The sequence below is a fragment of the Ipomoea nil genome, unplaced genomic scaffold (assembly GCF_001879475.1).
Source record: "Ipomoea nil cultivar Tokyo-kokei standard unplaced genomic scaffold, Asagao_1.1 scaffold2845, whole genome shotgun sequence".
NCBI lineage: Eukaryota > Viridiplantae > Streptophyta > Magnoliopsida > Solanales > Convolvulaceae > Ipomoea > Ipomoea nil.
In genome coordinates, this window is record NW_017619273.1 from 7704726 (window position 1) to 7763242 (window position 58517).

A 58517-nucleotide genomic window follows, 5' to 3' on the forward strand; every position below is an offset into this window, starting at 1 on the left:
TCAACACACAAATAGCAAGATCCTTTCATAAACATCAAGATCATCAAGATCAACACATAAGATCATCTCATAAACATCAAGATTATATCATAATCATCATAAAAGCTTTATCAAGACACAAGCATAGAATTGCATATCAATGGAGCCAAAGAAGAAGATTATAACAAGGAAAATAGGTTTTGTTGAGACATGGGTTACCTCTTAGCCTTGATTGGAATCCTTGGCTACTAAGGTTCTTTCTCTAAGACCTTCTCTTCTTGATTTCACCTACGTTTGGTGATAGGGGAATTCTTGGGAATTCTTGTGTGGTGGAATCTATTGTGGTGTGAATTCTAGGTGTCTCCTATGTCCTTTTATATATATATATATATATATATATATATATATATATATATATATATATATATATATATATATATATATATATATATATATATATATATATATATATATATATATTTAAGAGTCCTAATTAGGGTCTGAATGGTACGGCTTTACTTATTCTATTCCTTATAGGACTAAGGGTTTGCGTTTAGGGATAAGGGTCCATGATCTATGGTGGACCCTTCCTAATTAATTAAGTGGATTCAATTTCCTTTTAAGGGTAAGTAATTAAATAATTAGTTTGGGTTAGAGGCCGTTACACGGGGTGTTACAACTGTCTTCTCCTCATCAGCTTTGTGCATGTATATCTGATGATAGCCTCGGAAGGCATCCATAAAACTCAACAAGGCTGACCCCGCGGTCTCGTTGACCAACTGGTTGATTCTGGGTAGATGAAAGGGATCCTTCGGACAGGCCTTGTTGAGGTCGGTATAATCCACACACATCCTCCAAGCCGGCAGCTTTAGCACTACACCACATTGGCCAACCAATCTGGATATTTTACTTCTCGGATGTGGCCGGCGACCAAGAGCGTGCTGACTTCCCTTTTCACGAATTCTCTACGATCGTTAGCTAGGTATCGCTTTTTCTAGATCACGGGCCGATAGCTGGGATCTACTGCGAGTTGGTGAGAGATGATGGAGCGGTCCACTCCCGGCATGTCTTCCGGCCCCCAGGCGAAGACTAGACGATTTTCTTGAAGTACGCGTATAACTTCCATTCGTACCTTCTCCCTGAGGCCGACTCCGATCATCACCCGCCTTTCTGGTCGGACCGGATCAATCTCTATTTCCTCTAACTCCACGGCTGGCTCAAGACAGGGCGGCATCGCTTTCTTTGTGGTCCGCTCAGTAATTTCGTGCACCCTTATTTCTCGTTTTCCCATTCCTCGGTAAGCCTGCAGATAGCACTCGCGGGCGACTCTCTGGTCGCAGCGCACGGCGCCGACTCTAGTCGGCGTGCGGAATTTCATGCACAGATGTTCGATGGAGATCAACGCTCCCAAGTCCTCCAGGCCGGATCGTCCGAGAATGGCGTTGTGGGAGCAGGCTAAGTCCACCACGATAAACTTCATATCCAACTTTTGTACGTTGGGATAACTGCCTACCTCAACTGGCAAGGTAATGGATCCTTTGGCCTCTATAGAGTCTCTTGTGAAGCCAGCCAGGGGCGTCTTTACTGGGGTCAGCCGTTCCCGTGTTAGGCCCATCTTGGTGAAGGTCTCCAAATACAAGATGTTGACACTACTCCCGGTGTCAACCGGGATTCGTCGAACGACCACCCCATTTACATCCATCGCAATCACCAGAGCGTCGCGATGCGGTGTCTGGCCAGTCGGCAAATCCTTATCCGTGAAGGTTATGGGCTCTTTGTATGCTTTTTTCGGGCTACCTTCACGCTCATACAGCTGCCGGGCCCAGGTCTTGTGAGTGTTAGAGGAGTCTCCTCCTTCAGGTCCGCCCACTATCATATTAATGACCGGTTTCTGTCTCCACTGAGCCTCGTCATCTTCGGATGCCGGCTGCTTGCCGCGGTTCACCTCAGCCGACCCAAAGGGGTCGCCGTCTTCCTTGGCCTGAGACGTAGATCTCCGGCGCCACTGATTAGGGGGCGAAGTACCTTGCTGGATGATCCCTTCCATAATTTTCTTTAGGTAGTAGCAATCTTCTGTGTTGTGGGTGTAAGTCTTGTGGTAGCGACAATACTTGGCTGGCTTACCCGGGTCAGCAGTCGCCGTATGCTCACTAGGCGAAGGCGGCGGGGGCGGCGCTACCGCTTGTACCTCATGCACTGGGTGTTGGGGGGTCGTTCGATGAGTACTGGATCTGTCGTATACGCGTCGGTACTCCTGTCGCCTGGGCGGATCTTGATGTCTTTCCTTTGCGTCTGCTCTGGTTCGTTTCCCTCCGAAGGCTCCTCCGACTTCAAGTTGTCACTTGTATTTCATTGCCTGTTCAGTGTTGGCTCGCTTGTTGGCCATGTGAATGGCCTCCGCGTACGTGGTTGGCCGGTTATCGCGCAAGTCTCGATACAACTGACCGGATCGGAGTGACTCAATGAAAAATGTTAGGGCGGTCTGATCCTCGACCTCTTCGATGGACTGTATTTCCTTCTGCCACCGAGCTAAGTACGATTTAAGGGACTCACCCTCGTCTTGGTGGATGTCGCCAAGATGTGTAAGGTCCTTTTGAGGCTTTATATTGGCAGCGTAGTGACTCATAAAGCGGTCGGCCAACTCCTCGGAGCTGCGGATCGATCCTGGGGGTAAGGCCACGAGCCATCTCTGGGCCGATCCCTTCAAAGTCGGCAAGAAGGCGCGACACATGACAGGGTCCTTGACCCCTAGAACCTGCATTTTTGCCTGGTAACTCAAGAGGTACTCACGTGGGTCACCCGACCCATTAAAAGTGGCCTGCTCCGGAAACTTGAAGTCACCGGGTATCCGGTACGCCATGATCTCAGCCGAGAAGGGCAAAGTGGTAAGTATGTCCAACCTGGGGACTTGGTTATGCCTTCCACTTGTTCCTTCAAATTGCGCAACTCCTGAGCCAAGTAAGCCACTTCGCCGGTATTCCTGGTATGATTTCCCGTGGATTCGGTACTCTCCCCGACTTGCGACTCGGCTTTCCATTCCCCGTTGCGGGCGAGCCTCTCGGCTTGCCGCGCCCGAGTCCTGGTTCTTCTGGTATGAGTTCTCTCTAGGACGGCCTCACGATTTTGTTGGCCCGTCCGCGCGCGACTGGGTTCTCTTCCACCCAGGCGCTCTTTCGCTGATCGACGCGTTGCATTTGGGCCTAGTCTAGAATGGATCGACCGTGCCGGCGGATCCTCTGCCCTTCGATCCTCTCGCCCGCCCCTTTCGGACCTTTGGGGCGGCTGCTGGTTTGGTTGCAGATTCAGTGGTCGGGAGACCGATGAATCTCTCATTTCCCGAGTCTGCGCGGCTACGGCGCGAGCAATGGCCTGGATTTGTTCGGGAGTGAGAGGTATTATTGATGGAGGCCGGTTTCGAGGTGCCGAGTCATCCCCTTGACTCTGCGAGTTCCGTTGGTTCAACTAGTCTCTCAGGTCTGCTTCCGGCACACTGTTACGACCACAGGCGTGACTGCGTTCCTCAGACATTCTTTAAGACCCCTTTTTCGACTATTCGTCTCTCTACTCTGTCTCCGACTCTTCTCTCGATGCAGAAGAACGGCCGTAACCTTTTGTTACGTCCCCACAGACAACGCCAGTGTTGGTTTTAGGGTTTTTGGGCCCAGGGAGGTCCAACACAACCGTGGTTGGTGGACTCACCTTTCAAAAATAGAAAGGAATAAGAACTTTTGTGAATGTCGGTCTCTGTCCTCTTGGCATGAACTCGCCTCCTTTTACAGTTTCTGAGGAGCCCTTTTATAGTGGGTCTCCTTTGAATTTGACTTAAAACATACATTTAAGACCATAATTGGCCCATTAACACTATTTATCTCTGCAGGCCGTTGGGCTGCCGTTACTGGGCCTCTCAACGGCTCTTTGACCGGGTGCTTAAACATCCTCTTAAATGCTCCAATGGTCTCTTGGCCCGCACGCCGACTGAGCACTCGCGCCGACCTCAGGGTCAGACCGACTCCTTGGCTCGGTTCATGCCTCTCCTGGGCCTTCCTTCTTTTGGGCTTGGCCCCTCCTTCTTTTCGGGCCACTCTTTATTTTCAGGCTTCTTCTCTTCTTCCCAGGCTTTGGGCCCGGGGTCCACACCCCATCAAACCACTATTCGTTAAAATTTAAAAATTGAAAGACCAAGTGTGGTTAACTTGAAAGTTGAAAGACCACGTGTGATTAACTTGAAAGTTGTAAGACCTTAGTTGGTTAAAATTTGAAAATTGAAGGACTACATGTTGTTAACTTGAAACTTTAGGACTAAACATGATAGAATCAGTATACTTGAAGGACTCCAAATGGCATTATCTCTTTCATTAAATTACCTGTATTTGTATTTTGTATACATCGTTTATATATATATATATATATATATATATATATATATATATATATATATATATATATATATATATATATATATATATATATATATATATATATATATTATTTTGAATGCATTCATTTATATTCATTTATTAAAGTATTAGCGAACAAAGTTTTTATTAAACTATTCGTGTTTGTGTTTTGTAAACATTCATTTATGTTCATTTATTAAAGTAATTTAGAGCCTAATTAATAAATGACCAGGAGTGCCAACTACTATGTAGTGTGATGGCATCCCGATTATCATTCCAACAAATGAGTAGTCATAGGTTTGAACCCTGGTGGTAGGGACTTCGATTTTTTCGGCTAAAAATGTTTGAGAAAGTATAAAAAAGTTACTAAGAGCTTGCGAACAGTTTCTTGGTGTTTGTTTAATAATGTTCACGAACATGTTTTTCAGTGTTCGTTTAAGACTATTCACAAACAAGCTCATTTAAGTGCAATTTATTTTATTTTATTTTTTTAAAATTTTAAGCTACCACCTTAGTTTAGCCTAATTTTTTTTATTGTTGTTATATTGTTTGTTTGGTTATGGTTCATGAATATAAACTATTTATTATTCACAAACAAATTATAATCGTGAACGTGTAAATGTGTTTGTTTTTTTGTTTTTTTTTTTGAAAATTCAATGTGTTTGTTTGTCTAGCGTTTATAAACATGTAACGAACAAGTTCACGAACATATTGGCTACCGTTAACGAACACATTTTTAAACGTTAACAAACACGAACATGATTTTTAAAAATATTAACACACAAACACAAACTAAAAATTTTAACAAATAAACACGAACAACCTCTATTCGTTCATGTTCAATAACAACCCTAACTCCACCAAGTTAATCAAAACCATAAAATTCTAAATTAAACTCTCAATAAAGATTACTAACCTTTTTTGGTTCAAACTAATCAATTATGAACAACCTAATTACACTAAATAATTTATCCCATATACACATTTGAATAGTAGCTCCGAGTTTGACTCGTCACCAAAACAAAAATTAAATTTAATCTAACTATAAAAATGTGTTACATTTGTAATAATCAAAACCAAATTTGGTAGATTTTAAATCAGATGATAAAAATAAAAAAATAAAAATAAAAAATTAAAAAAAAAAAGTACGGAGTAATAATGAAAAATCAAAATTGGAATTAACTCTCCAGGAAAAGAAAACAAAAGCTTATAGTACAAAAAGCTGCTAGGTATAAGGTATTACATTGCAAATTTTGTTATTGAAAAAACAGTTCCCCATGGTGAATTGGTGATGTTCACGAAGCAACACAATGTCGAAGAAGTATGGACACTATCAGGAAAAGAGAATTTGCAATTTCCAATAACTATTAAGAGATTCTGCTGTTCACTTGTCTTGGTCTGTATGAAGCACTGAAGCTAGCTAATTTGCACTCACCAGTCACCAACCAAATGCAGAAAATCCCAACTACTTCCTTTTTCCACCTCTAGTAACAATTTATGGTTGCAAAAAGTAACTTATTTCATGTACTCCAGCACACTCTGATGGATCTCTTCCAGGAAGGATACGAAGCCCATGATACTTGTGAACCCGTTCCCTTCTACGTCTTGTTCCTCTATCAGAAAATTCTCGAATGGCGTTGCATCATCCTGCCCTGCTCGGATAAACATCAGTTTCGGGGAGATGCATCGCTCTTGCTTCAGCTTGTTTATAGTTGTTCTCAACAAACCTGGGACAAGGGAATCTGTCAGAGAGAAATTTAAAAAGTTCTCCAATCAAAATTGGAAAGATGCCAGAAAGAGCAACTTACAGTCCTGAGGTGGAGGAAAGGGAAGCGAAGGGTCAGTTGTAGAAGAATAGAACACAATGAGATTTGTGAATGCATCAAGGAAAAATATCGGACTGCCACTTGTTATCAATGCAGCACGGCTCAAGGAATGGCGGGGATAAGCTTGTTTGTCCGGTGATGCATATGAAGTTAGCATTGGATATATAGCAAGGTGAAGAGAAGAAGGTTCTAGTGCACTGCATCACAAGTACAAGAACAATTACAACTTAACAAGATGAGAACTTATAAGACAATTGATTTCTGTCAGTCATAGAGAACAATATTTCTAGAAAAGTAGAATATATATATATATATATATATATATAGGTTCAAATGCAGTTGATGCGCCCAGGTGCAGTTATGCGGTTAAATCTGAACCATTAATCTTGCTTAAATCAACGTCCAGGATTACCAAAATTTAAAAAAAAAAAAAAAAACAAAAAAAAACAAAAAAAAAAAACAAAAAACAAACAAACAAACAAACAAAAAAAAAAAAAAACGCGGTAGCAATTTGGTAATTTTTGCATCTAGGTCAAATTTAAGGTGCGTGAGTTTTGTGCTTAATGTGAGTAGTTGTTGAAACTTAAGGTGTGTGGTTTTCCTTCTTAAAGTGCGTGATTTTTGTGCTTAAGGTGCGTGGGTTTACTTCTTCAAATATGGAACAGAACAGAAGGCGGCAGAGGGTAACGGGCACTCCTTGCCCGCCACCCTTCTTCCTTTTGAACTATCTCCCAGACCCCTAACTCAAGAACAGAACTTTTGAACTGGGGGGTCTGCCAAACCCCTAGCACAGACCTTCAAGAACAAAACTTAAGGTGGCCGTTTTAACACTTAAGGTGCGTTGTTCTAACACTTAAGGTGCGTCTTTGTATCACTTAAGGTGCGCCATTGTTATAAACTGAAGGTGCGCGATGTTAATACTTAAGGATGTATCAACCGCACGGGAATCTTTAACCGCACCTGAACCCTTCCCTATATATATATATATATATAGCATGTCTTATCCTTATACGAATTTACCCTCTTTACGCATCGAAATACATGATGCACTTAGGCCCTTTTGCCCCTTCAGAAGTCCTGAAACTCTGAAAGAATGTAGCAGTACCCAATGCCTCATGAATCAATGTTCAACTTGGCAAAATCAATATTTCTAACACAAATAATAGACATTTAATTCCCCAAAAATGTCTTTATATCATTAATAGGACTAATGGCGAGGGAAAAAAAAAAAAAGCTAATTCTTTACATATGAAGTTGTGATTGTAGCCAAAGCCGTTCAATTTTGCCAAAGTTTAGACAAATTTCAATTATTTGTTGCAATAGTGGCCAACAAACTTCTCTGCCACTCCCACCAATACCCATCAACCAACTACTAGTGAAAGCACAAATCTATGTGTATGTGTGAGAGAGAGAGAGCATAGCATCATTCAAACAGTGGTGTAGGATGGACAACGATTCCTAATCTTATCAGAAGCAACTTATCTCACTAAAATGTCCTAATCTGTCCAGAGGTAAAATAAAATTAAAAATAGATTAATAATAAGAAAAAGGAACACTTGAAGCCATACTTTCCATCCCACAAGAAAAATCTTGGAATTGGTATTATCAGAAAAAGTGCACAAATATTTTTTCCAACACAGATCTATTCATCTATTTTGATTTTGAACCACCTCTATCAGTGGCAGAAGAGCAGTACCTTTGATCCCATCCAAATGTGAACCAATAGGACAAAAGAGCACTACCTCTAACAAAACTGATGTGTCAAGGTGAAGGCCTCTAAAGTATGGGCAGAACAGCAGTGCTGCTGCTCATTGAGGGAAGGATAAAACTTTGGTAAGAGGAATGACAGTGCAGTGTGGTAGAGAGAATTTTTAAAATTGAAATAAATATCAATATAAATGGTGGTGGTTTGCTACATTGTGGACCTTGAGATAAATGATGACTGAGAAGAGTTTTTTTTTTTTTTTTTTCCTTTTGGATTTCCATGTCATCAAATGTTAGCCAACACAAGTGATGCGGTAGCAAAGACACCAGTGTTGAATTTGGAAGATGGAATGGCCTGGCGGGTGGAGAATAACAACCACCCGCCAGTTAGGCGGAAGCAATGGAAAAATGTATATAAGACTGAAAGATTACAATATATTAGTATGATTCTATATTATCTGTGTTTCTAATAAAGAAACATAGTACACACACAGTCACACAGATATATATATATATATACACACACACACAGACACATAACTGTAAGTACCTATCCATAAACTGACACCTATTCATAAACAGACACAACCCTATAGAACCTAACTCTTTATTTTTCAACAACCAGCCCAGATCATCTATTAGATTTCAATTTTTTACCTAAGAAAAAAATGGCCCTAGATGCAATTAAACATTGAAATTGAGCTATTATTGTCAAAATTGAGAGGCTCGGTTTTAATTGAAAAAACACACACCACTTAGTATTTTTGCCTGCCATAATTTTAAGTTGAAATTGGAAAGTATCTTTGTATAGAACAGGATACCTGAACAGACACTGGAGGTATATTCTGTAGTCTGGATGTACACCTTCTTCGTGTAAGCGGAGAAGAGGGTTTCGTAATAGAGCAAAAACTAAGCGAGGCATATACTGCAACTGTGGGCATTGGGAGAACGCGACATCAAAATGAATAGTGTTTGAACTCCCACGTGCAGACTCTGATAGTTTGCAACATTCATTGTACTGAGCTGTAAGAATTACTAGCCAATCATGAAGTAGCATCCTGCCTTCTCGTATGCCTTGCTCCAATGAGGATAATATGACCTGAAAAGGCACAGATCACTTTGCTTAATGAATAGTAAATCTACTAGGTTGCAGCATTGCATAAACTTTCGGCCTTCTGATATTTTAAATATTTTAATCAAGGAAAAACCTCAACACCATCAAAACTTTAAATGTTAATAGTACAAATTCTCTTCACCATCCAGAACAATAGAAACTAGATGAATTGCACTCTAGCCTAAAGTGTGCAGGATTCAGTTAGAGAACAAAATGGTCCAGAAAGGCACAGTAAACCAACTAAGATTATCTATCCCAAAACAGCCGCACATTTCACATCTTGAACGCAATAAAACCCCAAAATCAATCTATTCTCAACTTAGAAAGAAAGTAATAAATAATAATAAGAAGAAGAAGACTACAAGACCAACAACAGTATTCCTGCTTAAGGCCACACAATAATTATGTTTTTTTTTTTTCCTTTTAAGTCAGAATGCAATTATTTTATAGTGAAGCATCTTTGACTAAATCAACAGCCACTCTAACCTCTCCTTTTAACCTTTCCCCTTTTTAATAAGCATGCATGATGCAACCATTTTCTTAAATCACCACTGCACTACAAAGGAATTACATTGAGCACTCCACTCCCAACTCAGGCTCTTGATCCCACACTGAAGAAATCAAATGAAAGACCTTCCTGAAAGACCACTTGGTAAAAAGGTAACAGAACCAAAAGAAAAATACCTTGTGAACAAGTAAAGAAAGCACCACTTCAGGATCAACAGTATCATACATCTCATTAATGGTATGAGCAACTCCAAACTGCATAGTTCTTATCCTTAGTCTCCTCTTCAGGGAATGTTTCTTTCTGCACAATATAAGGGCCATGAAGTTACAAACCCAGAAGGAGATAAAGAAACTGCTATCAAACTTCAGTGCTGTGCTAGTAATTTGGAAAGACTGTCTACCAGAAAATGAATCAGCAAAAGGAGCCAAAGAGAGATAAGGCTAAATGTATATGAAAAAAAGTAGACTCAATTCCCCAATAAAGACATAAAAATGCCATACCCAATCTGCAATATAATATGCACCTTCTCTTTATGAAGCAAATGACATATATAGCTAACAATAATTGGTTCAAAGATCACTGAGGAAAGACAAGCCATACCTACTTGTAGGACTTGATTCTGAATTTGCAAGTTCTCCAGGAGGCACTACAACCGTATACTGAAATGCAATTTGGAGCATAGGAAGTTCTGCAGTATGCCTGCATAAAGAATAATAACAAATAATATAGATATGATTAAGTGTTTAACTAATGACTTAAGAAGCATGCTTTTGAGCAACTAATAGTACATAATTAGTATGATAGGCAAACTGCACAAGAAAGATTTGGAAGGTTGTATATTGAAAAAGTTGGTAAACACTTACCTGGAAAACCCAACATTATTCGCAAACTCGAAGTCATAGGCATATGTGGCAAAAGAATCACAGCATATTATATGTTGAACATTTTCATACTGTGGATCTGGAAAGAAATGCCCATACTGTAACAAAAGGTTTAAATTATTATAGGCCATTATGGTGGTTCCATAAAAATTTCATATGAATAAGATCAAAACATACAGAATGACCAGGCTTGTATTCAGAAGATGTCCTCAACCGTAGGACACAATTAAAAGCATATGGTCGACTTAACATGCGGTATCTGCAATATATCATACAAACAGATGAAGAGATCCCCCCACACAGCAATTCATTCATTACACATGTATCAAAACATAAGCCATTAAGACTCCCACTTTTAATAATTCCCTATATCATTAGAGTAATATTCCGGGGCCCATTTATCACTCACATGTCTTGAGGAAGTGTTGAATCATCTGTGCTTGTATACAAAGCCAAAGATCCCCCACTCTCAATACTTAAAAACTTCAATGATGCTAAATCAGTATATTCATTTGTCACTGCAAATATGTCCACTGAAACACCAGATTGAACAGCAACAGCAGCCTGTGAAATATAAGTCAATGCTTACGTATCAAGACCATATCAGCTAGAATTTTGAGCAATAAGATAGGGCAATAACCAGATCTTTATAAAATGGTGTCTGCTCTGGAAGTAAAGCGCGATCTGCATCCTCTCCTTTGCTAGCATATTGTTCACCATACCGTCTTGTGTCTAGTTGGCCAACTCCAAAATCAGGAGCACCAGATATAAAGGCAAAAACTCTAGCTGCACTTCAGTGTAAAAGAATGAAATGACAACCCAAATTAGTATCAATCTCTGAAAAAGTATAGAATGAGGGGAAATCAAGTTAAGATATTCTGTATAAATTAGAAATGAGAAATAGTCAACAATTAAGAAAACTATGAAATTGCTAGACCTAATGCAAATGTGTTTCCATATTCAGATCCAAGGTAATTAAAGAGAGCTTCCATTGCTGATCCAAAGCCTCTTCCCCCCAGCAAAACTCCATCTAATGCTTGGCCTGCAGCTGAGGTTCTTTCCCATGAAGTTGTTGGCCTCAATGTCTCAAGTGCAGATGCAATGCGGTCTTTGAATGTATCCACCTACAACAATGAACAAACAACTGAATTTTATGGCTAATGCATAATCATTGAGAAACAATAACAATAGCAGGAACCTGTCAAACATACAGGAGCTAGAAATGAAGATAAGGGCATGACATCCGCAAGTTCCATTGGCAAGGTACCATCAGATTCCGGGGGAATAAACACATTCTTCACTACTGGAATTGGTCCTTGAACATCATATAAACCAATTTTATGGCTGAAGGTAGCAAGGCCAAATAGTGACCCAGGCCCAAGACCTGGTATTAAACCAAAAGAAGATCAGGATTAGACTTCCTTCTATTGAACAGGAACTCAAAGGCAAGCTTGAAATCACCAACCTTCCAAAGCTGCCAGAAGAGCACTTTTGACAAGTTCCAAAAATTCCTCCGAGGCTGCACAAGAATGCAAGAACAGTGGCTCAGTAACTATTGCAAAGTCACAAATCAACGTTCTAAAATGAAGTACTGATGCTTTAGATAAATTCGGGTTGTGGATAACAATTTGCATGCACTTTAGAACACATTAGAAAAAATACATAAATAAAATCGTAAGAGTGTGTGCATAGAAAGGCAATTCATAAAGGAAAGGTTTTGGTTATTGTCAAAGCAATGATTATGACAAAAACATTTTTGTTCCAGATTGCTGCTACCTCTCAAAACATAGTATGCGTAAGTCTAGTGAGTGATGTTCAGAAGCAAAAATTGAGAAATCCTCTGAGAATCCCCTCTAATCAAATCAAAAACCAAAGAATATGTTGATACATGTACTAAGAATAAATAGGGACTAAACTTCTACTGCATGTCAAAATATTGTTTGTGGGATAGATGCCATAAGAAACTATCCATAGCTTTTTTAGACTTTTGGGTGACATTGCATCAAGCCATCAACACCACCAAACAATGGTTTGGTTTTGCAATCTACAAGGTAACTTTTGAACATCTAAAGAAAGATGCCACAGTGCCAGAATTTGACTATGCTGGGTGCAGATTTTTTTTTTTTTTTTTTTAAATGCGCTCCATAACTCCTGTGTGATTGATGCAAACCCAACTTAATGTACACCCTTGACATAATACACATACACCAATGCAAGAGGTTCATCCACTTAGAGCTGGAGAAGCAGAGGCAGTTCGTGGGGGAATTAACCAAAAAGTTGGATTTGTGTCAATTGCAGCAACTTTTTCAAGTCCACCCACCCCATCCTCCCAACCTCCTCTCAAGGAATAGAATAAATGTCGAGCTTTCTTCTTTTAAATACAGATAACAGAGTTCCTTTGCCTTTATAGTGTACTCTATTTCACAGAAACATACAACTCAGTATCTGTCAACTCTGCTACTTGAGCATTCTTAAGTAGAGAATTTCATGTCATTATGCTTGTAACGCTAATAATACCTACAACTTCTTTTATCTCAGCTGCATATACATTTAAAAGAAATGGAAAGATGTTGTGAAAGAAAATTTGGATACCTAAATAAGGCAAAAGATCTTCCTCTTTCCTTTACTAAATATAAATAGGAAAAGTTTCAAATAGAGCTTATGCATATTGCTTTTATAAGATAAATTTTGTAATGATGAAAGCAAATGTGCCAATTTCTCTGAGCATTAGAAAGAAACTAACCTTGAATACACATCTGTTATTTTAGACCAAAATTGAATAAGTTCCACACATCTTATAGGAGTACATTTGAGAGGAAACAAAACACAAGTAAAACAAGACATCATATGCTAAATTACATGAAGAATCAAGAAAAAGGAATAGACAAGGATATGAAGATGAAGAAGTAACAAACAACAGAAATGCATTTCCATGTCCACAAAATGGTAGAATATGACAGTAACCTCAAGATAACCTAAACCCTTGACAACAGCAAATGGCTATTCTAGAAGTTAAATTATTCACTCCATCCACATTTCACCTTCAGAAAACCATCAACTAAACAAGTTCCAGAATGAGACTTCCAAGTTCAATTTACATTAACGAAAAAACCTCTAAAAAATAACTCTCCAATCGGCTCATGTATTTTACTTTAAGAAACTTATCAAAAAAAAACAAAACAAAACAAAACAAAAAAACAAAAAAAAAAAAAACAAAAAACAAAACATAGGGGTTCAAATGAATCAACCATATATTACAAGTAGGTGAAAATATAACCAAAGCATAAGCTTACAAGCAAGATCAACAGCCGCCACATACACCGGCCGCGCCTGCATTTCCTCAGATCCTTCCACTGTTCCACCATAAAAATGTTGTAAAATACATTACAATTATGAACATACATGCATAAATGTGGACGAATCGTAAGGTAAATTCGTAATTACAGGGCAATTCAAGGTCAATGAAGGAGGACATGTTCTCGGGGCAGGAATCAGGGAGGGAGTAGCGAGCGATGGCCTGGGAAGGGAGGCCATTGAGGGTCCCACAGAGAGCGCAGGTCCACGCCCACTGCTCCTGCTCGCAGTAGGTGTTGTAGTATGCCCAGCAGTTCTCGCACCGCGGCAAGAGGTGGCCGTCCGATCCGTACACCGGCGGATTGCCGTTCTCGTCCTTGGCGGCGAACGGCGTCAACGTCACCCCCCACGGCAACCCCGCCACCTCCAGGGCGTCGGGGTCGCCGGGGAATCGATTCACACTTGCACGCACCGCCATTGCGCAGTTGATAGAAATGAGAAAAAGAATTTGGGGTTTTTTAGAGATTTACTTCAGAAAAAAAAAAAAAAAAATTGATATTCCGTAAGTCCCGTATGTATGTAAGTTAACGGAGTGAGCACCGCCGGCACGTATAGCAACGACTGTTTTCCGTTAAGTTCCACATGGAACGAACCACTGGGAATTTGCCACCGCGACTCTCAAAAATGGAAACCCGTTATGAATTTTAATTAAGGAGAATGACATTTTTAGGCATTTACTCAACATTTAAATTTTCTTTTATTTATGTGTCAAGTTTTTAACTAAGTTTGATTGATGTTATTTACAATTTAATTTTTATAATATTAAATTTAGAATTAATATTAAATTTTATATTTTTAGAAATTATATTAAAAATATTATTAGATATAAAAAAATAATAATATAAATAAACAAATAAAAAAGAGTTGGTTTGGCCAATAAATAGTAAGTATGGTACGGTGAGAATACATTCATAATATAAATTGAGATTTGGTTCTTTCATTTTAACACAACCAAATCCCTCACTTTATTAAAAGTTATTAAAATTAAATTTATATTAAGAATAAATAAGAAATTAAATATCACTAATAATAGATTATAAATATTATATTTGCATTAATTACTTGTAAAATCTATGTGGAATATATATATATATATATATAGTGTAAGGTTCTCGTGCCGTTGAATGCTTCACGTGCAGTGCGTGAGGTTTGTACTCAATGTGCGTGAGTATTGTGCTTAATGTGCCTGGGATTTGTACTTAATGTGCGTGGGTGTGTAATGTTAATGTGCGTGAGTTTTGTACTTAAGGGGTGTGAGTCTTGTGCCTAAGATGCGTGAGTTGTGTGCTTAATGTGCGTGAGTGTGTTCTCCATCCACTGCTGTGAAAATTATGCGCATCCACTACTGCATTTTCTTTTTATTTTTTGTTTCGAAGTGGTGGAGGAATGGATTTTGTCTTGTTTTTAACATAAAATCAAAACAGCCATATGTTCTCTTTCACTACTCCATGCTTGAGTTTATGATCTCTTTGACTCTTAGCCTCTGGCAGTAGGGGCGGGGCACGAGGCTCAGCAGGGGCGGCACGAGGCGTAGCAAGGGCGGCACGAGGCGCAGCAAGGGCGGCACGAGGCGCAGCAAGGGCGGCACATGCATGTTTCTTTCCCCCTTATGACTTTCAGTAAAGTTTATGGATGCTAGTTATTTTATCTTTATTTCTAGTTCTACCCTTAGCCTGTGCAATCACCACGGAGTGGTGGTTGTGGCGGTGACATTCCCACATATGCTAGTATCTTTATGATGATTCGTGATGTTAAACCTGTTGTTGTGTCTTGAGTCTTGATCTGGTTTTAAAGCTAGAGTTGCTTAGGATTATATATGTATTCTAGTTTCAAAATCGTTTTATTATATCTACCTATATTGTACTTAACGCGTGGGAGTAGGTTACCAGCATTATTCGCTGACGGTTGTTACACCGTATATTTTTCAGGTGCTGACTTGTAGCTTCGGAGCGCGTTAGATGGATTCGTGGATTTAGCTTAGTAATAGTTAGATGGCATGTGAGCCTTGAATTGTATTGTGGATATTTAGTATAGTTACGTCTTGTTTAGTTAGTTTAGCATGTGCATTTAGGTCCTCCAACCTAGGTGTGGCATAGCACCACGATACTTACGTTGTTAGTTCCGCTTTGTTTGGATGATTAATAATAGATTTGCCTTTATTTCATAGGCTTTAAATGTTTTAAAAATTAGGGGTGTTACAGCCACATCCGTATCAACGGAACCTCTAACTCGTGGGGGAGGTATGACTTCACGAATCGTGAATGGACCTAACCGGCTCGGCAATCTAGTCAACCACATACTCAACTCGCCCACAGAACCGGTGCTGGTGGTCCTTTAATCAATCTTTCTTTCTCTGGAATCAGGTATCGTACTTTCAGTGTGCACACCCCCTAACCAGGATTCCAAGCCCGGCAGGTAGTCTCCAACCTAGTAACGCGGGAATATCGACCTTGTTACTTCTAAAATATCTGTCGGCTCGCAATGTCCGTTTCTTTTCTCAAACTTTCTTTCTTTCTCTTTTCTTCCGAAAGGACATAGTCCTAACGGTCCTCCAAAATACTATTTTCCTCACAATAGATAATATATAGATATATCTCATGCAACACCTTTTCTCATGCAACAAACTCTTCTTATGCAAGCTCATGCACAAATATTCTCAATCAACTTCTCTTACTCACATTTTGGAAACCAAATATCATGAAATCTTCTTAATGCAACTAGATAATGATTTTCCAAAATAGATATAGGTTTTTGAAATAGAACTTAGGCTTACTTAGAGCCAATAATGCGCTTTACTCAAATGAAATGCTAAGCATGCTCTTTATTGTAAAAGTAAACTCAACTTCTCATTCACTGTGAAACAAGGAAATAAAGTACTACTTCATACTCATAACTCAACACTTAACAAATCTTCTTAAGAAATTCTTAACAAGTATTGATCATGCTTTTCAACTCAAAAGCTAGCAAACTCATTTACTGTGAAACAAAGAATCATGTACTTCTTATGCCAATTTCTCAAAACTTAGCAAAATTCTCCAACAAATACTATCAAAGTATTTAGGCATGCTTTTAAATCAAATAGCAATAAACAGAAGTTATAATCCCAAATGCTGATGAAGTTCACAGACAACAACAGAACATTCAACTCTAACAATTTCAACTGTAAATCATGCTTTCTAACTCCAAATTCAACGAAACTAACTTCTACTAGTGCGCCGTAACGAGCCCGAGTGTCCGATAGGCATGCTTAGCAAAATTCTCCAACAAATACTATCAAGTATTTAGGCATGCTTTTAAATCAAATAGCAATAAACAGAAGTTATAATCCCAAATGCTGATGAAGTTCACAGACAACAACAGAACATTCAACTCTAACAATTTCAACTGTAAATCATGCTTTCTAATTCCAAATTCAACGAAACTAACTTCTACTAGTGCGCCGTAACGAACCCGAGTGTTCGAGCCTCAAGGGCCCACGAGTCCCGGTCCGAACAACGCATAGCTGAGCCACAAAGGGCCCGGCCAGAACTAAGATTGGTCTGGCGGAGCTTGGGAAGCTCCGCCAAGCCGCGGTGCTAGGAAACGGAGGCCTTGGTCCGTTTCCATGATCCGCCTCCCAACGGGGCTGGCCAACGGACCATGCCAAGGTCTGTTGGGTAATCTGGTGCACCTACTGTGTGCACCACACACCTCCTTCTTCACTTGTAACACAAAATCAGTGCAATCCAACCCTTCTAAACCACAATAAATCAATCATAGATCATCAACAACACACCAATAGCTCAACCACAACATTTATCTAGCATTTCTACACATCTAGCCACATTCTAGCAGTTAACAGAGAGTGAAAAAGTAGTTTTAGAGTCCATGATTTACAACTTAGCTTATTCTTCTTCTTCTTTGTGTGGATCCCTTCCTCCTCTCTACTCAACTTCCACTACCTTCACTTCCTAAACTCCCCAAACAAACCACACAAACAACACACAAGGAAAGAACCTCAGAGATTGAAGCAAAGAAGATGGAAACTAGAAGCAAAATGAGTGAATGAATGGATGAGAATGAGCTTGGGGAAAACTTACTGTGATGTTTATTTCTTCTAGCAGGGGACTCAGGGGAAGAGAGGCAATGAAACAAGCAAATGAATAGTGAGGCTTATAAAGAGTGCAAAACCCTAGGATGATCTCTAATGATTGGTTGAGGGTGAAAAGGGAATTTGGCTTGCTTTATACAAGGATCAGACAAGGTGGTAGAAGGCTTATAGTTCACCTTGCATCATGGACCAAGTTCTAAAGAGTGAATTTTGGATAACTTGGGGTCAAAAATAGATTTTCTAAAAATAGTTTCTAGTTAAAACATTTGGTTCAGGTTTCTCAGGTTCCTTTCCGGTTTCACTCAGATTGACTGTTTGGGTCAAAACCTGGTACATAAATGTACCCAAAATTTAGGATTTTCAAAATAGGATAAATCTTGGTGTTGAATTTATTTGAAAACTTGGCTTAAAATATTTAATTCAAACACCATTTTCGAAATAAAATTTTGAAAGAGTAAAAATGGCTATTTTGGAATTTTGTAAAATAGAATTTAGAAAAATTAATTTTGGGTTGTCACAACCACTGGATCACGGATTATGGTTGGGATTTCCTTAGGTTGACTCCTTTACTCCCCTAGGAGATCATTAACAATCTGAGAACTTTTTTGCTCACCAACGAGCCCAACATAAAAGACTCTATTATGAGGAATCAAACTCCTACGGGCTCTTTCTCGGTGAACATGGAGTATAATTTATCCATCAATCAGCAATCTCAGATTGATACACTGACTGGAACCTTGTGTCGAGGACCAGACTGCCAAACAAAAATAAATTCTTCATGTGGCTAATCTTGCATGGTCGGATCATGTGTAATGAGGAAAGAAAGAGAAAGCATTTTACTTCTTCGGACGATTGCCTCCTCTGCCAGGGGATCAACGAAAATATCGACCATGTCTTGAGGCAATTCCCTGTCACAACTGGAGTTTGGAAGGCCCTCATTCCACCTTAGCTCGTTGAGAATGACCTTCACAAAGACTAGAAAACTTGGGTTGTTGAAAACCTCAAAATTAGAGGAACCAAATATGGGTTTCCCGAGTGGAATGCGACCTTTAGCGTCACCTGTTGACTGTTGTGGAAATGGCGGAATTCTATGGTTTTCAGAAGCGAGACCATTCATAAAACTCCAAGGGGGTGTTTGGTTGGATGGAAGTCAAATTCCATGGAAAATGTTTTCCTAAAAGTGTAGGAAATGTTGTTTTATGTTGTTTGGTTGGATGGAAAATCTTTTCCATTGGAATTTGAGTTCCGTTTTTTTTTTTTTTTTTTTTTTTTTGGAGATAAGGAATTTGAGTTCCTGAAGTTGAAGGAAAACAAAATTCTAGCAAGACATTGGTATTTTGTTTTCTAAAGGATTTGGGAAGAAAGTATAACAATATTGGACTATTTTACCCTCATCAAAGTTTATTAATTACACATGTATATATTGTTGTTAAGGCCAGATTGGTCTTTATATTCATAATTCCTTATCATTCCAAACTCAACCAAACAATAGAAGTCATATTCCCAGTAATTTCTTTTCCAACAACCAAACAATGGAATCTATTTTCCTGGTAATTTGTTTTCCATGGAATTTGAATTCTATTTCCCATTAAATATTTTGCAATGAACCAAACGGGCTCTAAAGGTTGAAAGGATAACAAGTTACTGCATGGATATTCACGCTGCCCTCAGCCGTGGTCTCAATACCAGTTATCAGCCCCGTGAACAAAGGAGAACTATCTTTGGTTGGAGTAAACCGAATGAAGACTGGGTGGCAGTTAATATTGATGGTAGCAGCAATAGGTCCAAACATACGACGAGCTGTGGTGGAGTGGTGAGAAACCATCAGGGAGTGGATCGTCGGTTATCAGCGTTCCCTTGGGGATTGTTCTGCGGAGATAGCCGAAGCCAACTGGGCTGTCCTAATGGGTCTTAAAGTTGCTTGGCAGTTGGCCTTCACCAAAGTTATTATTCAAAGTGATTCTGCAAATGTGGTCAATTGGATTAATGACCCCTTTTTAAGCTACGGGCGGTGGAACTCTGAGTAACATCATCTTCGAGTGCAAGAGCTGGATCAAGAAAGATTAGATCATTAAATACTCTCATATTTTGCATGAGCAGAATCAAGTGGCAAATTGGTTGGCGAAAAACTATGATCCTTAGCCTGATTTGGCCTTGTTTTATTTTTGTCCCAATACAGTCTTGCGGCACTTGTCTTTATCAATCGTAACGGGGTCCTACGCCCGTGGGACTGATTTTGTGTTTTTTTTTTCGGGGCTCTACCCTTCCCCCTTTCCAAAGAAAAAAAAAATTGGTCATGCGACCAAAGTTTTTGCGAGGTAAATTAAAGGTTTTGCTTACCTTCATTTATCCAGCGTGGTGTTGTTTTCACTCGTCGTCTAATTTGCTGCTCTCATTTGCTGAATGGTATTGTTTGACAGAGACCAGAATCATCGCGGGCACTAATGGCCCGTCTTCATGATCCGTCAACTTCAGATCCCATTTCATGTCTTGAGCAATCTTCCTAACCTTGTTCAATACTTCAACTCCATCTTTGAAACTTAAAGATGCAATCATTTTCCCAACTTAACGGCTTGGATGTCTAATTTGAGAATTTGTTTACAAATAATCCATGCAGATAATAATAATAATAATAATAATAATAATAATAATAATAATAATAATAATAATAATAATAATAATAATAATAATAATAATAATAATAATAATAATAATAATAATAATAAATATGTGACAATCCAGTTAGCAAAAATGGAAGTTAACATGTTAAAAATATTAATTGTTTTTTTTTTTTCCAGGTTCAGTGCCTTATCTAGAAGTTTTTTTTTTTTTGAATGCTACTAACTCTATTAGAATGTAGTATAAGTCTAACCCGGGTACCATTGGACCACATAGTCCTGGTGCAATTGTTATGCCGTGCAACCGTACCATTCTTGGTACACACGGTTGAAAACGGCACCGTATAGTACTATGGGAGTATTGGTGCCGTTAGGGCACCGTTTCACTCATCCGATCGTTTAAAAAAAATTATTATTGTTACCATAAAGCGCCACTAGACGCCTTTTTCCACCATTTCCAACGTTTCGTCTCCAACAAGCTACAGAGCTTCTTCGCACTGTTGCAGTCTTCATCGCTCTCTTGGTCTACTCGGAGTCGCGATTCTCGCCGTCTTAATCTCATTGTCGCTGAAGCCGTGTTTTGTTCACCATATTCTTCTAGCATTGTCGCCATTTTCATCGCCTTCTTCCTCAGGTATAATGTATTTTTGTGATTTTTGACTGTTAATGTTCATATTCGCTATAGATTCTTGTGATTTTTTACTAGGGTTTTGCAATGCGATTTTGGATTTTTCTCAAACAGAGCAATACTCAAACTTTTTTTTTTTTTTTTTTTTTTTTTTTGGTGTTTTTGAAATGTTTGTGGACATATAGTGATGATATTATGGATATATAGCTTTATAATTATGGATGTGTAGTTTAATACTTCTGCATGTATGAAAATATCATTCATGTCTTCAATTAGGGCGTTTTTGAAATGTTTGTGGACAAATAGTTGTGATATTATGGATATATAGCTTTATAATTGTGGATGTATAGTTTAATACTTCTGCATGTATCAAAATATCATTCCTGTATTCAATTAGGGTGTTTTTGAAATGTTTGTGGACAAATAGTTGTGATATTATGGATATATAGCTTTATAATTGTGGATGTATAGTTTAATACTTCTGCATGTATCAAAATATCATTCCTGTATTCAATTAGGGTGTTTTTGAAATGTTTGTGGACAAATAGTTGTGGATGTATAGTTTAATAATTCTTATTTACAGAAATGGTGCGCGAACCTACACTGGGTGAGGCTCTTAGAGAAACAAAAAGAAAAAGAACATCGTACCTGACAGCAGCACTCCTAAATTCACAAGCAGCTGAGAGCTCTAATCCAACTAATGAAGAACACCCTACTAGGCAAACAACCATTGCAGAGACTTCAACGAGAGGGTGCCAAACTTCGCGCAAAAGACGCCGAGCACCACAGACTAGAGAAAAAATGGGAGATTACTTCAGTACGAGGATGGGGCCAAAGTTGATGTTTGACCTTGTCCAGGGGCTCTCAACACAGCAGAAACAAGCTGTGGTTGATATTGGATTTGGTGGACTTCTACATCTCCAACTCTGCACCAATGAATCAAAGTTGGTGCAATACTTGTTGGACAAATTTAATGTTTTCAGGTGTGATTTTGTATTAGAGGATGATATTCTCCACATTGAAGAGGTAGATGTCGAATACACATTGGGAATCCCGCGAGGGCGTATAGAGGTCAATGAGGGAACAAAGATACTCAACCCATGAATACAAACTGCTGCTGATTTCATGGAGAAGGAGGTGGGGTATTACAACAGGATCACCAATAACAACACAGATGCCAGATGAGATTGTTAGGAGAGCTGACCATGGTGATGGGTTCAAGAGGGACTTTGTAGTCTTTGCCGTTTCCTCCATGCTTCGAGGAAACACGACACGCTACTCCAAGTACAGAATCTTAAAGTCATTGATTCATGTTGATATGATTAAAGAATACAATTAGTGCGGCTACACATACAAATCTCTCATTGACTCGATAGAGACTTACAAGGAAGATAGAAGCAGAACCTTTTGGGGGCCAATGACATTGATATTGGTCAGTTCTTATTGTCTTTAATCTAATTGCATGAATTTTATGTAGTTGTGGATGTATAATTAACAATTTATTATGGATATATATGCATGAAGCTTGGAATATACTCAGTTTATTAAGATCCTTTATGTAGTTCTGAATTTGTGGATATATAATTTTAAAATTGTGGATATATAGTTATGTGATTATAGATATGTAGTACTCTGTGAATATATGAATGTATTACTCTGTGAACAGACTGTTAAGAATTATGGATATATAGTAATGTATTTTTGGATGTATAGTTATGGATTTATGGATATATATGCATGAAACTTGGAATATACTCAGTTTATTAAGATCCTTTATTTAGTTCTGAATTTGTGGATATATAGTTTTAAAATTGTGGATATATAGTTATGTGATTATGGATAAATAGTACTCTGTGAATATATGAATGTATTACTCTGAGAACAAAAAGTTAAGAATTCTGTACATATAGTAATGTATTTTAGGATGTATAGTTATGATTTTTATGGATATATATGCATGAAACTTGGAATATACTTAGTTTATTAAGATCTGAATATATATTTCTGATTTGTGGATATATAGTTTTAAAATTATGGATATATAGTTATGTGATTATGGATATGTAGTACTCTGTGAATATGAATGCATTACTTTGTGACCATGCAATTAAGAATACATGGGTAAATTGTTCTAAATTGATCTTTAACATAATCTTCTGTAATTTGTAGTTGTTCTACTTTGATCGAGTAGAATTCAAAGGAATGAAGGTCAACAGGACATACCCTAGCATATTTGCTTGGACAAGCACTCTTGTAAGAAAGAGAGTCAAGGCTGAAAAAAAAAAAGGCCGGGGGGTTTGGAAAGGGAAAGGATGTCCCTAGGGTTAAGAAGCCAAGGATTGCTGCTACCACCTCACTGCAACAACCTGCAAGCACTGCTGCTGCTACAACCTCACTGCCACAACCTGCATTTACTGCTGCTGCTACCACCTCACAGGCTACTACTTCTTCTACTCCTGCTACTGCAACACCGACACCACCTACAAATGAGCCACTCTCAAGTGTTGACCGGGTGACCCGTGTCCTCCAAAAGCTAGCATCAAATGTTCTGGAGTTTGGTGAAGCTATGTCTGGAACTGGAAAGCAGGACGCACCTATTGAAGTGATGAAGAAAGCATTCTCAGGGATATCAAACATGCTAGGTGCTGCAAGTGCAATTGAATCGACTTCCGTTCCAACTGCCTCTTAGTTGGATGACATATTCTTTGGGAGTGAAACCTTCACAGCTGCAGTGGATTCGTTGGTGGAAGCGTTTCAGAAGACAACAAGAACCATGAAAATTGAAGCTCCATCATTTGATTTGGGAATACACTGCAATGAATCCCAACCGCAGCCACATGAGCAAGAAACAGAGCAAGTAGTTGAAGATGAACAACCATTGGATGCTTTGGTTCAACAAATTGGAGAAGATGCATGACTGTCAACGCCCTTGGGAGCAGAAGTAACTCCTCCACTTGTTAGAGTCCCATTTCAAAGATATGTTCATCATGCCCCTGCTGCTGATGCTGATGTTGATGACTTTGATCGGTAAATTGACAGTTTGTTATTTACATTTAGCTTTAACGTTATGAATTTATAGTTCTAAGATTATGAATATAAAATTATGAACATTTTTACAAATGTGAACATATAGCTTTGAAATTGTGGATATACAGATATAAAATTATGAACATTTTATATCTGTGAATGTATAGTTCTATGATTATGGACATATAGGTTTAATATTATGGATATAAAGTTCTAACACTGTGGATATATAAACAACAGTGTCATGCAAGAAAGTGAGTCTGATGTTGAGGACGTGAATGTTAGGAAGAGACCCCAGCGATGATTCAGGAACAAACCTCTTTGTCTGAGGTCACCATACTGGACGCAGAATGCAGGTTTTATACGCACTGCAACTCCCCGGGAAAAAATCATCTCAAACTATGCATTCTTGAGTGTGTCTAACGAACACCCAGAAGAGTACGTTTGAACACGTATATTTATAACAAACTTTAAATTACTTAGATAGTTCATATTATTATTATTATTATTATTGTTGTTGTTGTTGTTGTTATTATTATTATTATTATTATTATTATTATTATTATTATTATTATTAGGCACAAGTGTCAAATAGACCCATCTACTACTGCGAAGTGCTCAATTCCCACCAAGAACTAAATTAAGTGTTAAATAGGCCCATCAACCAGTTAAATTTGTTCAATTGACATTTTTTACAGGTTGCTAGCAGGTTGTCTATATAATTATTAAAAATAAATAAATAAATAAATAGAATAATAAAAAAAAAGAATATCAGCCACCGGCTGCCCTTTCGTAGACAACCGGTGGCTGATTTTTATTTTTTTTTAATAAATTTTTAATTTTTTATTCTATTTATTTTTAATAATTAGATAGGCAACCTGTAAAAAATGCTAATCGAACAAATTTAACTGGTAAATGGGCCTATTTGACACTTAATTTAGTTCGTGGTGGAAATTGAGCACTTCGCAGTAGTAGATGGATCTATTTGACACTTGTGCCTTATTATTATTATTATTATTTTGGTGTTGTAGTGAGTTGCTGTTCAAGTATGGTGACTACTTGTCACGCCCCACTTCTAGGACATGACCCGGCCGTATCGTTACGTGAAGACTTGTAACAATACGCAGCGTAACCATACATACCTCTTGGAACCTTCATAATAACACTTGAATACATGATAATTCCACAGTTAAAATGGCAAAATATAATCAACTAGTTCTTCCCAAAAACTCATCAAATCCACTATTAAATATTTACAATCAAGAGTAGTATGTCCAAAATGCATCACAAGCACCGAAACCAAGCACAATGGTTTACAAAAAATACAAAGGGTCAAAGAGAATATCCAAATAAACAAAAGTCCGTGATAAGGTCCAATACTAGGACTAAGTCTCCTAGTTTCAAGAGTCAACTTCAAGAACCCACCACTTGTGCTCGTGCTATTCACATGTCCTTAACTACTCTGAAACATGAGGAAAAAAAATACAAATAATGAGCTAATGCCCAGTAAGTGGTATTCCTCTTAACCCCGGATCAAGTAAACCCAAAATATTACAAAAAGCTTTAGAGTAATAACTCGATGCAAAACTCGATCTTTAAACTATATCGAAGTCATAATACTTTCATCATACTATACACAAGTTCACAAAATAAGAAACTTTAGCTACATGGGCATCAACAATATTTCATAATACAATACTTTCAAATGCACAAACCATTCCTTAACATATGACTCATTGGCAACCTACAACCACCATTATCGGCATAATGGTCCAAAAAGACTCGACGATTCGGAATGAGTCGGGCTCGACGATTCAAAATGAGCCGGATGGAACGTTCCAACAAATAATTCAAAAGACTCGACGATTCGGAATGAGCAATTAGGAACGTTCCAAACCAAACAAAACAGACAACAAAATGTAGGTTGCCTCATGAGTTTGATGAAATAATCAAAATAGTTCTTATAATCAAATAGCCCGATGTAGCAAAAATCATTTCCTTAAAATCACATATCAAAGTACATATTTCCAAAATAGATAATAAGTTTATCAAATTAAGAAATATGCAAGGTATAAATCATTCTCAAAATAATAATTTTCTTAGTACATAATTCTTTAAAAATCATAGAATGGTTGATTAAACCAAAGTAATTTCAAAGGAAATGAAATGGCTTAGTTGGAAGAACTCAATTTAATATAATCATGAGGTTAAGAGTTCAATTCTCTCTTTAAATAAATAATCCTATTTATAAGCATGTAATACATATAGACAAATAAACCAAAGTATGCTAACAAGCAGAGTGGAACCCACGACTTACCACTACCTACACATTTAACCACAAGTCATTTCACCATCTCTACACTTGATGATAATTTTAGTTCAGATTAAATAAGACCATACTTTCTGTCCGGAAACACAGTTCACAACAAATCCAGTCCATATTACATAGCAACGTTTCTAGTCCAAAAATACGCAGCTCAAGCTTCAACATAACAATTCGGAACACAAGCTTAATTTATAGTATAGGGTAAAAATAGTTTTGAGAGGAATAAGCACTTACTTAAAACATCCAAACCTTAGCTATTTAGCTTGCCCAAATACTCCTTGTCAAAATCCCTAATATTTTCAAATATCAATCTTAGGGCTCCAAAGATAAACCCAACTCATAATGAGCAAAAGATAGAGGTTAAACTCACCTAGAATACCCAATATCTTAGAGATCTAAGCTTGAAGAAGATGGAGATCAAAGCTTCAAGGTTTTTCCCTTCCTCTATCTCTCTAGCCAATATTCTCTTTTTCTTCTTTCAAATGAGATGGTCTTCCAATATAAAAGGGATTCCTTAAGCTTTAAGGATAAAGAGGGGTAATTTAGTAACTTTATCTAATATCAAATTTTAATAAGCTTTGACTTGTTGACCTCATTTACTAAACATATATATATTTTATTTATAAGGTTGTGGGTATTACACTACTACCTAACAAGGCGTCACTTCTCAACTTTGAGCAACGACGAGCTGGATATAGACTTCTTGAATGTTTGGTCTTTGCGACTAACTTTGAAGAACACAGAACGTGCTGTTGGGAAACCAAAACGAGTATTCTTCACCACACTGCCACATGTAAGAGTTATTTTTGACATGCAGATGCATATTTTTAAAAATATGGCTGTGTGGCATTATAATTCTAGATGTATAGCTTATAATTTTTGGATATATAGTACTCTATGCCTTTTGAATACTCATTTTTGCATTCTGTGTATTCAAAAACAGCTGCAGCTTGATCCATCTGATGATTGGATGAAAAGTCTCCCGGCCGAGAAAAAGATGGAAAATTTCAATGATAGATTGAATTATGAAATATCAAGTTTTGGAAACTTGGAAATCAATGATGCAGACCTTGTAAGATCTATTACACACACTCAATTTAAGAATTTAAGAATTTATTATGGATATATATGCATGAAGCTTGGAATATACAAAGTTTATTAAGATCCTTTATTTAGTTCTGAATTTGTGGATATATAGTTTTAAAATTGTGGATATATAGTTATGTGATTATGGATATGTAGTACTCTGTGAATATATGAATGTATTACTCTGTGAACAGACTGTTAAGAATTCTGGATATATAGTAATGTATTTTTGGATGTATAGTTATGAATTTATGGATATATATGCATGAAACTTGGAATATATCCAATTTATCAAGATCCTTTATAAAGTTCTGAATTTGTGCATATATAGTTTTAAAATTATGGATATATAGTTATATGATTATGGATATATAGTACTTTGTGAATATATGAATGTATACCCATGCAGTTAATAATACATGGGTATGTAGTTGTTCAAATTTGATATTTAACATAATCTTCTGTAATTTCAATTTATCATGTCCATAAATATTAACATCGTTATACCTTTTGTTTTGGAATTAGATATTTTTCCCAGTGCATCACCATGCACACTACTTTGTTGTGTGCATAAATGTCAAGGAATCCAAGGTTCAGGTGATAGACAACAAGGAATTGCATGCTGGTGTTTCAGAGCTTGATAAATATGGGGACTGTCCATATACACTGGTAGCTTATATTATATTAAAAAACTCCTTATTGTCACCTATATATTGAATTTAAAACATTATGAACATTGAGCTAATTTTTTACCAGATTGAAGCATTCAAGGCGTACCTGACAGCAGGACAATCCACCTTGACTCCCAAACTGAACAGCATGCCAGTAGAGTTCCTTGCCATGGACTGGAAAAATGCTGAGAATGTCACCAACTGTGGCATATATGTAATGCGGCATATGGAGACTTACATGGGTGGAGCTCTCGAGAACCGGGATCCTGGGTTCAGGAAACATATGCGCACAAATGTAAGAGTAACATAAATATATTACATTCAAACTACATTAAAAAAGGATAACAAAATTACAATAAACTAATTATTTATTTTTCTTAATTTACAGGCTAGCTTCATTTGTGAGTTTAGGGCAAAGTATGCTGCTTGTATCATCACATCAAAATTGAACACCGTCATAAGCCAGGTCATAAAAGTTGCAAAGATTGAAGACAAGAAGAAGTAAAAGTGCAAAGATCATTGAACGTTTTTTGTTATGATCAAACATTGTTTTGTAACAACTTTATTGCAATTGTTGCAATTTCTGATCTTATGAAGTTCACAGATTGTTTTGTAACAACTTTATTGCAATTTTTGCAAATTCTGATCTATGAAATTCACGGAATATATAGTTCTCATATTATGGATATATAGCTTTAAGATTGTGTATATATGGATATAAAATTATGAACATTGTACATAAGTGTAAACATAAAGTTCAAAATATTCATGAATTTATATTTCAAAGATTATGGACATATAGGTTTAAGATTGTGGATATATTGATATAAAGTTATGAATATTTGTACAACTGTGAACATAACATTTTACATAAGTGTAAACATCAAGTTCAACTATTTATGAATTTATATTTCTAATATTATGGACATATAGCTTTAATATTGTGGATATATTGATATAACATTATGAACACTTTTACTAATTTGACATACAAGTCCAATAATTTGTGGTCATATAGTTCTCAGAATATGGATGTATAGCTCTAATATTATGGATATATAGCTTTAGTATTATGGATAAATAGCTTTAATATTATGGATATATAGTTTTAAACCTGCAAAGCAACAAGTACTAAAATTTTGAATACACAGATCAAAAACTTGTAAATTGATATCCTCAAAACAACTAACAACTTGTATTAACCCCAATCCCAATCTACAACTGCATTATCATCTAAATCATTACTAAACTGACAAAACTCCGAACTCCCAGAACTTGGATGTACAAGGTACCCATCCCCGGCAATCTCAGATATAATTTCCAAAACCAACGACTGAACAACACCCTTTGTACTCGAAGCAACTTTATTTGCAACACTCCTCCTCCCCCTTGCAACACTGTACTTCTTTTCAATAACACTACTCCTCCTTACATTACGCTCACCTTTTGATCTCCGGTTTGAAGGATTTTGAATGACACCACTTGAAGATGAAACACCACACTCTTCAATATGCACATAGCCAATCTCAACTTCAACCTTTTTCTTTGCATCCTCAACTGCTTCATCGCAGAACTGCCTAGTTACACTGTTATCTTGACTAGATACAATCAATCTTTGAAATTTTCTACAAATCTCCACAGCCCAAATTGAAGGAGAGACACCAGCTCTATAAAACATTGGACTAGTATTCACATCCCTACCATCAGCAACCTTTTTAGTCCACCTTTTCATGATATATTTATTAGGCATACTAGAAACACAATGTATATGAAGAATACGTAAACAATGGCAGCATAAAATTCCCAACTCGGAAATCAACTTGCAACTACACGAAATGTCCAAGGTTGCCAACTTAAAACTAACTTCATGCCTTATAATATCTATATCTGGACGTCATACATGATACTTGAACTGACAGCCATCATTCAACACCATTTCTTGATGACAAGCATTGCCTTTCATAAATTGTTCCTCAAACAAAAAATATATCTCAATCGTATATACATCTCTAGCGTGTAAAAGAAGTTTTACGTGCTTCATCATCATAGTGGGTACCCCTTGAGCACAACGAAAATCTTCACCATTCTCTTTGCTTCTCCATTCAAAAATTACACTAACAAATGATGAATAAAAATCACAAAGACCCGCAGTCTTAGACAGCCTTCTTGAAATCGAATGATTAGTAGTTTCACTCCTTTGCGACGATAAAATGCCCCCTGAAAAATAATCCTTGTTGAATGCTGGACACCACTTCTCCCTATAGTCATACATCTTTTGTATCCAACTATTCTTGTGACACTTATAGTCAGTCACCAGCCTGAAAATGATAAGACATGTGTTCAGAACTCTAATGCTATATATCCACAAATCCAATACTATAAATCCATAAATTGAATGCATATAATTCAAAGACAAACAGGAAGCTCACTGCTTCACTACTACATGTTCAGACAATTAATACTATATATCCATAATTCTAATGCTATATATTCACAATTCCAATACTATAAATCCATAAATTGAATGCATGTAATTCAGAAACAATCAGAAAGTTCCATGCTTTACTACTACATGTTCACATAATTCTAATACTATATATCCATAATTCTAATACTAAATATCCACAATTCCTTTACTGGAATGAAAAATAAATAAAAAATTAGTGGACATACCTTGTCCAATAAAATTCAAAATTAGCTTCAGTCTCTGTGTATTTCAACACACAGTTAAACATATCCAAGAAATCCTTATTATTCCTTAACGCCTTGATATGCTTCTTCGAATTATCACCAATATGTCATATGCAAAGACGATGACGTGATGTTGGAAACACCTGACAAATAGCAGCAGCCATGGGACTGCGGACACTTCCCATTCATAGATCTTAAAAATGCTCTAAACAACCACACAAATGATTCTATCCTATCATTCATCAAAAAACCACATCCAAACATTACATTCATACAGTGATGGTTCATCCCTACAAAAGGGCCACAAATCATATCATATTTATTGGTGCGATATGTTGTATCATGCACTAACAAATCCCCAAACAACTCATAGTCTTGTCTCATCCGACCATCCCTCCAAAAAAAACTGCACAGTCTTGAATCGCAATCAACTTCAAAATCGAAGAAAAAATCAGACTCAGTCGACTGCCTCTTCCTAAATATTTCAATTAATGAGTTTGAATCTGTTCCATCCAAACACTTTGATGTATCAGAAGCATTCGAATTATAAGCATCTCGATTAGTGAAACCAATTAATGGAGACCCCCCTGCTTGATGTTTCAAAAACCTAATACCATCTGCCATTGCAACACCACTTTTCTTCAAATCTTTTAAATATAACAGCTGATTATCACCCACATTTCTATGTGAACGGAGAAGATGACTCTTGTCTACCGCACATAACTCGTGGTTGTGCACTTTTACGTGTTTTGTAACCGTGCACAACCCATCCTCACCCACGTCAAACTGAAAACATGCACCACACCCTGTCCTTATGTCAATTTTTGAATATGCCCTAACACCAGCATTTGCCTTAACCTTAAAACCAGCCTTAGAACACATAAACATCTTAATTTGGACTGTTTTACTATATACCTTGCAACGTTGATTACCCTTCCTCACACTAAAATCAACTCTATATGCATAATTGTTATACAACTCTTAAGCTTCAACCCCGTTACTTACAACAACACCAACCAAATCTTCATCAACTGCAAATGCAAAATATAACCTCAAGTATAACAAATAATACACATTCCATTGAAAATATAATTCCTAAGTAGAGGGGGTGCGGGAAATCCCGAATAAATCCAACCATGCTCTACAAAAGGAATAACATTTTCCATGGAAAAAGAATGAAAATATAACAATGCTGAACAATGTGAATTATGAGCATATAAAACTACATATAAACCTGGAATTGAAGAAGAACCATCAATGTCTAACTCTTTTGGATCTGAACTTGATGAATCAACAACAACATCTTCACTGACTGCATAATGTTACAAGCCAGAACAGAGTATCAGTTTAGAAATTTTGAATATATAGTATTAGAATTCTGGATATATAGCTCACAATTTCTGTACATAAAGTTCAATAATTATGGATATACAATCCAGAACAGAGTATCCGTTCACAAAATCCTGGATATATACTATTATAATTCTGGATATATAACAACTTCTGGTCATATAGTTCAAAAATTATGGATATATATTTCGTTCATTCAGAAAACCATAAACACATAAACACCCAAAAATTACGAATGATCTCAGACTAGAATGACCAACATCACATACGTTCAGGGTCGTAAAAATCGGTTTAGGCGCCCGTCTAGGCCCCGCCTAGGCGCTAGGCGCCTCTAGACCGTGGCGATTTCCCCCCTAGGCGCCCGCCTAGGTTACCGGCCGCTTAGGCGTCCGCCTAGCGCCTAACTCGGTCGATTTGGCCGCCTAGCGTCTAAGTTAGTCAAGTTAACTCGTCCATTTCGGTCGAGTTAACTCGATCGGCTCGGCCTATTTTTTTTATTATATATGTGTGTGTGTGTGTGTCTGCGCGCGCGCATACATATATATAATATGACATATATACACTCGTAAACTAGTTTGATACTTTGAATCTTTAGATGATTGAAGTATTTGAGTATTTCATATTTGAGTATTTTTAATTTTTAATATTGTTTTAATGATTTTTTTTTTTGAAAACCATTGTTTTGATGTTATGACTTACGAATATCATTAATTCATTTATTTGGATGTGTTATTTGATTAAATGTTGAAAACAACCTCATTAAAATTGTCAAACTGCAAGTTTACCACTGTTTTTTTGGCGCCCGCCTAGCGCCGCCTAGATTCCGCCTAGACCGCCTAGGCGCTAGGCACTGTCCGGGCGCCCGACTAGTTCCTAACGCCTACTGCAACCATGCATACGTTATATACAATCGCACTAAATATAAACACCTAAACAATATATCACACTGCAACAATCAAAATAATCGCAAACGATCACAAATCCATAAAAAACCAAATGCAAAATAACCTGGAATTGTATGCAATTCATCAACTGCTTGATCTCTCTGATCTACTGCCTCCTCCATCATATAATCCATACACAAAATCAGGAAAACGACTGCGATTGCTATTGCGATTTCACGTATACTAAAATCAAAACGCCAAACTACCAAAATTCGCAAGACTACTAAAACTTTGAAAGCGTGCAAAAATCGCAAATACGATATGAATAACGCCGTTAACGGCCATTCAATTTTTTTTTTATTATTTTATTTTATGCGAGCCGTGTCGTTTTTTAATAAAACGACGCCGTTTTGCAACCGTATGCACCTTGCAAGGTGCATTCGGTGGCACGACATAAATTGCGGTCCTAGTGCCTTATTTAGAGGTTATTTGAGTTCATTGACTTAATTGTTATTTCCCAAATAGTTCAGTGACTTATTTGTACTTTATCCTTATTTTTAAATGGAAAATAAATATTATTTTTTTTGCTTTTTATTTTGATTTTTTTAAAAAAACATTTAGATTTCTTTTAAAAAAATGAAAAATTGTATAAAAAATGCACTAAAAATTCAAAAAAAAAAAAAACGCACTGAAAATAAAAATTTAGAAACCCTAATCTCACACGACCGCTGAATAGCACTCCAGAATCTGCGACCAACAGAAGGACTCGAGACAACGCCATGACAGCACTTTAGCAGGCAAGCCGGCACGACGCCTCCGGCCGTCAAAGCGATCACCCCGGTTAGGCCAACAACGACCCTATCTCTCTGCGGATTGCAATCTGCGACTCTGCGTAGTGCGAGAGTGCGGTGAAGACTGCGATTGCGTAGTGCGTGTGACACCCCGATATTTTATAACAACTTATTTTAATAAAATATTCCTAGTAACAAAATCTATTTTTCAATCCTAAATATTTTAGCCCAAAATGTTTCAAAAACAAATTATTGTCTCAAAGTTCAAATAAATTATTTGATAACTCATAATTTTGCTACTCAAAATCTATATCAACCTGACAAAATTATTTTTATATAAATATCAAATTTTCTAAAAAGCCCAAATAATTTTTCTTGAGCAAAAAGAAAAATACTTTTAGTCCAATTTCCTAGCCCAAATTGTACACTAACAAGTTTTGTGACCCAAAACCCTAGCTTTGTTATAATATATATATAAATTCATACCCTTGGTCCAGTATCTATCTATCCTTAAGATAGCAGCCGCCACCGCCATTGACACCTTCTTCTTCGTCGACTGCAGCGGACAACAATCTCCACCAACGACCACCCATCACTGTCATCAGCCCTTTTTCCCTTCTTCCGGTCGGCGAGACAGCACAGACGCGACGAACCAGTGGCGCGAAGAAGCTACGGGGTATACAGTTCCGACTCCTTCCGGCGAACTGAGGACGGCTAGAACGTCTGGGAGCCTCTGCCTCTCCTCTCTTTTTTTTCCGACGCGGCAGCAACGGCGGTATTCCTCGGCGAGCTCCGGCGAAGCAGTAGGCGGCGACGAGGGCAGAGCAGAGTAGTTTCCGGTAGTAGTAGCGTGGTCCGGCTAGTGGTGTAGCTGGTTTCGACGGTGTTGGTAGCGAGAGTTGGTCGTCGAAGGAAGGTGAGCTTCCATTGTTGTTGTTGAAGTTGTTCTGAATATGGATTATAAAGGCAATTAAAGACTAATGACTTTGGTGAAGGTTTAATTACAATAATTAGTGTTATTGATTTGAGTTGTTTATTTAATTAGTTAATAATGAATGGATGGATTAATCTGAGTGAAGTAGACGCAGAAGTGTAATTTGGAAATGGGTTAAAGATGATAATGAGGGGTTATGGGTGTTGATGATGATGAATGGATTATGGAATAATGATGATGAGTTAATCATTGGTGATTATAATTTATATTACGGATGATGATCAGATTGTGATGTTGATTAATTGATGAAGGTTGATTCTGGTTTAATATTTAATTACTAATTACTAATTACTAATATTAATGATGATGGTATGATGACTAATGTAATAGTTATGGACTAGATGATAATATAATAATGATGATTATTAGGATTAGTAAGTTAATGGGGATTAATGGCTAATGATGGTTGGTTATTATATGATGATACATGATGATGCTATGAAATAATATGATGGTTTATGATGAGTATAATAATGATGATTATAGTATTAATAATGGGTGATTAGATAATGATTTAGAATGGTGATAATTATGGATTCTGTGTTGATTAGATGATGATGGACTACGTAGAATATTAATAGTATATGATGATGAAGTGGATGGTGTGGTAATTTCGGTTGGGGACTATTAATGATTATGGATTAATGATTAAATGAAGAATTGATTGATTCACAGGTTCTCTATAGAAGTGGCTAGTTTAAGAGTTGAGCCTAAGGTAGGGTGTTTGGCTTTTGGAGCTTAGCTGTGAGGTAAGTTTCTATGTCCGTTTAAATTACTTTGCCCTATTAAATGTGCTACTTATTTGAGTTGTTTACTTAAATTATTTTAAAATGTGTTCTAGTTTCAAAATGTGATAAATAGCAAAATATGTTATTTTGGGGTTGACTTGTGATCTATATGGGTTGAAACTATATTTTTGAAAGGTGTATAATCTATGGTGTGCCCAAATGTTTTACATATTGAAAACCTATTATAATTGAGATTGATTTGAGTATTGGAAAACTTATAATTTTGTGATATATATTTATATTGCTATAGAGTTCGATGAAACTCATACTTTGAGAAATTGTGGTTGAAAACCTAAGTATATTGAAATGAGTGAAACTGTGTTTATGTTGGAGGATATGGAGTTATATTTATTTTTGAAGAACTATCTTTTTGGAAGAAATGTGTAAATTAGAGAAAATGTATTATTTTGCATACTATTGTATTCTTTTTGGAGGATTAAAACTAATTTGGAACGTATGGATATTGATGGGTTATATATACTCTATGCTATTTGAAAGTTGTGATTTAAATAGTCTACGGGAAAATGAGAATGTTTACGAAAATCTATTTTTGGATAACTATTCTTATTTTTGGAGGATATATAAAATGTATCTATTTTTGGAGGATATGTGGATATGTTGGATGGTTGATGAATGGTGGACTTTGGTCCTATGTGGGTTCTGGCCCTATTTTGATGAGATTGTATCTGGTAGAAAGCATCCTGGATACCTATTATATGTGGAGTAGCCTGGTAGAAAACATCCTGGGCTACTTGGACTAGTTACTACTCTTTTGGGTGGGGGAAGCCCATTAGAGGGTGTGCACACTTAAGGTTTTAGTCCTTTATCCCACAAAAGGGACAAACTTGTGGAGTGGCCGGTAGAGTGGATTACTGTGTCACTAGGGCTTAGTTGATCTAAGACCCTTTGTCCCTTTCACCTTATATATATTAGAGTATATGGACATGTGAAATCTCGTCAGTGATGGTTATGATATTCCTCCATATGTATATGTGATACTTGGAAAACTGATTTGAGAAATATGATTTGAATTCCTCCATACCTATGATTATTGATGTATATGTTTTGAGAATGGCTTATGAGAAAGTCTATACTAAAAATGATTATTTGAGAATATCTATGTCTTGAGATGAGTAATCGATGAGTAAACTATATGTTGCTATGAGTTCCTCCATATCTATATTATGTATATCTTAGAAATGCTTATGAGAGATGATGGTTTATACAAATGATTATTGTATTGTAAAGTATTATGTGAGAAAGCTTACTTCGAACCCTCTATACTTATGTTATTTTGAAAATAAGAAAGGATGACTATATATTAGTTATACCATTTTGGGAAGTGCTAAGTATTATTATTTGGGATCTCTATCAACTTGTATCAAATGTAGTGTTTTTCTGACTAGAGTGTGTATGGCCTTGGTGCCTAACCTACTTTTGGGAAAACTATTTTGAGAAAGGATATAATACCTATTTTTGGGTGTGAGTCGAGAATATTTTTACGGTAGTTATGTACCTATATATTCACTTGACTAAATGTTTTCTAAATGGTGATCTATTCAAGTCTCAAAATTTGTTTACAAAGTATAATTATTTTCAAATTATAAATGTATTTATTTTACAGGGCGGAGTAGAGCTTACTTAGCATTTTATGCTAATTCTGTTGTTTGTGTTTTTCCTAAATCTTTTGTTTTCAGGAGATGAAATTAGTGGCTTGCTTTTAGAGCGCTGTGTATAGTTCGTATGCCTTGTAATAGAATTTGTATCCGAGAATTGTTTATGGTATAGTTGAATGGATTAGAACCTAGATTATTTTATAGTTAGTTGTAATCGGATTATTCAACCTTGTATTTGGATTGTAGATAGAAACTTTGTAGCCTGTGCATTTGGGTTTAGAATAACCCAAGTGTGGCATAACACCCCGTGTTGTTGGTTTAGCTTCCGCATATTTTGAGAAATATTTTCTTTTTATTCCTTAGTTTCTATACTTAAATTTTGGGGGTGTTACAGTGCGAGTGTGCAACGAAGACTGCGAGCAGCTGACGAAGGCAATACTCTGGTTTCCAGGGAACAACGACTTGGCAACTGGTATTTTTTTACCTGTTCATTCTATTTCAGCGAACAACGAACTGCAAATTTGATTATTAATCCTTCCTCAACCAGTTAATCTAAACATATATTAGTTTGGTTTTGTGTAATAATCTTAGGCTCCTGCATCTATTTTTTGAATCATTAGTTCTTGTGGTGTTTTCCAGGGAAAAACTGTGAAGTTGGCTTCAAGTTATTCAATAGCTCAAAAATTTGAGCTGAAAACTTTAAGCTCAAATCGAGCCATCGAATTGAGGTCGAGGGATATGAAAATTAGCAATAGTTATGCCATGGACTGGGAAGGTGGACCTGGGTCAAAATACACAATTTATATACGGAATGTTCACAATTTACATACTGAATTGTGAACATTCAGTATGTAAATTGTGAACATTTAGTATATAAAATTGTGAGCATTCGGTAGTTAAATTGTGAACCTTCAGTATATAAATTGTGTATTTTTGGACCCTGGTAGGCGGGTACACATTGCAAGGTAGACCCGGGTCCACAGAATAATTTGACCGCTCGAGCCAACCTAGGTTCATCCGGCTCGGGCTCGGCTTATTACACCTCTAGTTTTAAGTGACTCTCATCCAGACCACCCTCATATTTCTCTAGCAATGTTAATGACTGTGATGCTATTGCTAACCCAAGTAACCAGTTTTGCATCATTTTTGTGAAACTATGACTAATGATGTTGTTTTGGGTTTCAAGTCTCTACTAGATTGACTACAAGAAGGGGAAAAAGAATAAGAAGCCATGAAAGGAGGAAGAAAGAATTTGAAGAGAGCTGGGAAAGAAAAAACTGCAATCCTTCAACAAGGCCAAAGCATTATGCAAGTAGTTGACCTCCGTGGCTCGAATATAATCGAGGTGACTCTCCTTCTCCAATGCTCTCTCTCTCTCTTTCTACACACACACACACACACACAATATTTGCATATATGTATGTTTTGTGTATTGCATGATTCTAAGTTGAATTATTTGAATGTAAAGGTATTGGATGCAAATGGTGAAAAGTCATTAGCAATTTTCCCAGCTAAGTTTCAAAAGAGCATGTGGATTAAAAGAGGTTTGCTTTGCTCTATTAAGAGAATAGCTTGTACATGTATATCAATTTTTAGCTTTTATTTTGGGAGGAAAAGGAAAGTGAATATGAAGTTCTGATTTGTACGATCTTTCTTTTCTGGGAAAGAATAGGGAACTTTGTTGTGGTCGATGAGAGTGGGAGAGAGGAGGCTATAGAGTCAGGTAGAAAAGTGGGTTGCATTGTTACACAAGTGCTTTTCTATGATCAAGTTCGTGAGTATCAAAAGTCTCCAGAATGGTGAGTGCTTGAAACTAATACAAAGAAATTCTTTATTTGCGTAATTGAATTCAGCCTTTGAATAATTGAATGCAACTCACATGTTCTAAGACTCAGTTAGAATAGTGACATTGAGAAACTATTCTGTGCTTTGGAGTCTCGTGTTTATCGCTATGTTTCTACTTTCAATGCAGGCCTGAAATCTTCAAATCTGCAGTAGTAGAAACTTCAAAGGAAAATTTGGAGAGACATACTTCTCAGACACAAGATATTGAAGACTCGAGCGATGATGATGGACTTCCTCCGTTAGAAGCCAATACCAACAGACTAAAGCCTTTCCAATCAGAATCAGAGACAGAATCGGAATCCGAGGCTGATTCCTGATTTGCACTAATCAAATTCACTTCCGATCTGGGAAACAATATAGGTTGTGTTTGGTTGATTGGTTTTGTCCATAGGAATGGGTATGAAAGTGATTGTTATTGTTTGGTTGATAGGTTTTAGAACACTACTATGGGTTTCGAATATCCCATCAATTGAAAAATTCATACCCAAATAAAATATGGATTTTATTCCATTATTCATTCTTAAGCACTACTATTAGTAACCATTCTCATTCCACTCTATTACCAAACATGTTAAATACTTTCACCAAAATCTATTACCATTACTAAGTATTTGATATTTATTCCGATTTCCATGTGCGAATTAAACACACTCATAATTCATTGTCTGAACTCAGATTTTTTCGAATACCGTTTGTTGAGTTTGTAAATGTTGTAAGTGGAATATCAACACATATACATTTATACAATATCCTATATGTAACAAATAAGAACTAATTTTCAGCCATAGTTATTATTTAGGAATTTGCCTTGAAGTTGTTGTAGATGTTTTGGCAGGTTATCTCCCACTTTTTCTATGGTTCGGTATAGATGGTGTATGTATTGTCAAACAGACAGTAACCTAAGCAGTGGGGGACCTTGCTTATATAGCTTATATACCTTGCTTATATAGTTTATATGCCATCAATATAGACTTTGTAACGGAAACCGTTACAATACTTGATGGCACCACTTAATGGTTATTTAAGGACCCTCATAACTTGCACCATTTATTGCATTTTCTAAATAGAAAATGTAATATTTTCTCACTTGGTGCAATTACATACTTAAAGAAACAAAGAACATGAACTATAGAGATATGTTTTTTTAATACGAGTAGTATCTACTATAATTACAACGTAACTTGTTCTCTAAGTAAAACTTAATAGATAAACCTTATCTTTATTCCAGGTTTGAAGGATATATATTTTTTCACAATAATAAAATATGTACACAATACAATAATGAGAAAATATCTGAATGCTTTAAGAATTTCTTAAAATAATTAAATGTATACAAATTTTACAAAGTGGTTCCAAGTCTCATTTTCTCAATAAAATCCCTAAACTTGAATGTGTGGTATGCCTTTAATCAAGGGATCAACAATCATCAACTCAGTCCTTATATGCTCAATGACCACTTCCTTATCCTTAACACGCTCCCTGATAACCGACTGCAGCTAAGTTGTCACAATAAACCTTTAACGACTTAGAAATAGAGTCCATAACTCTAAGCTCGGAAATGAAATTCTTAAGCCATACACCTTGAGATGTAGCCCCAAAACATGAAATGAACTTGGTTTTCATGGTAGAAGTTGTGACAAGAGTTTGTTTAACACTTCTCCATGAAACAGCTCCACCAACCATGATAAAAATGTACCCCAAAATTGATTTCCAAGAATCAATGCAACTGGCAAAGTCTGCATCAGAATATCTAACAACGTCTAAAATGCCTGTTTGCTTGAACACAAGCTTATAATCTTTGGTACCCTTGAGATACCTCAAAATCTTCATTGTATCTCTCTAGTGCTCTAAACCCGGATTGATTTGATATCGTCCCAGCATTCCAACAGCAAAGGCAATGTCCGACTTGGTACAGACTCGAACATACCCGAGACACCCTACAAATGAAGCATAAAGAATATTCTTCATGGATTCTCTTTCAAAATCATTCTTTGGACACTGGTCCAAACTGAAATTTATCACCTCTCACTATAGGAGCTGGATTTGGTGAACAATCCTTCATCCAAAAATTTTCTAAGACTTTGTTGATATAGGTTTCTTACGATAGTCCCAGAATACCCAAGGATCTATCCCTATGGATCTTTATGCCAATGACATAAGATGTCTCACCCATATCTTTCATGTCAAAGTTCTTAGAAAGGAATTGCTTAACCTCATGCAACATCCCCTTATCATTTGTTGCTAGCAAAATATTATCCACATATAAAACAAGAAAACAAAATTTACTCCTACTTACTTTCTGGTATATGCAATGATCTAAGGGACTTTCAACAAATACATATGAAGAAATGACCCTGTCAAACTTGATATATCATTGGTAGGAAGTTTTTTTTAAACCGTAGATGGACTTTTTGAGCTTACAAACCAAATGATCACCTTCACTAGAGGAGAAACCTTCAAGTTGTTTCATATAAACCACCTCTTCTAGATCACCATTAAGGAATGTCGTTTTCACATCCATTTGTTGCAATTCAAGATTGAAATGTGCAACCAAAGCCAAAATTATACGAAGTGAATCTTTCTTTGATACAGGAGAAAAAGGTCTCCATCTAGTCGATTCCTTCTTTTTGAGTAAACCCTTTAGCAACGAGTCTAGCCTTGTATCGCTCAATGTTGTCTAATTAGTCATTTTTAGTCTTATAGACCCATTTACAGCTAATAGCCTTGGCCCCATTTGGCAATTCACCAAGGTCCCAAACCCCATTGCTCCGCTTGGAACTCATTTTTTCGTTCTTGACTTCATACCATAAATCTGACTCTCAGTTTATGGCTTGTGAAAACATTTCCGGATCATTTTTGACTCCATACACTATATAATCACTCGGAATTGACGGTATTTTTTCTCGATTAGATCGTCTTAATGTTGAACTGCCATCTTCTTGAGAAGTTAGCAGTTCAACTACCGCTTTAGGAATTCCTGAATTAGTTGATCTATTGGAATAATATCAGCATTTTGTGGAACTTCTCCAATAGATTGTTCAATACCCGTTTGAACTTGAGGGGTGCTTGAAAATATTATCAACCTATCCAATGACGTAGAAGGACATGATTCAATATGATCGTGATTAGAAATCAAATCATTGAACCGATCCCTCTCACTAATCATATCCAAGGTTGCAAAACTCGGCCGCCTAGCCGCCTAGGCGCTAGGCGGCCCCGAGCCTTGGAGTTTTGGCCAAAACTCGGCCAAAACTCGGCCGGCCGCCTAGGCGGCCTGGGCGGCCAAACTCGGCAAACTCGGCCGAGTCGGTCAACTCGGCCGAGTCGACCGATTTAGTCCGATTTTGACCGTTTTTGACCGATTTTGTTCGATTTTGACCGATGTCGTCTTTCATTAATTATTGATTTTAATATTATTATGACATTATGACTTATAAATTATCATTATTTCATTTATTTAGATGTGTTATTTGAGTGAACGTTGAAAACAACCTCATTAAAATTGTCGAACTACAAGTCTGTTACTATTTTTTTTAATTTTTTTGGTGCCCGCCTAGCGCCGCCTAGAATCCGCCTAGGCGCCGCCTAGACCGCCTAGGCGCTAGGCGCTGCCCGGTCGCCCGACTAGCGCCTAGCGCCTACTGCAACCATGATCATATCATCTTCAAGAAACTTAGCATTTCTTGATTCCACAATCCTAGTTGAATGAGATGGGCAATAAAATATGTAACCCTTGTAAGATTATGCGTATCCAATAAAGAAACCACTAATAGTCCTCAAATCCTACTTCTTTTCTTGTGGGTTATATGTCCTCACCTCAAACGGACATCCCCAAATACGCATATGTTGCAAACTCAATTTCCAACCTTTAAATTACTCAAATGGTGTATTTGGGCCAGTCTTGGTTGGAACACTGTTTAATATATACATAGTCGTCTTAGGTGCTTCGGCCCACAGAAATTTAGGACGTTTTGAGTTGCTAAGCATACTCCACATCATGTCAATAAGCATTCGGTTTCTTCTTTCAACAATACCATTTTGGCCCGGAGAACCAGGCATGGTGTATTAGGCAACAATCCCATGTTCTTGAAAAACTTAGCAAAAGGACTTGGTGCTTGTCCACTGTGTACCTACCATACTATTCACCACCTTTGTCGGATCTTACTATATGTATTTGTTTCCGACATTGGTTATAAACTTTAGTCTTAAAAGACTTGAAGGCATCCAATGCTTCATTCTTGTTATGAATCAAATACACAAGTAAATCGTGAATAATCATCAATAAAGGTGATAAAATACTTTTGACTTGGCATATCCATATCTAGACAGCAAATGTCAGTATGTATGATTTCTAATATGCTTGAACTTCTTTTGGAACCTTTCTTAGACTTTTTTCGTTTGCTTTCTCTTAATGCAATCTATACAAGTCTCGAAATCAGTATAATCAAGAGTACTAAGTACCCCATTATTTACTATCTCTTTATTCGTTCAAGGGAGATATGACCTAATCTCCGTTTTAGCTCTCAAGAACTCTCTTAAATCTTAGAAGAAGGAAGATCTAGATTGGAAGAATTGACAACTCTTGTGATCTAGAAGCTAATCCTCCTCAATTATTGATTGTATTTCATCTTGGATTGAAGATTGGTACTCTCTTTACTTTCATCAATTTCTTACTTTTCATCTTCATCTACAATGCAATTCTTCAATTCCTTGTGTTTACCATCTATGAATATGAGTAGCTAAATATCTAGGGTTAGGATTGTGAATTTATTTCAATTGTGCTAGTGTGATGTTTAATTGATTGATTGGAGTTGTGATTGTGATGATTGTGTAATTTCATATTGGAAAAGGAAGATTTGTCTTATATCCTAGGAGTGGGGCCCAACTCTATTGATAGTTTAGGATTCGTCACTCTAGATAAGAGATTGTTAGGTTGATGTAGCCTCATTTCCATTTATAATTCCCGCCTAAGATCTGAGAGGGCGTAGCCCGGAATGAGGTATAGACCATGTGTTTGTTGAATTGACTCATAGAGACATGCTGACACTCGGGTGCTACATTGCCCTATGATAACCATAAAGACCTAAAATGGCTATGGCATTGCTAAACAACTCGCTTGAAATGCAATAATCACAAATCTCACAACTCCTACCTAAGACACTAGAAGCACTTTGCAATAAAGGAGCAATCCTAGTCCCGTCTCCCCAATTTGATCTATACTTGCATACTATCATTTACTCTTGCACTCTTGCTCTCAATTTACTTTAATTAAACAATGCTCTTTGAATTTCGTAAGTGACAAGCTTGAATCCCCGCGCTAACTCACTAGCATATCTCTTTGCTTCCAAATTTACAATCCTTTGAGAACGATAACTCGGGAACCTTCATTCCCAACCTACTTTCCATCCTCAGGCTAAAAACTACACTTTCAAAAATGTATTCCTGTGGGAGAATGGAGGGGAAGGCATGACCAGAAAAGTAGAAGACCAATACTATCATATTCTCACACTTAAAGAAGGTCAAAGATAGCAGCGTCAAGGACCATATAAATGATACATCATCTCGTTATTTATAACTTATGTTAGGCCGAATCTATATGTGATTATTTTAGTTTAAGTTACATTCTTATTTTTAGCCGTCTAGCACAAATAAATAGCTTATGACAAGCTTAATTGAGAAGACATAGTCTTCTTGTAGTTACAAGGCAGCCAAGTCAAACACAAAAATAGGATCATAAAACCACTTGGCAAAATTTCTCTTCTTGTAGGGATGATTTGTGTGGTTCTCCTTGCTTGAACAAGCGTGTTTAAACCCCTCTAAGTCTTCATTGAGAGGGCAGAATTTGAATGAACAATCGAGATTACTTTTGCTTTCTTCAAACTCTTGTGTTACATAGAGTTTTCCCTAGAAGTTGTGAAGTGCACGCTTTGATTATGTGTATGTTAAACTTCTAGCTTCCTTTGTGTGATATGAACCTTTACCCAAAAACCACAACAAATACATTAAGTTAAAAGCCATCCAAAATCCACGTCTCACTTGTCCAAAGAGGCTGCAACTTGAAACTTTCGGACAGAATATTTGAGTACCAAACTGTGTGAAACCAGATGAAGATTTAAGAGGAATCATATTAGTCACAAGACGGGGTTTATCATGTGCACACCATCGATTAGTGACTGTAGATTTTCCTCATCACTAAAAAAAGAAAAAAACAAAAAAAAAAAAGTATATTAATATCAATTCATTAAGCCTTTAAGCTTTTTTTCCTTGATTCATTGAATCTTAAGTGAAGATCTTATGATTATCTGATCTGGTATATCACTCTCCTTCACTCATTTACTTCTTAGTTCTTTTATGTTGGTTATGATGATGTTTCCACATTTATCTTAATCAAAGGATTTTTGGGTTGGTATGTTGTTCATGAGTTTTTGGTTTAGTTCGAAATCTCAAGTAGCAATGTGTCCCAAATCCTACATTGATATGAAAAATTAGCAATCAGAGCCTTTTACTTTCTTAGCACACCTATAACTCCTGTAACACATGTATTTAACTTGTGTTAGTATTTAGTACATGTATTTAACTTGTGTTAGTTCACCTATTTGCATTTCTTAACAAGAAGAGGAGTATGATTTATAGGATTGAATATTTTCTCAAATCATGAAATCATGAACTGCTTATTGATTAAAATCATGAACTGCTTATTAATTAATGTTGTTGTAAACTTATTGATGAAGAAATCTAATCCGTCTGAACCCATCAATTACACAGGCCTACCCGAGAAACTTGGTCAAATAGATAAAAACAGTATTCTTGTATATGAAGTTCACGAGTTTAAATCTGATTATCATAGTACGATTTACGGAGTACTATTTTGTGTGGTCACCCAATAATTAAATATGAAGATGTAAAAATAATTAACTATTTTATGTGTTTGATTTTGATAAAATTTGATTAAAAGGAGATTAAAAAGGGTTTGTTCCACCAATAATAGAGTTCTACTATATAATACCCAAATTATATTTCTTCAAATTTACTCGCTGATATGACGGATATTGATGGGCTATTTTCTTCATATGAACCTGTAAATGTGTTTATATCAAAAAAATTTTAAATGTAAAAATAAAAATTAAAAGTTAGGACTTAGTATTTTCCTCAATAATAATTTTTTCCGCACAATAACTTTGACTTGACAGTTAAATGTCACGTCCAGCATTTCAACAATTTACACGTACAAGACAGTAGACACCGGAATGTCACCGGAAAAGCAATTTCAGAGGAGACAGATCTTCAATTTCGACTTGCTTTCCTGATCGACGACGTCGAGGAAGACGGGGTCCACCTTCACGTGACTGTCCACGTGCACCCGGAAGCGTTGGTCCCTCCAGAGAACCTTAGCCTCGCCTTCGATATCAACGGCGGCGTCGAGCACCATTTCCCGGCGCGCCACGTCGGCGACGAACTTCTTGGAGTGCTTGGCGAGCTCGTTCCCCTTGAGGCGAGCCGGAAGGCGGAGCAGCTGGCAGGACCGCGGCGGCTGGGAGCCGGCCTTGACGTGGGCGGAGCCGAGGAGCGAGCCGGCGTAGAAGATGGACATCTCCGTCGGGGAGTACTGGATCGGGGCGATGTTCGGGTTGGAGACGTGGACGGTGAGGATGACGTCGGCGTCCATCACCGGGAAATTGGGCTTGAAGGAGGTCAGATCGATGGAGACGAGGTGGAATGCAGGGTCGCGCGGCTTGGAGGAGAGCAGCGCCGCCGTCGCAGTAGCAGCAGCTGCTCCGATCAAGGCGGAGGACCAGCTCCACCTCCTGGATTGCCCGCCGCCGCCGCCGCCGCCTTCGCTGCCCATTTGGGTTCGAATTCGGAGGAAATTTACAGTTTCGACGAAAAGAAATGGGAAGAGATAAAGTTTTCAGAGAGCAAAAGACGGTATAGTGGAAATGTGGAATGCGTGTAGACTTCTTTTTCAGTGGGCTTCACTTCACGCACTCTTTCCTCATTGCCTCTTCACCTAACTAACTTATAAATTTATTAATTAAATGTTACACCTTATTAGTTTATTTGATTCAACTATTTTTTTTTTACACTCATAAATCTTTACAAGTTAGAGCATTCTCATCTCTTAAGTTTTAGCACACAATTTTAGGAGACAACTAACAAGTTAGAGCATTCTCATCTCTTAAGTTTTAGCACACAATTTTAGGAGACAACTAGAAGAGGGGAGGCAAAAACAAAAACAAAAAATAAAAAACAAAAAACAAAAAGAGATTTTTTTTTTTGAAAGTTACTGGCTCTATTACATTGTAACACAAAGAACCAATAACGCCCCACTGAGGCTTGAACTCATAATCTTCCAAATGGAAGTCCAACCCGGGTACCATTGAACAAAAAGAGATTTAATTGTTAGAAAAATAAAAATAAAAAATAAACAAAAAAGTTGTTATTAACGCGTCTGACTGAGCGCATCTGTTTTCGGCTTTGCCTTGTACGCGAAAGGTGGCGTTTCTTTATTTTTTGGGTGGGTCTCACTTTTATGTGAAAAATTAGGTCGCGTTTTTTTTTTTTTTTTTTTTTTTTTGGATCCCACTTTTATGTTGGGATCTCACTTCTTCTCTTTTCTCACATTCTCTCCTCCACCTTAGCCACTAAACCTAAAAAACTGAACCAAAATCCATTGATGAGCTTGCTTTTAGTATTCGTATCGGGGTTCGATCCTATGACACCTATTTTGAATGTTAACAGGGGTGTCATCACACGGTAGTTGGCTGATATTGGAAAAAATCTCACTTCCTGTGATAATGAAAAATCACAAAACCAACACGGGACACAAATACGAGATAACACAATAGCTCAAAATAAATGTCAACACAAGAGACACACTCTTTACGTGAAAAACCTCAAAACCACGGGGAAAAATCTCGGGACCCCACCAATAACAATTCCACTATAACAAAACTATGGTACAAAGTTTCTGGCTACCACACGAGCCAAACATCCAAAAATCATCAAAAATACATCAACTCTAGGCCAAAGACATTCTTTAACATTCATAGGCGGCTAAACAGGAATAATATCCCATACTCAAAATATTCAACCATCACGAACAAGATGAAAGTGAATACAAATATTACGAGATTATCCAAAAGATGCCTGAAATAAATACAAGCTGGCCTCCAAGAACTTCGGCAAACTCACGGCAAAACCAACAAACATGCGACAAAGGATGAAACATGCCAAACACGCTGCTGTCGAACTACCAAAGGAGACAAAGAAAGAAGCAAAAGAAACAGTTTTCACGGCTTTCTCTCACGTCTACATTGCCCTCTTAGTGTAGTTTTTTAGGAGTTTTAGGAGGTGTGATTAGGAAAGATAAATGAGTGAAAAAGAAAAAAAAAATAAAAAAATAAAAAACTGACAATAATGATCAACCTAATCTATTGTAGATAATATCATGTTATATGAAATTGAGGATAATAATGATCAAATAAACTATTAAATTAGACTAAATAGTTTAATTAAGTCTTCAAATTAAAATAAGCTCCATTCAAAACCATTGAAACATGCAATTAAAAAAAAAATTACAATTTGGCCTATTAACAAGTTATCAACATCTTCAAAAACAAGTTATCAACATGTTCATAGTGAGTTAGTTGGCGCTTACTTAGGCACTGATTTGGGTTTCATGTCACTTTAATTGCTTACTTTGTATACTTTCATGCCACTTTTATTAATTATTTAGTATAATATTTTATTTTTCTTAAAACATATAAACAAAAAATTAGCTCAGTGGTCTAATGGTATCCGGGTTGGACTTTTATTTGGAAGGTTGTAAGTTCGAGCCTCAGTGGAGGCGTTATTGGCTCTTTGTGTTTCAGTAGGTTGAGAAAGTATATGAACAGATACTACAATGTAATAGAGCTAGTAGCATTCAAAAAAAATATAAACAAAAAATTAAATATCTTTAAAATAATTTTTTAAAAAAAAAAAAAACAAAAAAAACAAAAACTAGACGATGCCCATCGTGCCCGCCATGGCGCCATCCAGATTAATTTTCTAGAAGATGGGCATCATTCGAATATTGTTTTTTAAATGTATATTTAAAATTTTTAGTTGTATTTTTTAAAGAAAAATAAATTATTACACTAAATAAGCAATCAAAAAAGATATGAAATCCAAATTAGTGTTAAAGTAAGCGTTAACCTTAAAAGGACGTTTGGTTGGAAAGAAGGAATTATGAGGGAAAAAGGAATTATAATTCAGTGAGAAAAGAATAAGGTGAGAATAAAGTAGGAATTTTAATTACGCTGTTTGATAAGGAGAAATAGAATTATTGGAATTGATAAGGAAAAAAGTGGTATAAAGACTAAAATACTCTTGTGTAATAATAATAGTAATAACAACCAAGGGTAGTAGTGTCATTTCATCTATTTTTCCTTTCTCAAATTCATTGAATTGCAATTCATTCTTCCAAAAGGTTGAACCTCAAGACTAAAATCCTCTTGTGTAATAATAATAGTAATAACAACCAAGGGTAGTAGTGTCATTTCATCTATTTTTCCTTTCTCAAATTCATTGAATTGCAATTCATTCTTCCAAAAGGTTGAACCCTAACCCTACAGAGCATTTGGGAAGATGTAAATCATGGTAACCCAACTGAACATGAACCACAAAAGCTAGACATTTGCTCTTGCGCACAAGGAACCCCCCTCACTTTGAGAGCTAGACATTTGCTCACTACGCTCAAGAAACCCCCCTCACTTTGAGAGGTAGCTCCCACACTGCCCCTGGTGAGACTCAATCACTGGTCATTCTTCCAAAGTTTCACCTCTATGACCAGTAGAGCTGCCATGCGGGTCATTGAATTGCAATTCAACAAAAGGAAGGAATTGCAATTCCGTGGAATTGTAATTCCCTCTAACTAAACAACGTAATTGAGGAATCCATTGAATTCCAATTCAACTACAACTAAATTACAGTGAATTAAACGCCCTGTAAGTTGTTGATAATCTATTAATATGTCTAATTGTACTTTTTTTTTTTTGCAAGTTTTAAGGAATTTAATAGAATCTTCTTCTTCTTCTTTAATTTTTTAATTTTTTTTTTAATTTGACGATTTACTTGCATTATTTAATTACATATCAAACAAAATTTTATTTTTCTTTTTTATAAAAAATATTACAAAAAATATTTTGCTGTTAATGTACTTATATTTGATGAACTTGTATTTTATCTAGTTGACTTTATATCATTATAAAAAGGACATGATGTAATAATTTTATAAAGGCGAGAAAGTACCATTTAATTAGTTTCTCGATTATCCCTTACTAATTATTTTAATCTCTCACTTTTTAGTGTTGCAATATACACTATATCTTTTCAAATAAATTGCAACTTTAGTTCTTTGAGAACATGGTGTTTGCAATATATATATATATATATATACATATATATATATATATATATATATATATATATATATATATATATATATGTATGTATGTATGTATGTATGTATGTATGCTGGTTTAAATAAGAGCATGATTCTTTTGTAAAAAGTGATGACGGATCATAATCGCGCATCATGATTCTTCAATGGTTTAGATTTTTAGTAAAAAAAAAAAAAAAACCGCAGTTAAAATTATTATAAACTTTCAAATTAGCAATATTTATAAACGGGCTCACACACCTTATTTTTCAATAACCTTTAACCGATGTCTACCCAAATAGATGAATCATATTAGTCATCACTTTTGGTATTTTATATGCAGCAAAAAAAAAAAAAAATGGCACCGTCCTTCCCTAATTTTTTCCAATCTGATTGCGGTACACATCATATCATTTATGTTTTCTCTCTACTCGAACTCGTTAAAATCATATCACATATGTTGCATATGAAATACCAAAACTGAAGAGGATCATAAAGATGAAACATAAGAACTTACTAAAATACTAATGTAATAAATAAAATATTGACTGTATTTAAGAGTTATGTTATTTCAATAACTACAACGGTAACTTATTTAAAAAATTAGATAAATTTATTGGTACAGTGAAAATTATAAACCAAAATAACTAATACGAAATAATTAGAGGCTACTATATTTTTTTATTATACAAATATTTAATTAATTTGTGATAATATCATATGAATTGCTCCAATAATTACAACTTATGTTACATTTTCACGTGTGAAGTCCGTATAATGTGTGCTTTCCCATTGCTCATGTTGAGTCAATGATCGTCGTGGCACGTTAAAAATGTTTAACGGCTGCCGTTTTGTTGAATTGCCTTTTGCGCTTTGGACGGAAACAATCTCCAGTTCTCCACTTTTGTCACGTTTTTTGTTTTCCACCTTTTCATTTTTTATTCCACTTCTCCATCAATTAGGTTACTCTTTTATCTTCTCTTATTATTACTCTTGTTATTGATGATGGTTTTATGACTCATGTAGTTAATGATTGATCAATATAATTGATCGGAAACAAAGTACAAAGCTCAAAGAAATTCGGAAAAAATAAGGTACTATTGTTGCTTAGAGTGAAAAAAATTGTGAACACATACAAACCCTTTTCAGCTTATTTATATAGTTCGAACTACCAGCTAAGGTACTTGAGCTAAATATGGAATGTAAATCCCTTCAACCAATGACATTAATTACAAATTGATCTTTTAAAATTTAAGGAAAGTCATATCCAAATATTTTTATTTTTTATTTTTAAAAAAACGATCTCTAAAACTTTCCACACATGAGAAGATGTGTCCCCCAAAACAAATTTTACAGTGGATTGTGGTCCATATAGCAACGGGTAGGCATGACCGCGGATCCGGTTCCGGTTAGAACCGGAATTTCTTCAATTTTTTTTATATTATGCTACTCCGTATTTGTTACTCGCCAGCAAAGCCTGGCGCAAAGGCCAAGGCTTGCGCCAGGCCAACTGGCGAAAGTGGCCAGTAGGCCAGTGGCCTACTGGCTTTTGGCAAGTTTTATTATTATTATTATTATTATTTTTTACGGTTTGGAACCGGAACCATCCGGTTCCGAACCGGAATCGGCGGTTCCGGTTCCAAGATTATACAAATCTAGGTTCCGGTTAAGAACCGGAACCGGAACCGTACGAACGGTTTTGGTTCGGTTCCGGTTTGCACAGTCACGATTCTAGTTCGAACTTACTGTTCGAACCGGAACCGTGGTCACCTCTAGCAACGGGCATTGTGGGTCGAGCGAAAAAATGACTGTCTTTTGAAATTTTTACCGTTAACAATGGTAGATGGCAAATTCTCTTATAGTCCATGTTGCAACCTCTATCATTATTCAGTTTTATTTTATACAAACTGTAGTTTCATTACAACACCAATACAATATCATTCTAATTCAACTATAATTTCATTTGACAATATAATATACACTTAATATGTGAGACCTACTATTTAGTTGTATTTTATACACAATGTAGTTTCATAACAGCATCATTAAAGTATCATTATTATTCAACTACAGTTTCTTTTGACAATATACACTCAATATTTGAGACTTGCTATTAAATTTTATTTTATACATACTGTAGTTTCATTACACCACCACCAAAGTATCATTCTAATTAAACTGCAATTTCATTTAACAATATACATTAAATATGTGAGACGACTTGTTATTCAGTTTCATTTATGCACAATGTAGTTTCATTACGGCACCACTGAAGTATCATTCTTATTTAACTACAGTTTCATTTGACAATCGACACTCAATATATGAGACCTACTATTCAGTTTCATTTTATACACACTGTAGATTCATTATAGAACCACTAAAGTATCATTCTAATTCAACTACAGTTTCATTTGATAATATACACTCAATATGTGAGATCTGTTATTCAGTTTCATTTTATATACATTGTAGTTTCATTAAAACATCATCAACAACAAAAAAAAAAAAAAAAAAAAATGAGTGCGCCGCATAACGTAACAGACATAACGATTGCACTTTTTTCATTAAAAGAAACGACATTGTTTTAGCCATGGTCCACTATATAATGATTGGTCCCCCAAGTTTCAGATTACATTGGACATGTACCGACTATTTGGCCCAAGTCCAACCATATGGGTTGAGGTGAAGAAAGAAAATGTTGTAGACTTTCTCCATGTCCACATCATCTATCGATTTGGTATCCAGCGATATATCTTAACAGATAACGGGAAACCCTTTGACAACAATTTGATGGACAAGATTTGCAAGCTTTTTGACTTTAAGCAGCGAAACTCATCAGCTTACTATGCAGCTGCAAATGGTCTTGCCGAAGTATTTAATAAGACCCTATGCAATTTGTTGAAGAAAGTGATCTCAAAATCGAAAAGAGACTGGCATGACAGAATGGAAGAAGCATTGTGGGCGTATAGAACCACTCACCGCACACCCACTCAAAACAGTCCATACTCTTTGGTGTATGGTGTAGAAGCGGTCTTGCCTCTAGAGCGCCAAATACCTTCTTTAAGGTTGGTTGTACAAGAGGGGCTTACTGATGAAGAAAATGCTAAGTTACGCTTGGCTGAGTTAGAAGTCTTGGATGAAAACGTCTACAAGCGCAACAAAGCTTGGAGTGCTATCAAGCTCGCATGTCTAGAGCTTTTAACAAAAGGGTACGGACCCGTTCCTTTCAAATTGGGGACAAAGTCCTAGCCGTTCGTAGGCACATCATTGTCACGAGAAAAACCGGCCACAAGTTCACTTCAAAGTGGGATGGTACCTACGTAGTTCTGGAAGTTTACACCAGTGGGGCGCATAAGCTGATTAGTGAAGATGGCGTGAAGATCGGTCCAATTAATGGAAGGTTCCTAAAGCTTTACTACCCTTAAACTTAGGGTGTCAACACAAGTCATGAAAATATGATGAATGACTCATCCACAAAAAATGCAGCACGTGGTTAAACTGCTAATGCATCTCGCTTTGTCTATGGTGTGCCCAAATCATAGACGCTCTTGGCCCGCATGAGTTGAAACTGTGAACGACTCTACTTAAAAAAAAAAAAACATTTGAACTACATTTGACTTGATCTCCTTCAAGGAGTACGTAGGCAGCTTAGAAATCAAATTATCTAAGTTCAGTCATAACAAAAACAAACCCAATTGTTGCTAAAAAAAAATGAGATGCATTCAATTATCGAGAGTCGAAAAGGAACAACAAGAAGTTTTGTAACAAATAAAGAAAAGCTATAGGAAAAAGAGCATCAGTCAACAAAAAGCCTAAAGCTAAGCATATCGTCTTTGCAGGCTTCTAAGCCTCTCTTTGCCTCCTGTAGTATCATTTCATCCTCTGGGTGTCAGTACAATCAGTTCCTTAATGCGAGTGACCTCTGCCTCAGCCTCTGAAACGACAGTCTTAGCCTTGCCCAGGTCGTCTGTAATATTGGCAATTACAGTGTCGCAGCCCTCCACTTTGGCACGAACTAACTTCAACTCTTTCTCCAATTCCTCCTCCCTATCTTTTGCAGTCTTAAGCATCTTATGTTGGTCCAATAGATCTTTCTTAAGTCTCTCAAGTTCTTCTTGAGAATTCTTGAGTTCATTCTTCGCCGAAGATAAAGACTAGGACTCGCTCGATGTTTGTCGGAAATTGCGGACCTTAAGTTGTCAAAGGCTTGAGCCTTTGTGAAAATCTCTTCAACCCGTGTTTCCAATGGAGAGATGTCTATATCCAACCTCCGCAAATTTGCAAAGGCATTCATAAAGCTCTCATGCAAGGATGAAAGGTGCTTTATCGGAGTTTCGTCCAACTTTCCACGAAGCTTGTTCCAGACATTTATGACAACCACCCTAAATTCTTCCAACACGAGGTCTTTCCCATCAAAGACAGAGGCCTCTGGTCTATCTTGCTGATCCACATGTGGCTCGTCGAATGAATTCCTTGACTGGTGCGAGTTCAATGTTGGGGCATTGTTTGAATGTTCACTTTTTCTAGTATTGCTTGCAGTCACCCTCTTATTCGATGACTCAGCCTCTCCACTGGCAAGTATCGCTACATTGTCCTATCAAGAAGTAAAAAGAGGATAAATTTGAGGCTACCAGCGATAATTGGGATAAGCGAGGGGTATAATGATCCACCCCTACTCGAGAAGGTGAACGTATATCTCGTCTCCGTTTCTAGTGACGGTCGCGACTTTCTTCATCACCCGAGTCCGGTCGTACCACATCAGTTTTTTTTTTTCGAAATGGTGTGCTCCTTTCTCTTCTCATCCGCGGTTCCAAACCAGCAAAATATCACCGCAGCAGATTAACAGCAATCAGCTCAAAAACTCAGCACTGCAACTCAATAATCATCCAACCAAGTCACATACCAATCAAAATTCAATCCCGCAAATACAAACAGACAGCACACACATACAGAAACGCATAAACATACACTCTTGCTACCAGCCGCAAACACTCAAATCAAAAAAGCCGAAGGGAAACAGAATGTTCTTCCTCTTGAAGATTAGCCATGGAGCAGAGTAGCAAACGCCAGATGGAGAAGACTAAGGCCGGCCGCCGGTGGAGCTGAGTGGAGACTAGATAATCGGCGGTGGAGAGATAGAGAGACGACTGAGTCGCAGAGCTGAAGGGCGAAGGATTATATATTAACTAGACCCAAAGTAGCTCTCCTCGTCCCTCAAATTCTCGATGCGGCAAAAAAACACACGCTCCCCCACCACAGCCGCAATCCCTTCAAGAATTGGAGATTTCTCCCCATCTCCTCCTCCCTTCACCTCCTCACAAACTGAAAAAACACAGAAATTCCGGCAATCTACAGCGACGGCGGCGGCCCATCAACCTGTTTCGCAACTGGAAACGACGAAATCAAGTGGAACGATTCATGTCATGAAACCGCCGCAATCCCTTCAAGAACTGAAGATTTATCCCCATCTTCTCCTCCCTTCATGTGACAACCCAAAAATAATTTTTCAAAATTCTATTTTATAAAATTCCGAAATAGCTATTTTCACTCTACCAAAAATTTTATTTCGAAAATGGTGTTTGAATTAAATATTTTAAACCGAGTTTTTAAATAAATTCAACACCAAAATTTATCCTATTTCAAAAATCTTAAGTTTCGGGTACATTTATGTACCTAATTTTGACCCAAAAAGTCAATCTGAGAGAAACCTAAGAGGAACCCGTGAAACCTGAGCCAAGTGTTTTAACTAGAAACTATTTTCAGAAAATCTATTTTTGACCCCAAGGTATCCAAAATTATTTTTAAAGACTTTGGCCCATGATGCAAGGTGAACCAAGATACATCTTCAAGCTTTTGTCTGATCTTTTAGAACACACAAGCAATTTACCCCTTTGCCCTCAACCAATCATTGGGCATCAACCTAGGGTTTTGCACCCATTTAAATAGAATAGTAACCTTATGATATTTCCTGATATCTTTCTTTGCCTCTCCACTCCTTGAGTTCTCCGTTGGGTGAAGAAGAAAACACTGAAGGAGGTAGTAGTTGAGTAGAGGGGGAGAAGGGATCCACACAAGAAGAAGAAGAAGCTATGGTATAAACCATGGACTCCCAAACTAGATTTTGACTCTGTTGAATGCTAGAATTGAGATTTAGATGCTTAGAAATGCTAAATAATGTTTTTTGTTGAGCTATTTGTGTGTTGTTGATGATCTATGATTAATTTATTGAGGATTGGAGGTGTTGGATTGCATCTAAGATGTCTACAGGAGAAGAAGAAAGGGTCTGGTGCACACAGATGGTGCACCAGTAAGCCCAGTGGGGCTAGCCAACGGACCATGGCAACGTCCGCTGGCTAGACCCGTGAGGCCTCGGACCATGGCAACGGATCATGGCTAGATCCGTTGCCAAGGGCCGCTACTTGGCGGAGCCAAGTGGCGGGGCTTCCCAAGCCCCGTCACTAAGCTCCGCCAGGCCAAAAGAGGTTCTGGTCGGGCCCTCTTTGGCTCAGCCACGCGTCGTTCGGACCGGGACTCGTGGGCCATTGAGGCTCGGACACCCGGGCTCGTTAAGACGCACTAGTAGAAGTTAGTTTCGTTGGATTTGGAGTTAGAAAGCATAATTTACAGTTAGAAATGTGGGAATAGAATTTTCTGTTGTTGTTGTTTGTGAACTTATTTAGCATATGAGATTATAGCTTTTGAGTATGTTTTGAGTTGAGAAGCATGCCTAAATACTTGATAGTATTTATTGAGAAGATTTATTAAGTGTTGAGATTTTTAGCATGAAGCAGAGCATGATTTCCTTGTTTCACAGTGAATGAGGTTTGAGCATATATTTCACAGTAAAGAGCATGTTAGTAGATTTCATTGCTTAAAGTGCATTTTTGGCTCTAAGTAAAGCCTAAGATCTATTTCAAAAACCTATATCTATTTTGGAAAATCACTATCTATTTGCATTGAGAAGATTGCATGATACTTGATTTCCAAAATGTGAGAAAGAGAAGTTGTTGAGAATTATGTGCATAAGATTGCATAAGTTAGAGTTGTTGCATGAGAAAGAAGTTGCATGAGATATGTCTATATGTTATCTATTGTGAGAAAATAGTATTTTGGAGGACCGTTAGGACTATGTCCTTTCGGAAGAAAAGAGAAAGTTTCAGAAAAGAAAGAAACGGTCAAAGAAGACCGACAGAGATTTATGAAGTAACTTGGTCGATATTCCCGGGTTACTAGGTTGGATACTACCAGCCGGCCTTGGAATCCTGGTTAGGGGTGTGCACACTGACAAGTACGATACCTGATTTCACAGAGTTTGAGATAAGAACCAAGAGAGTGGTTCTGTGAGCGAGATGAATATTAGGCCGGCTAGATGCCGAGCCCGGATAGGATCGTTCACGATTCGTGAAGTTCCTACCTTGCCCACGAGTACAGAAAGAAAGCAAGAAAGTAAAGAAGAGAAAACGCGAGTCAAGAGACTCAAGAAAGTAAAGAAGAGAAAAGCGAGTCAATGTGACTCAACATAAACCTCCACAGGAAAAGTATTTCTTTTTGCATAAGAACGAGAGTGTGTGTATATATATATATATATATATATATATATATATATATATATATATATATATATATATATATATATATATATGTATGTATGTATGTATGTATGTATGTATGTATGTATGTATGTATGTATGTATGTATAAAACATCATGACATTTCTTGTTACATGACTTGCATGAGTTGCATTTAGAGTTTGATGAGAAGTATAGTTTTTGTCGATGCTTTTGAGTTGGCATGATAGCATGAGCTTGTTTGTTGAGTTCTAAGTATCACTTTAACTATCAGTTTGAGCATGAGTTCCACATGATGAGCTATGATTAGAAATATCTGTTAAAGCATGAGATTATGTTTAAGTTAAGTACTTGAG

The 58517-nt window shown here is 36.9% G+C and overlaps 4 protein-coding genes and 1 long non-coding RNA gene across 7 annotated transcripts; 2 read left to right on the plus strand and 3 right to left on the minus strand.

Moving 5' to 3' along the window:
• Window positions 1-5531: 5531 nt before the first annotated feature.
• LOC109160286 (protein transport protein Sec24A) lies at window positions 5532-14252 on the minus strand. Its single transcript, XM_019308585.1, has 14 exons — window positions 13854-14252; window positions 13703-13762; window positions 11875-11928; window positions 11621-11793; window positions 11347-11533; window positions 11050-11195; window positions 10819-10973; window positions 10587-10668; window positions 10392-10507; window positions 10129-10227; window positions 9705-9828; window positions 8728-9005; window positions 6185-6399; window positions 5532-6103 (listed from the first exon to the last, which is right to left on the minus strand). The coding sequence occupies exons 1-14, from the start codon at window positions 14179-14181 to the stop codon at window positions 5892-5894; spliced, it is 2229 nt and encodes a 742-aa protein (XP_019164130.1). The 5' UTR covers window positions 14182-14252; the 3' UTR covers window positions 5532-5891.
• Window positions 14253-25349: 11097 nt separating this feature from the next.
• LOC109159736 lies at window positions 25350-26857 on the minus strand. The gene is made up of 3 exons (XR_002050643.1): window positions 26823-26857; window positions 26687-26742; window positions 25350-25588 (listed from the first exon to the last, which is right to left on the minus strand). It is a non-coding gene; the product is annotated as an uncharacterized LOC109159736 (long non-coding RNA).
• Window positions 26858-29407: 2550 nt separating this feature from the next.
• On the minus strand, window positions 29408-33316 carry LOC109159920 (protein FAR1-RELATED SEQUENCE 5-like). The gene is made up of 7 exons (XM_019308031.1): window positions 33259-33316; window positions 32135-32212; window positions 31906-31931; window positions 31253-31770; window positions 31001-31132; window positions 30117-30527; window positions 29408-29933 (listed from the first exon to the last, which is right to left on the minus strand). Exons 1-7 carry the CDS (start codon window positions 33314-33316, stop codon window positions 29408-29410), a joined length of 1749 nt encoding a protein of 582 aa, XP_019163576.1.
• A 1109-nt stretch (window positions 33317-34425) lies between these two features.
• LOC109159734 (probable RNA-binding protein EIF1AD) lies at window positions 34426-39850 on the plus strand. Of its 3 annotated transcripts, XM_019307845.1 has the most exons (8): window positions 34426-34841; window positions 35595-35668; window positions 37718-37795; window positions 38510-38668; window positions 38792-38867; window positions 38996-39122; window positions 39296-39524; window positions 39822-39850. In XM_019307845.1, the coding sequence occupies exons 4-7, from the start codon at window positions 38555-38557 to the stop codon at window positions 39483-39485; spliced, it is 507 nt and encodes a 168-aa protein (XP_019163390.1). In that variant the 5' UTR covers window positions 34426-34841; window positions 35595-35668; window positions 37718-37795; window positions 38510-38554; the 3' UTR covers window positions 39486-39524; window positions 39822-39850. The 3 variants fall into 3 exon arrangements, with proteins under 3 accessions (XP_019163390.1, XP_019163389.1, XP_019163391.1); XM_019307844.1 differs by lacking the exon at window positions 39822-39850 and having other exon boundaries at window positions 39296-39685; XM_019307846.1 differs by lacking the exons at window positions 34426-34841; window positions 39822-39850 and having other exon boundaries at window positions 35522-35668; window positions 39296-39685.
• A 13383-nt stretch (window positions 39851-53233) lies between these two features.
• LOC109159921 lies at window positions 53234-54018 on the plus strand. Its single transcript, XM_019308032.1, has 2 exons — window positions 53234-53780; window positions 53918-54018. Exons 1-2 carry the CDS (start codon window positions 53234-53236, stop codon window positions 54016-54018), a joined length of 648 nt encoding a protein of 215 aa, XP_019163577.1.
• Window positions 54019-58517: the final 4499 nt, after the last annotated feature.

What these genes read in the sequence shown, in the direction of transcription:
- LOC109160286 (XM_019308585.1), bottom strand. Translation starts at nt 14,181, where the DNA reads ATGGCGGTGCGTGCAAGTGTGAATCGATTCCCCGGCGACCCCGACGCC. An exon ending in GGCGGCTGTTGATCTTGCTT is followed by an intron (nt 11,929 to 13,702) that starts GTAAGCTTATGC and finishes ATTCTTGTGCAG; the next exon opens with CCTCGGAGGAATTTTTGGAA. An exon ending in GAATCAAGTCCTACAAGTAG is followed by an intron (nt 9,829 to 10,128) that starts GTATGGCTTGTC and finishes TATATTGTGCAG; the next exon opens with AAAGAAACATTCCCTGAAGA.
- LOC109159920 (XM_019308031.1), bottom strand. Translation starts at nt 33,316, where the DNA reads ATGGAGGAGGCAGTAGATCAGAGAGATCAAGCAGTTGATGAATTGCAT. An exon ending in TGAATTGCATACAATTCCAG is followed by an intron (nt 32,213 to 33,258) that starts GTTATTTTGCAT and finishes AACATTATGCAG; the next exon opens with TCAGTGAAGATGTTGTTGTT. An exon ending in TCTTTGCATATGACATATTG is followed by an intron (nt 30,528 to 31,000) that starts GTGATAATTCGA and finishes TATCATTTTCAG; the next exon opens with GCTGGTGACTGACTATAAGT.
- LOC109159734 (XM_019307845.1), top strand. Translation starts at nt 38,555, where the DNA reads ATGAAAGGAGGAAGAAAGAATTTGAAGAGAGCTGGGAAAGAAAAAACT. An exon ending in GAGCATGTGGATTAAAAGAG is followed by an intron (nt 38,868 to 38,995) that starts GTTTGCTTTGCT and finishes GGGAAAGAATAG; the next exon opens with GGAACTTTGTTGTGGTCGAT. An exon ending in TATCAAAAGTCTCCAGAATG is followed by an intron (nt 39,123 to 39,295) that starts GTGAGTGCTTGA and finishes CTTTCAATGCAG; the next exon opens with GCCTGAAATCTTCAAATCTG.
- LOC109159921 (XM_019308032.1), top strand. Translation starts at nt 53,234, where the DNA reads ATGTACCGACTATTTGGCCCAAGTCCAACCATATGGGTTGAGGTGAAG. An exon ending in GAGTGCTATCAAGCTCGCAT is followed by an intron (nt 53,781 to 53,917) that starts GTCTAGAGCTTT and finishes GTACCTACGTAG; the next exon opens with TTCTGGAAGTTTACACCAGT.